The sequence below is a fragment of the Leptodactylus fuscus genome, chromosome 2 (genome assembly GCF_031893055.1).
Source record: "Leptodactylus fuscus isolate aLepFus1 chromosome 2, aLepFus1.hap2, whole genome shotgun sequence".
Lineage (NCBI taxonomy): Eukaryota > Metazoa > Chordata > Amphibia > Anura > Leptodactylidae > Leptodactylus > Leptodactylus fuscus.
The window spans coordinates 258,828,575-258,900,663 of NC_134266.1; the positions used below are offsets into that span (position 1 = coordinate 258,828,575).

The following is a 72,089-nucleotide window of genomic DNA, read 5'->3' on the forward strand; positions in this document are numbered from 1 at the left end:
CTGTGTGTATTATCCCTGTACTGTGACATCACTGTGTGTATTATCCCTGTACTGTGACATCACTGTGTGTATTATCTCTGTACTGTGACATCACTGTGTGTATTATCCCTGTACTGTGACATCACTGTGTGTATTATCTCTGTACTGTGACATCACTGTGTGTATTATCCCTGTACTGTGACATCACTGTGTGTATTATCTCTGTACTGTGACATCACTGTGTGTATTATCCTGTACTGTGACATCACTGTGTGTATTATCTCTGTACTGTGACGTCACTGTGTGTATTAACCCTGTACTGTGACATCACTGTGTGTATTATCCCTGTACTGTGACATCACTGTGTGTATTATCCCTGTACTGTGACATCACTGTGTGTATTATCTCTGTACTGTGACATCACTGTGTGTATTATCCCTGTACTGTGACATCACTGTGTGTATTATCTCTGTACTGTGACATCACTGTGTGTATTATCTCTGTACTGTGACATCACTGTGTGTATTATCTCTGTACTGTGACATCACTGTGTGTATTATCTCTGTACTGTGACATCACTGTGTGTATTATCTCTGTACTGTGACATCACTGTGTGTATTATCCTGTACTGTGACATCACTGTGTGTATTATCTCTGTACTGTGACATCACTGTGTGTATTATCCCTGTACTGTGACATCACTGTGTGTATTATCCCTGCACTGTGACATCACTGTGTGTATTATCCCTGTACTGTGACATCACTGTGTGTATTATCTCTGTACTGTGACATCACTGTGTGTATTATCCCTGTACTGTGACATCACTGTGTGTATTATCCCTGTACTGTGACATCACTGTGTGTATTATCTCTGTACTGTGACATCACTGTGTGTATTATCTCTGTACTGTGACATCACTGTGTGTATTATGTCTGTACTGTGACATCACTGTGTGTATTATCTCTGTACTGTGACATCACTGTGTGTATTATCTCTGTACTGTGACATCACTGTGTGTATTATCCCTGTACTGTGACATCACTGTGTGTATTATCCCTGTACTGTGACATCACTGTGTGTATTATCTCTGTACTGTGACATCACTGTGTGTATTATCCCTGTACTGTGACATCAATGTGTGTATTATCCCTGTACTGTGACATCACTGTGTGTATTATCCCTGTACTGTGACATCACTGTGTGTATTATCCCTGTACTGTGACATCACTGTGTGTATTATCTCTGTACTGTGACATCACTGTGTGTATTATCTCTGTACTGTGACATCACTGTGTGTATTATCCCTGTACTGTGACATCACTGTGTGTATTATGTCTGTACTGTGACATCACTGTGTGTATTATCTCTGTACTGTGACATCACTGTGTGTATTATCTCTGTACTGTGACATCACTGTGTGTATTATCCCTGTACTGTGACATCACTGTGTGTATTATCCCTGTACTGTGACATCACTGTGTGTATTATCCCTGTACTGTGACATCACTGTGTGTATTATCTCTGTACTGTGACATCACTGTGTGTATTATCTCTGTACTGTGACATCACTGTGTGTATTATCTCTGTACTGTGACATCACTGTGTGTATTATGTCTGTACTGTGACATCACTGTGTGTATTATCTCTGTACTGTGACATCACTGTGTGTATTATCCCTGTACTGTGACATCACTGTGTGTATTATCTCTGTACTGTGACATCACCTGTGTGTATTATCTCTGTACTGTGACATCACTGTGTGTATTATCCCTGTACTGTGACATCACTGTGTGTATTATCTCTGTACTGTGACATCACTGTGTGTATTATCTCTGTACTGTGACATCACTGTGTGTATTATCTCTGTACTGTGACATCACTGTGTGTATTATCCTGTACTGTGACATCACTGTGTGTATTATCTCTGTACTGTGACATCACTGTGTGTATTATCCCTGTACTGTGACATCACTGTGTGTATTATGTCTGTACTGTGACATCACTGTGTGTATTATGTCTGTACTGTGACATCACTGTGTGTATTATGTCTGTACTGTGACATCACTGTGTGTATTATCTCTGTACTGTGACATCACTGTGTGTATTATCTCTGTACTGTGACATCACTGTGTGTATTATCTCTGTACTGTGACATCACTGTGTGTATTATGTCTGTACTGTGACATCACTGTGTGTATTATCCCTGTACTGTGACATCACTGTGTGTATTATCTCTGTACTGTGACATCACTGTGTGTATTATCTCTGTACTGTGACATCACTGTGTGTATTATCTCTGTACTGTGACATCACTGTGTGTATTATGTCTGTACTGTGACATCACTGTGTGTATTATCTCTGTACTGTGACATCACTGTGTGTATTATCCCTGTACTGTGACATCACTGTGTGTATTATCCCTGTACTGTGACATCACTGTGTGTATTATCTCTGTACTGTGACATCACTGTGTGTATTATCCCTGTACTGTGACATCACTGTGTGTATTATCTCTGTACTGTGACATCACTGTGTGTATTATCTCTGTACTGTGACATCACTGTGTGTATTATCCCTGTACTGTGACATCACTGTGTGTATTATCTCTGTACTGTGACATCACTGTCTGTATTATCCCTGTACTGTGACATCACTGTCTTTATTATCCCTGTACTGTGACATCACTGTGTGTATTATCCCTGTACTGTGACATCACTGTCTGTATTATCCCTGTACTGTGACATCACTGTGTGTATTATCTCTGTACTGTGACATCACTGTGTGTATTATGTCTGTACTGTGACATCACTGTGTGTATTATCTCTGTACTGTGACATCACTGTGTGTATTATCTCTGTACTGTGACATCACTGTGTGTATTATCTCTGTACTGTGACATCACTGTGTGTATTATCCCTGTACTGTGACATCACTGTGTGTATTATCCCTGTACTGTGACATCACTGTGTGTATTATCTCTGTACTGTGACATCACTGTGTGTGTTATCCTGTACTGTGACATCACTGTGTGTATTATCCCTGTACTGTGACATCACTGTGTGTATTATCCCTGTACTGTGACATCACTGTGTGTATTATCTCTGTACTGTGACATCACTGTGTGTATTATCCTGTACTGTGACATCACTGTGTGTATTATCTCTGTACTGTGACATCACTGTGTGTATTATCCCTGTACTGTGACATCACTGTGTGTATTATCCCTGTACTGTGACATCACTGTGTGTATTATCCCTGTACTGTTCATTATCTTTGTACTATGATATCACTATATCCTAAGAATCGGCCATTAGTATTTAGTCCTGATACCACTTTGCAGGGAACCTGTCATCAATACAATACAGTCCAGTCTGCAGGCAGCATGTTATAGAGCAGGAGGAGCTGAGCAGATTCATATATGATCTGGTGGGAAAAGTTTCCGTAGACCTTGTCATGTATTTATATCTTTGCTCTTCCTTTGTTTAGACTCAGTCATGTGGGCGGTCCTATCAGTGACTGACAGCTCTTCATATATAACTGTGTATACAGAAATTGGTACATTGGAGTATCTGGGTGATCGTCCCATTTATACAGCTTCGTAAGTCTTCTTTGCCATCCAATAATATAGGAAACAATTACTGTACGTAAGTGACTAGGCAGACTTGCTTTTCAGTGGCTTGGAAAAGCTGTGTGACCAACCGTTACCTGTAATGGTGCTAATAATGATGATGTAGATACAATGCTATGGAAACAAGTCATGTCTTAGTGTGTTACTAGGAGCATTTGCTATTCAGTAGCCTGGAAAAGTTGGGTGTCAAGACAGTGGCAACCTAATAATTCTTTCCCAAAAACAGCAATATAATTTTCTGGCAGGAGATGGCTCAGGACGTGATAACTCTTTGGGTTTTTTTAATGTTAGGGAGAAGATGTAGAACTATCGAAGCTGTTCTGTAATTTAATGAATTGCGATAATTAAGAACAAGTGGATTCTTTGCAGATTTCGCTTTAGCTTTGAGCTCCGCTCGTGAGACTTTTTTTTTTCCTCTTTCTTGTCATGATTATATCCAGGCGGTAGAGCTGGCGTCGCTTATACAGCTCTCTATCCAGCAACCAACATCTCCAGCATCTGCGGTCTGCTGTGTTTTCAGAAGGAAATCTGAAGGTTCCTCAAGTGTTTGCATTTCTTCAAATAAAAGATGATGCGCCTCTATGCTGCTGCATTGATCTTCTGCCACATTGCTTTTCATAGAGGAGATAATACGATGACCAATCAATATTCCATACCCTCCGCCAAGGTAAGACGGTCTGATGTCCTGTACGCCCTAGGGCAGAAATCCTAAAGGGGGTCTCTGGTGCTATAGACGTGGTTTAAGATTTATAAATGAGCGTATAAAGTTATGCATATAATATGTATTATTTATGTTGTGCTACACTTATAGATATGATTTATACTGTGCTGTATATACACTATTTATATGGTATATACACATTAGAATCAACCTAGATAGATGAAGACATCTTAAAGGGGGTCTCTGTTTTTATAGATGTGGTTTAAGGTTTATAAATGAGCACATAAAGTTTTGCATACGATATGTATTATTCATGCGGTGCTATACTTGTACATATTATATATACTGTGTTGTATATACACTATTTAGATTGTATATACAGATTATAGTCAATGGAGATAGGTGAAGACATCTTAAAGGGGGTCTCTAATTATATAGATGTGGTTTAAGGATTATTTATGAGCGTATAAAGTATTGCATACAATATGTGTAGATATCTGAAGACATCTTAAAGGAGGTCTCTGATTTTATAGATATTGTTGAATGGGTTAATATAGCTTAATATCAAGTTATATCCCTAACATATGCATGTACTACTTATACTGCACTATACTTGTACATTCGATTTATATTATGATATATAAGTTGTACACTGTTCCTATTATAGATATAAGCTAAAATCTCCACCATTGTATAGTAATTAGGGTTGAGCCGATCTTGAGATTTCAGGATCGTTTTTAAAATCCGATTTTCGATCATTTTCCAGCCGATCCCGATCATGAATTTTGCACGATCGCAATCGGATCCTATCTTTCTCGATAACCATCGCTCAACCCTAATTGTAATTCTATATATACAGTATATATATATATATATATATATCCATCACTACTATTGGCTATGGTGTATAAGGGCTGGTGAGGATGATCAGGGGAGGGCAAAAGGGGCAAATCTCCATATAAAAATCTTTGACCACAAGCCTCAATCACAGCAAGTGCTAACTACTACTAGCACCTCCTTGGCAGTGTATGGCACTGTTATTTATTGCACTGTACCATATTGTATTATTATAGCTATATAGACTTTGTGGCATATAGAGCCTTTCACTTTAGGCATATTCTTATTAATGGGGTTATGCCATAAAAATTATTTATCCCCTATCCATGCTTATCGATGGGCTGACGACCACTGAGACTCCCACAGATTTAAAAAAATGCTTTTTTTTTCACCCCTGTTGTGAATATAGTGGTGGACTCAGAACAGGCATCTCCATTCACTTCAAGGAGCCCTCTGGAAATAGCCAAATTACAGCACTCATCTATCTTTGTCTATCCCATTGAAATGAATGGAACAGGGTGCGTATTCTGCATTCACCTCTCTATTCACACCCTAGAGGTCGGACCCCCACCAACCAACAGGTCATCCCATACACTATGGTAAAGTGATAAATAAATTGGGGGTATAATCCCTTAAGGTACAATAAGAATGGGTTGTGTAAATTGTTGTGTTGCTTTTATTAGTGTTTGAACCAAATTAGTAATATTTTAGTGCCCTTTGCAAATCCTACTAATATTATAAGTGTGAAAGTTTGTGTGTTTGGATGTTTGTGAGTTTGGATGTTTGGATGTTTGTGACTTTGGATGTTTGTTCCTCAATCACGCTAAAACGCCTGGACGGATTTGCGTGCAATTTTCCACAAACATAGTTTTCCCTTAGGATTGAGTCACAGGCTACTTTTGGTGCCACTAAACAACATGGCTTCCTAGCAGGAGACTCACAAAAGCAGGACTCCTAGCCCCAGCTATAGACTCACACACACTGCCTGGCATTTCCTGCCTCAACCTGCCTGCACACTCCTTACTGTCACCTCAGGAGTAGCCCTCACTCTACTCACTCACATTTACATATAGCTTTCCACTATATAACACATCACATTGTCTGTATCACGACATACACAATACCACACATCACATTGTCTGTATCACGACATACACAATACAACACATCACATTGTCTGTATCACGACATACACAATACAGCACATCACGTTGTCTGTATCACGACATACACAATACAACACATCACATTGTCTGTATCACGACATACACAATACAACACATCACATTGTCTGTATCACGACATACACAATACCACACATCACATTGTCTGTATCACGACATACACAATACAACACATCACGTTGTCTGTATCACGACATACACAATACAACACATCACGTTGTCTGTATCACGACATACACAATACAACACATCACATTGTCTGTATCACGACATACACAATACAACACATCACATTGTCTGTATCACGATATACACAATACAACACATCACATTGTCTGTATCACGACATACACAATACAACGCATCACATTGTCTGTATCACGACATACACAATACAACACATCACATTGTCTGTATCACGACATACACAATACAACGCATCACATTGTCTGTATCACGACATACACAATACAACGCATCACATTGTCTGTATCACGACATACACAATACAACGCATCACATTGTCTGTATCACGACATACACAATACAACGCATCACATTGTCTGTATCACGACATACACAATACAACGCATCACATTGTCTGTATCACGACATACACAATACAACGCATCACATTGTCTGTATCACGACATACACAATACAACATATCACATTGTCTGTATCACGACATACACAATACAACGCATCACATTGTCTGTATCACGACATACACAATACAACACATCACATTGTCTGTATCACGACATACACAATACAACGCGTCACATTGTCTGTATCACGACATACACAAAACAACGCATCACGTTGTCTGTATCACGACATACACAATACAACATATCACATTGTCTGTATCACGACATACACAATACAACACATCACATTGTCTGTATCACGACATACACAATACAACACATCACATTATCTGTATCACGACATACACAATACAACACATCACATTGTCTGTATCACGACATACACAATACAACACATCACATTGTCTGTATCACGACATACACAATACAACGCATCACATTGTCTGTATCACGACATACACAAAACAATGCATCACATTGTCTGTATCACGACATACACAATACAACATATCACATTGTCTGTGAGCCCCCATATAGGGATCCAAATGTTCATTTTGCTACCTATCAGTATGTCTTTATAGAATAGGTGGAAATCCACGCAAACATGGGGAGAACATACAAATTCCTTGCAGATGTTGTTCCTGGTTGGATTTGAACCCAGGACTCCAGTGCTGCAAGGCTACACTGCTAACCACTGAGCCACCACGTTGCCCCTTGCAGCACTGATTTGAGATGCTTTTTGCTCAGACACGATATATGGGATGGGGCTCTCTAGGTTTGTAAACCCACTTTTAAATACCCTTTTGCCAGTGGCGTAACTAGGAATGGCGGGGCCCGTGGCGATCTTTTGACATGGCCCCCCCCCACCAGACCGACACCAAAGATCTCAACTGACTACCCCCCCCCCACATTTCTGCACACACTATAATGCCCCATAGTGTCCCTTACACACAGTATTATCCCCCATAGTGGCCCCTGCACACAGTATTATGCCCCTTAGTGGCCCCTGCACACAGTATTATCCCCTATAGTGGCCCCTGCATACAGTATTATCCCCCATAGTGGCCCCTCCACACAGTATTATCCCCCATAGTGGCTCCTGCACACAGTATTATCCCCCATAGTGGCTCCTGCAAACAGTATTATCCCCAATAGTGGCCCCTGCACACAGTATTATCCCCAATAGTGGCCCCTGCACACAGTATTATGCTCCATAGTGGCCCCTGCACACAATATTATCCCCAATAGTGGCCCCTGCACACAGTATTATCCCCAATAGTGGCCCCTGCACACAGTATTATGTCCAATAGTGGCCCCTGCACACAGTATTATCCCCCATAGTGGCCCTTGCACACAGTATTATGTCCCATAGTGGCTCCTGCACACAGTATTATCCCCCATAGTGGCCCTTGCACACAGTATTATCCCCCATAGTGGCCCCTGCACACAGTATTATGCCCCATAGTGGCCCTTGCACACAGTATTATGTCCCATAGTGGCCCCTGCACACAGTATAATGTCCCATAGTGGCCCCTGCACACAGTATTATGTCCCATAGTGGCCCCTGCACACAGTATTATCCCCCATAGTGGCCCCTGCACATAGTATTATGCCCCATAGTGGCCCTTGCACACAGTATTATCCCCAATAGTGGCCCCTGCACACAGTATTATGCCCCATAGTGGCCCTTGCACACAGTATTATGTCCCATAGTGGCCCCTGCACACAGTATTATCCCCCATAGTGGCCCCTGCACACAGTATTATGCCCCATAGTCAGGGCTGGCTCCAGGTTTTTATGGGCCCTTGGGCGACAGAGCCTCAGTGGGCCCCCTTGTAAAGGAGGTGGGGGAGTGGAGACACTGTGCGTTGCAGATGAAGCGAGTGACGTCATGCAGGAGTGTGGCGTCACCAACGCCATACCTCCCAATCTTTTAAAGAGCAGAAAGAGGGGCAAAATGTGCGGCGCTGCAAATTTAGCTCCACCCACTTTTATGTTGATTCCACCCACTCATTCATTATGTGCTCCCACACAGTATAATCCTCCTACAGTCACCTGTAAATTATATGCCCCCCCTCCATCTCTCCTCCAGTTTCATATACACCCTTCCTCTGCCCCCAGTTTCATGTCCCCCCTACATCTCTGTCCCCAGTTTCATCACTTTCTCCCCCTTCATCTGCCCACAGTTTCATGTCCCCCGTCTCTGCCCCAGTGTCATGCCGTTCCCCCCCTCCCCTTCATTTGCCCCTTCAGTTTCATTGGGCCCCCTCCATCTCTGTCCCCAGTTCCATGCCGTTCTCTCCCCACCCCCTCCATCTGCCCCAGTGTCATGCTGTTCTCCCCCCCCCTCCATCTGCCCCAGTGTCATGCTGTTCCCCCTCCACTTCATTTGCCCCCCAGTTTCTTTGGGCCCCCTCCATCTCTGTCCCCAGTTTCATGCCGTTCTCTCCCCACCCCCTTCATGTTCTCCAGTGTCATGCCGTTCCCCCCCTCCCCTTCATTTGCCCCCCAGTTTCATGGGCCCCCTTCATTATGTTTCACCTTAATATGTAATACAAAACAAACACACTCACCTTCTATCACTCACCTTCCATCGCTCCCCCGACGCTTCTCTCTCCAGTCACATACGCGATGCAGGAGCTGTGAGATCAGCTCCTGCTTAGCTACGGCCCGGCTTGCGTGTGTAGGCGTGATGCGATGATGTCATCGCGCCTACACACGCAAGCCAGGCCGGAGCTTTAAAGCAGGAGTTGATCTCGCAACTCCTGCATCGCGTATGTATTCAGCTCATCGGCGGACGGACGCCGATGAGCTGAAATTGTGACAGGCAAGTGCCGGGGGGCCCCCAGAGGCTCTGTGGGCCCCGGCACTTGCCCGACTATGCCGTGCGCTGACGCCGGCCCTGCCCATAGTGGCCCTTGCACACAGTATTATGTCCCATAGTGGCCCCTGCACACAGTATTATGCCCCATAGTGGCCCTTGCACACAGTATTATCCCCCATAGTGGCCCTTGCACATAGTATTATGCTCCACTGTGGACACCCATAAACAATTATTATACTCCGGGGTCTTTTCAGACCCCAGAGTATAATAATCGGAGACCCGGGGGAATAAAAACATAAAAAGCTACTGTTTCTTACCTGTCCCCGGCTCTTATGCTGTCGGCCTCCACTGCCGTCCTTCTTCAATGAGGTCGGACGTCACATGACCCTTATCCGAAAAGACCCCTGAGTATAATGATAGCAGCGGTAGCGGCTGTCACCGGGCCCCTAATGTCCCGGGCCCTGTGGCAGCTGCCTCCGCTGCTATGGTGGTAGTTACGCCACTGCCTGTTGCCAATTCTAAGTGATTGGAGGTGGGGTTCCCCTTTTCGAGATCTCTCTCCTTTTTAGGGCTGTTTTCACACAACAATCCATTTTGAGGGCTATAAAAAAACCTAGTCTATTTCTGTTTTGGATCCGGGTCCAATCTGTGTGTCAACCATTTTTTCCTTTTTTGTGTCTGCTAAATGGTCCTTTAGCTTATTGTCGGGGCATCGCTTCAATTCAAAGGACTTGTCCAAAAAGAATAATCTATTGAATATTGAATATATGTTCCCCTTGGTGTAAAGATGTGAGGTGTCAGATAAAGTTAGGGTCATGTAATGGTCCGATGTCATATAAAGTTAGGGTCCTATTGGAGGAGGATGTGGCTTGCAAATTCATTACACAATGAAGTTTTTATACTGGTGCCCTAAAACCATGGAAATTCAGGACATATGAAGCACACAAGTAGTCGTATGATGGAAGCCTCCCAGGTCTGGCTGTTACATCCATTAACTCAGAAGCTGGAACATTTCGATGTTTGAGGCTGAAATTAGGACATGATGCTTGTCTATTAGGAATCCTGCCATAGATGGAATACAGAAAAAGACAGATAGGTTTATATAATGTCCACAGGGTATAATAAGTCACATTGTCACCATCATCCTCACTGCACTTGTAACATCCTCAGCCTACAAGATTGAGATGTTTAGGCTCACCTCCAGGGATGGCATCCTAAAAAAAATTGGGAGAACTGTATTGCTTAAAGAGGTACACAGTCCAGTCCTATTAATGTGACCACCGCCTACTTTTGACGTTAACATTAAATAACCAATGGCAGAAGTCACGTGTCATCAGCCATCTGGGTGCACTCATCATTGTGGAAGGCACGATGGAGCAACACAAGTATGCATCTATCCTTGCGGACCATGTTCCCCCCTACATGTGAAATGTTTTTCCTCAGGATGATGGCATCTACCAGCAGGACAATGCGACGTGTCATAAAGCTCGCAGTGTAGGTGTGTGGTTCAAGGAGCACCAGGATGAGTTTACCGTACTTCCTTGGCCAGCAAATTCCTTGGACTTGAACCCAATCGAGAATCTGTGGATTCACCTCGATCGGGTTGTTCGCGCCATGGATGCTCAACTGCGTAACCTAGCGCAGCTGGACACGGCACTGGAGTCGGCATGGCTCAACATCCCAGTGACATCATCACAACATCCCCTCTCTTCCTGCACGTCTCGCCGCGGTCCGCTCTGCCAAAGGTGGCTATTCTGGATTTTGACAGGTGGTCACATTAATGTGACTGGACTGTGTAGTAAGTTGCTTGTGCAATAGTTGTGAATGTGGTCATGAAAAGATAGGTGCTGGGGTGAAACTGTTGTCTTGATCAGTTGCCAATGGATATGGCCATGATTGCAGGGACTTTCTATGGTCTGGTATTTGCCAGAAACCAGCCATGATGTACTTATTGTGGACAGGTTAGCAGACAGGGGCACTACATGTATGAGAAGATAACACAGTGACCAGAATAAGGAAATCATGGCTGGTTTTGTACCAAACTATAGAAAGTTCCTGCATTCATGGTCATATCCACTGGCAATCTATCATTTTGCTGCTGAGACACTTTTACCGTCTCACTTCTGCAGCCATAATCAGCCTCTATAGCAACACAAACTGCTACAAATTGGGATTTCCAATTATAAATGATAAATTATACTTTTATATCCTGTTGCCACTACCAATACTGTGCCTGCTTATGCCTCAGGTGCCCCATTATATCAATTAGAGATGTGAAAACCCATACCTCCCTACTGTCCCGGATTCTGCGGGACAGTCCCGGATTGTGGGCCCTGGTCGGTAGGAGCTATGTCCCGGATTCAACTCATCTGCGTCTGGAGAGGACGCAGATGAGTTAGATACAGCGGTGAACAAACCCTATCTCATAACTGTGCCCCCTATATTCTGCGGCTTCAGGAGCTGTAGGCGCGATGTGATGATGTCACTCAAATCACGCCTGCATCTCCCAGGACATGAGACTACAGACTGCGCAGAAGGGAAGGGAGGAAAGTTAAGTATCAGTGTTTTTTATGTTAAATTTGGCAGATGAAGAGGGACATTAAATTGGCGGAAGATGGAGGGGGGCATTAAAATGGAGGGTAGCTGGAGGAGGACATTACACTGAGGGCAGCATTGATGTCCCCCTCTAGTTGCCCCCAGTTTAATGTCCCCTCCAGCAGCCCCCATAGTTTAATGTCCCCCTCTACTGTAGATGCCCCCAGTTTAATATCCCTCTCCTGCTGCCCCCACGGTTTAATGTCCCCCCCACCAACTATCCCCACAGTTTAATGTTTCTCTCAAGCTGTCCCAGTTTTAAGCGGAGGAGGACATTAAACTTTGGAGCCACTGGAGAAAGACTTTATAACATTGGGTCAGTTTGAGGAGAACATTATAATGTGGGGGCAAATAATATTAGGGTGACTGTAGGGGGATTATACTTTGTGCGGAACACCAAGAAAAATGGATGGGAATGGCTGAAGTCAATTTAGAAGTGGGTGGAGCTAAATTTGCAGCGGCGCGCATTTCTGTCCTTTGAAAGTTGGCGCTTGTCCTATTACTCTTGATAAAGGGGTCCTGATCCCGAAACGTACGTTGTGTGTGCTGTGACATTAATAACGAAGATTCTCTGTACATTATCGCTGAGTGAAGCGCGGTCCTTTCTGGAGGTTTCCAGGTGAACCCTCCATGGTCCTTTTCTTGGTTATTGTTTGAAAGTTGGCAGGAATGGAAAACCGCTGAAGATTCATTTTGTTTCGGTTCAGGTGGTTTGGCCCAAAAATTCGTTTTGTCAAAAACTGGAAGTAAAATTATCATGTTTAGGTGTCTCTTCAGACCCAAGAGTAAAGTAGGTAGAGGCCCAGGGGAGGTGTAAAAAAAAAAAACCAAACAATTATACTCGCCTTCCCTCACTTCTGGGCCTCCTTGTGGCAACTGGTGATCTCTCTGGGTCCTCTTGTGGCCTCTTCAGGCCTCCTGGGTGACGTCCTGTGTCCCAGGGTCACCACTGAGGCCTGTGATTGGGGTCTCAGTGATCACATGGTGGGAGTTCATCAAAACCACTTTATTTTGCTCCAGTCTTGAGGTCCCCTCTACCAGCCGAGGACACTCCTAATTCGTTATATGGTAGCACCTCATCGTTAATAAACACTTCCTTGTGGTGCCCTTACACCTATCTACGACAGCCTTGGGTCTGCCATATACCGTATATACTCGAGTATAAGCCGACCCGAATATAAGCCGAGGCCCCTAATTTTTCCACAAAAAACTGGGAAAACTTATTGACTCGAGTATAAGCCGAGGGGGGAAATGCAGCAGCTACTGGAAAATTTCAAAAATTAAAATGGTCGGAGTTTTTGGGTGCAGTAGATGCTGGGGAAGGGGAGGGGGTGTTTTGATGGCTGTCTTCCCCTTCCCTGAGCTTGAGGACTGTTTTTTTTTCCCCCACTTGGAATGCAGCCTGGCTGAATATAGGGGATCTGCAGGGCTCCTATTAACCCCTTCCCGACAGAACAGGAGCACTGCAGATCCCCTATATTCAGTAGACCGGGCACTGTCAGACACAGGGAGACCTAATGTGTATGTGTGTCACAGTCATTTTCTACTTTTGTGTCTATTCTAGGGAAAGGAGGGATTTACAACTTTTAATTTTTTTGTTTTTTTAAAGCTTCTTTTTTCATTATTATATATCAGCTACTATTAGGTTCGGTTTCTCTCTCTCTGCGGTTTCAGGGCATTTTTTCGCCGTGCTTGTTTCATGTTGTGGGAGAACATGTTGAGCGTAGCCTTGTGTGACCTGCCCCTGACAGCTGCTCCCAGATCTGGGTTGTATTTCTTGTTAGGAAGCTTGAACATTTTCCTGCCAATTGTGTCTTTTTTGACATTTTAAATGTCCCACGATGTCGGAGAAGGTGTTTTCTGGCTTTAGTTTCTGTTTAGTTTGCACAAATGTCTCCATATAAGCAAGGTATGGCTCGGTAGGGTTAACTGTTTCAAGAAATGGACTGTTTTGGCCTCATGGAGTAAAGTAAGTTGTTGTTTTGTTTTTGTTTTTTTTTTGCCTCCCCTGTATTCTGGCAGTAAAATTATTTTACCTTTATGTTGACCTGGAGTTTGCTTTTTTCAAGACAAGTTGAAGTTTGGTCTGTATATGTTTTCATGTTTTATGGCCTTCCCTGATCATTGCTCATATGGACTGTTACAATTTTGGAAATACCAATAAGGGTATGTTCACGTGACGGAATTTGGAACAGGATTCTGCCTTAAAATCAGCCCCAAATTCTGCCTGAAACCAACCTCCATGCATTTCAATGGGAGACAGACCCATGCTTGATCTCCAGACAGATCCCGTCTGATAACTCCTATTGAAGTGAATATTAGGTAGAAAATTCCGCCTGGCAGTTGTGTAATTGGAAGTGGAATTTAATCAACTAGAAAAATTCAGCTCTAAATTCCTGAATATATGAAGGTCCCGGTGTTGGAGGACCATTGCAGTTTATGTTGTATTGAAGGAAAAACATAACGTACCATTTACCAAAATTTTTCCTGTAAAACCAGAGGAGACGTTCCCCACAGCCAAGCGATGAGGAACGCACCCCCAGTACAAGTCTATGGATGAGTATTGTTAGGGCCCGTTCCCATGATGTAACGCGGCGCTCATTCTGACACATAAACACATGTCAGAGTCAGCGCTTCAAAACAGAATCCCATTGACTTCAATGTGTAGCGCACGTAAGACGGCACTCATTGAAGTCAATGGGATTCTGTTTTGAAGCGCTGATTCTGACACCAGTCAGAATGAGCGCCGTGTTACATCGTGGGAACGGGCCCTTAGGGGGGCGCTGACACTGAGCTATAAGGAACGCCCTTCTGACAGTGGGGAGATATCAGTGCCAAAACTAACTGCACGTACATCTCCACCACCGGGGCACGTACTGGGAAAGCCGACAGCGCGCTGAATTTTGCATGTTGTTGGCTTTCTAGCGGTATATAAAACCGCATGTGCATGAGGACACAAATGGTCCTCTTTAAATAAATAGGTTTTTAACACTAAGACTAGAATATTGGTATATCTTTCTGGTTTTATATAGTATCAGCAGGCTTTAGGCTGTGTGCCTATGAAAGATTCCCATACATGTTTCACTTCTAATTGTTGGTCAATAAGCAGTAGCAGTAGTAATATTATTGTAAGAGTCCGCTGAAATAGCATTAGTAATGCAGTAGTTTTATGTTCATTTCTATCATATAAAAAGTCTCTTAGGCTGAGGCCCCACGTTGTGGAAACGCAGCTTTTTTTTGTTGCAGATTTTGTTGCGGTTTTTTGAGCCAAAGCCAGGAGTGGATTGAGCAGATGGATTGGATTTTTCAACAAAAATGTGTACATTGTATCTGTCATGTGTGAACATTCCTTAGAGGTTTTGTTCCTCCTTTAGATATTGATGATCTATCCTTTATTATAATATATGTGCAGTCACTGGCACTGGGAACCATCGTGTGAATGTAACGTAAAGGGATTCTACCATTAAAACCTCTTTTTTTGTGGATAAGACGTCGGAATAGTCTTTAGAAAGGCTATTCGTCTCTTACCTTTAGATGTGATCTCCGCCGCGCCGTTCCTTAGAAATACCGGTTTTTACCGGTATGCAAATTAGTTCTCTCACAGCGATGGGGGCGGGCCCCAGCGCTGAAAATGCGATGGGTTGTCCCCACTGCTGCTCGAGAACACAATCCTGCAACGCCTCTATCTTCGGCTGGATCCTCCCCTTCTCTGTCGTCTTCCTCCTGTGTCACCTCCGACGCCTGCGCAGTTGGCTCTGCCAGTGAGACCCCAGCAGAGCCGAGTGCAAATGCCGGCCGGCGGCCATTTTTGGGAGGCCGCTCCTGCATTCAACTATAAGATCAAGAGAGGCCTCCCAAAAATGGCCGCCGGCCGGCATGTGCAGTCGGCTCTACTAGTGTCTCACTGGCAGAGCCAACAGCGCAGGCGTCGGAGGTGACGCAGGAGGAAGACGACAGAGAAGGGGAGGATCCAGCCAAAGATAGAGGTGTCGCAGGATCGTGTTCTCGAGCAGCAGTGGGGACGCCTCCATCACATTTTTAGCAAAGGGGCCCGCCCCCATCACTGCGGAAGAACTAATTTGCATACCGTAAAAAACGGTATTTCTAAGGAACGGCGCGGCGGAGATCACATCTAAAGGTAAGAGACAAATAGCCTTTGTAAAGACTATTCCGACGTCTTATCCACAAAAAAAGAGGTTTTAATGGTAGAATCCCTTTAAGTATAGGTCACTAATATGTAAAGCCTGTAGACAACCCCTTAGGGCTTGGGCCTCATGTCTAATAGAAAAAGAAAGCCCACAGGGGAAACCTCTGTGAACTTTCTGTCCAAAGCGCCGCAGGAAGAACCGCAATGCGTTGCCACCGTGGTTTTTCATGCAGCGTTTTTTTTCTGTGACCACACTGCGTGGAGCCTTAGCCTTAAGATGTCCTCCCCTTAGACAAACAATCCTGTATAGAGTGTTTCTACAGCCTCCTGTCCTATCCTATAATCTTGTTTGTACATTGCAGGGTAATGTCAGGTCAGCATCAGCCAGCGCTATGGAGCAGTCTCTAAAAAATGTCACCTCCTCTGTGAAGAAGAATAGCAAATCTACAAGTGCAGCAGCAAGTCACGATAAATGTTTTCAGACATGCAGAGAAATGTCTTTACTACAACGAGAGCAGAAATTCAACCTGTGCAGTAAGTACCACGCCGACTTATAGTGTCCTGAAGGATATATAAAGGACTATTGTCACATACAGAAGAAGGCAACCATTACTATATACATAGAAGCTCGTTACATGTATCAAAGAGCGCATCCTATGGCACCACGTTGCAGAAAACTGGTTTTATTGTTGCAGATTTTGCTGCAGTTTTTTGAGCCAAAGTCAGTAATAACTACAAAGGGAATGGGAAATATATGGAAAGTTCTTATACTTCTCATTTCTGCTCGATCCACTTCTGACTTTGGCTCAAAAAACTGCAACAAAATCTGCAATGAAAAAGCTGCTTTCTTCACAATGAAGAAATGCAGCTTTTTTTGTTGCAGCTTTTGCTGCAGTTTTTTGAGCCAAAGCCAGGAGTGGATTGAGCAAGAGGGAGAAGTATGAGACTTTCATGTATATTAGCCATTCCTTTTGTAGCCATTCTTGGTTTGGGGTCAAAAAACCGCAGCAAAATCTGCAACAAAAAAGCTGCATTTCCACAAAGTGGGGCTTCAGCCTTAGGCTAAGGCCCCACGGGCTGTAATTGCAGCACTAAAGTGCTGCAGAAAGAACCGCGGTGTGAATGCACTGCAGTTCTTTCCGCAGTGCTTTCAACAGAAAGTTCGCTGAGTTTTCCTCTGCGGACTTTCTGTTACAATTATATCTATGGGAAAGCCGCCGGCGTTTCCGTAGATATAATTGACATGCTGCGATTTGCAAAGCTGCAACGGCTTTGCAAATCACTGCGTGTCCGCACTGCTTGCACTGTAAAACGCTGCGATTTTTCCCACAGCGTCTCCGCTGCGGGCAAATCACGGCGTTTACGTCCTGTGGGGCCCCCGGCCTTATACGGGAAATCTATGTAAGTTTTGTGGCATTTGTTATATTGTAAGTCTACGCCTGTACTTCACTGGTATAGATTTACATTGTGGCGCATGGCACCAAAGCCTCTGAATAATTTAGGTTCACCTTGTGCTGTTCGGGGTCTTTATAAATAATGGCATGGGAAACACGTATAAGAACACCCGTCATGCAGCCATTTTTGGCATTCATGAATAAAATCTAAGACTCTATTCAGATGACCGTGATACAAAATGATTGTTAAAAATTTACATTTGTCCTGGACATTTTGCATTCTTGGGACACCCGTTTTCCCATATTCCTCATAGACTCGAGTCTATTTAAAGAATTATGAAAACAGACAAGAATAGGCCATGGTCATGTGAATATCCCCAGACATCCGTCACATGGCCATTGATCATGTTTGTGTCAATAGAGCTTAATAATTATTTATTCATTAATCACGTGCTCGCGCTTCAGACAGATTATGGCTCAGCTGCTCATTTCCCTATGTCTGCCCGTTACATCATATCCAAAAATCTGGAATCCAGATCTCATTTGGCGCTCTCTTATATAATCCGCCCCTATTGTCTTCTTGGCCCAATAACTTTCTGCTCTCTTTATATTTTTGGATTATTTTTCTCCCTATTGTATTGTAACACATTGTTATTACCAATGTTATTCACCGTCATGGTCTCCTCCTTCCATGGTCTCTGTTTAGCGTGTATAGTACTTTTACCTCCCTGGCGTCTTGCTTAAAGCGTACCTCGTAATATAAACCACTCCTTATAAACTAATAGTGCAAGTGAATAGAAGAAACTTTGTAATATGTCTTATTAAAGAAATCTGTGTTCTTGTCCACGTATGAGACTATTTTCCTCCTCCTTCCTTTCCATTAGGGTGAGTAATTTGGGCCGGAATTTGATGTGAAGGCCGCCTCAGATTTCGGTCCCAAAAACAGCTAGCTGCAGTGCACCAGCATCCAGTTGCGGCACTCCGCTCCCGATTAGGCCCAAATGAATGGGCCTAGTCGGGAGGGAGGTGTCGCAAGGCGGACGTGGCACGGAATCCGACTGAAAAATGGCAGGTTGCAGAAAAAGGAAATGACTGGCTTCAATTGATTTCAATGGGAGGCGTTTTTTTGAGCCAGATTCTGACGTGGATTCCGCGATGTGAAGCCTCAAACATAGAAGTCTATGGGGAGAAGGAAACGGACGGGTCGTAACTGATTTCTTGCCTCCTTCTGTAAGTGGTAGAGCATTTTATACTAGATATAGCAGAGTCATAAGAGCTATATGGGTAAGTTCACACGATGTAACGTTGAGCGTGATCTGGCACGTATAAACGTGCCGGCAGATGACGCACTCAAAATGCTCCCATTCATTTCAGTGGGAGTTAGGAGCGTATATGCCGTGTTATTTTGCGCCCGTGATTTTGCAGCCACTAAGTGTAGCAGAGCTTATCATCTGCAGTACATGTGGTATCTTTTCCTTCTCTCCCTCTCCATAGACTCCAATGTTAGACGTCACTTATCCTGTTATATGGAGAACAAAGCAATTTTCTTTAATAAGATCAAGTTACTTATATTCACTTGTACTATTCATTTATAAGATGCTGTTTTATAGTTGGAGGCACACTTAAAGAAGTCAGAGTTGCTGAACAGTAGAGAGGGGCGCTGGGTCCAGGCTTCAGGGGCATAGAAGTGAATGAAGCGCTGGTCATGCAAGTGCATTGCCGCTCCACCACCCTCCTGATCATTAGCAGGCCCTGTGTTTGGGCCCCCAGTGATTGGACACTTATCCCTTGTCCTGTGGATAGGGGAGAAGTGTTCATAGCAGCAGAATTCAGTCACTGTCGGCTTTCCCGTTCTGTGTCCCTGCTGAAGAGCTATCGGTGCTGTTACCATAGCTCTTCAGTGTCAGAAGGGCGTTTCTGACAGTCTGTGAGGAACGCCCCTCCTAACAGTAGAGTCCATAGTACTGTACTGTCAGATTGGGCGTTCCTTACCGCCCTGCCAGGACGCTGAGCGGTGAAGAACGCCCCCCTAGTACTAGTCTATGGACGAGTACTGCCAGGAGGAGGGGGGTGTTCCTCACCGCTCAGAGTCATCGCTGGAGAGTAAGGAACACCCAATCTGACAGTACAGTGCTATGGACTCTACTGTTAGGAGGGGCGTTCCTCACAGACTGTCAGAAACGCCCTTCTGACACTGAAGAGCTATGGTACCGGCACTGATAGCTCTTCAGTGGGGGCACATAATGGGAAAGCTGATTCGGCGCGCTGTTGGCTTTCTAGCGGTATATATAACCATGTGTATCCAAGGACATAAAAGGTCCTCTTTAAGTATACATGTTAGTATATATATATTTGTTCTTAACAGTTTTCTTGTGCATGGGTGGAGTGTCCATAAATGATTCTTCACATGTACAGCTATAACCCATGTAACTAAATGTTATTCCACTTCAGAGAATCTACAAAACTCTCTCATTACTTATGCAAGGAGTACAAAGAAGATGTTAAAGAGCATGATGGAGGATCACCAAAAGACTCTCGAATTTCTATCAAATCAGGTGCAAATACTTCTGTCTCGTTCTGTCTTGATAGATTTTTTTACAGTTCGCTACAATATTTAGCTCATAGAAATCCAATTCTTGTTGAGTCTGCCATCTTGGATTCTCCCTCGAAACAAGTGGGTTTTGCTCAAGTTGGAGATCGAAAACATTACATACTACAACCATAGTCACGAGAACGATCAGGCCACATGTCACAGCATTACTGCCTAGGTGTAAGCTACAAGTAATGTTGTACAGGGAATTGAAGAGGTTTTCTGGCAGATTTTTTTTTATATCGATAACTTATCTACAAGAATCATCATCAGTATTCAATTGGTGGGGGTCCGCTATGTGGACCCTGCACAAACCAGCTGATTTGGCCACGTCCCAGTGATGGAAGCTACTGCACAGGTTGGGGTCGGAAGCAGCTTTATTTCTATTAAAGTAATAGGTGCAGAGTTGTAGTAACACCTCTATATAGTCGGCTGAGCTGCAGCTTTCTGCCTATCACTTGAATAGGAGAAGTGCCGCTTCAGGGCCTGTCCAGCTCCAGGAGGCAATCGGATCAGCTGATCAGTGCAGGGTCCCGATGTCATCAGTATCAAAAACCACCGGGGGGCCTAAAAACCCTGTAAGGGTAAGTTTAGACGGGGTTTTTTGAACTGGAACCTAAGGCGGAGGCTGCCTCAGGTTTCGGTCCAAAACACGCGTAGCTACGACTGGATGCCGGAGCAGTGCGCCGGCACTCAGTCGCGCATTCCGCTCTGGATTAGGCCCAAATGAATGGGCCTCGTCGGGCGGGAGTGTCTTCAGGCGGATGTTGCAAGGCGAATCCACCTGAAAGAATGAGCATGTCGCTTCTTTTTGTTCCGGCTCCCAGAAAAAAGAACTGACCAACTCCCATTGATGGATATGGCCCCAAAATCCTAACCGAAAAACCCCATGTGAACTTACCCTAATTGTACTTGCCACCATGTAATCCTTTATTATGCGGATTAGATAATCACTAATGATCTCTGTAACCAATTTATTTTAGGTGATCCTTTTAACAAAAAGGTATTGTCTAATGAGATTAGCCTTTAAAGGGAGTCTATCAGGTCTCAGATGCCTCCCATACCAATGATAGTGCCATAAAGAGGCCTTTAATAGGAGCAGAAACATAACTGTAGGACTACAAACTGATGAATCAATGCAGAGATAATCATTTTTTTTATGAATATGCAAATTAGCCTGCAAGTGCAACAGGGGCGGGACCTGATTTGTTAGGTTTCTGTTCCTACTAAGGTCTCTACACGGCACTATTATTGGTTGGTGGACATCGTGGACCTGGTAAACTTCCTTTAAGGGAGCTGTAGGGATTATTGGTTGCTTTGCCATATTCCTGATGGGCATGTCTGCTATGGTTATCCAGTGATACATAATAGATCTATTGTCTGACTTGTAGTATAACATTCAGTATCATACAATGTACTTAACCCTCTCATTATTACCTATAGGTGAGTGAACTAACCAATAAGGTTCTTCTTTTGAATGCAGAAGTCTTGAAAAAACAGACAGATCCTTTTCTTCATAGACCCTTTCAGACACATGGTAAGATTTGTGATGTTCGCTTGAATGAAAGATAACTCTAATACATTGCAGCATTGCTACTAAGTAGACTATTGCAATGTGCTGCGTTGTTGTACATAGGGGCGTAAATTGAGGGGGTGCAGTGGGTGTGCAAGTCTTAGGCTGAGTTCACACGGGGTATTTTGGTCAGGATTTTGAGGCCGTACTCACCTTCAAATCCTGACCAAAAAGATGGCTCCCATTGAAATCAATGGGAGCTGCTCAGGTCTTTTTTCCGGGAACCGTTTGTTCCGGCTCCCGGAAAAAAAGGACGAACTTGTTCAATCGTGAGGCGACTCCGCCTGAAGACACTCCCTCCTCCTGACTAGGCCCATTCATTTGGGCCTAAACCAGAGTGGACTGCACGACTGGAGGCCGGTGCACTGCACCGGCTTCCAGTTGCAGCTACCCGTATTTTGGACCGGAACCTGAGGCGGCCTCCGCTAGTGGAAAATGGAACCCATTGAAGTCAATGGGAGGCTTTTTTTCCACTTGGATTTGCAGCACCAAAATCCTCGCCAAAAAAACTCCATGTGAATGGACCCAAAGACTTTTGGTCTGACACCCAGGACCCAAGCGATCTGACACTTATACCCTGTAGGGAATAAGAGTCCTTAATGGCACAATTCCTATAATGGGATTTTCGGGAACTTATATAGTGATGACCTATCCTTAGTCAATAAGTGATTGTTGGGGGTCTGACACTTGCTTGAAGAGGCAACCCCCCCATGAGTGCTGCCACCTTGTCCCTGTGCCGATGATGTCACGTTCATTGGTCACATAGTACAGCAGCAGCTCAGTCCCATTCAAGTGAACTAGTCTGAGCTGCAGTAACAAGTTCAGCCCCTATGTCATATATGACACTGTGCTTGGTATTAAGTGAAGAATTGCATCTGATCTGTGGGGTCCTGGGTGTCAGACCCCAACTAACCACATATACAGGTATATGACCTATCCTAGAGGTAGATCATCACTATAAATCATCACTATATCCCAGAAACTGTTTTACATTTTTTTTTTTTTTTTTTTTTAGTTTTTAATTCTCGGTTTTGAAGTATTTTATTAGAAACTCTTATTTTGTCAGAATCAAGTAAAAGCTACTAGTAAATCCCCTCGGACAGGCAAGGGTTATAGTAGCAGTACAGAAGGAGACATCCTGTTTATCCTTACTTTTCCCTCCGTTGCTATGTTTGATGATCCCACCTTCAATAAGGATGGCCAGCTGGCTGCACTGACATAATACCCGCTCTAGGTACAGACAGCACACACATCATGGAATATTCCACAGCCAATAATACAGATTATATAGCCCAGTGTCTGGAATAATCCAAATATTATATCATGTAACACCAGCACAGAACTGGGGTGTATATGTCGTATGCCGGAAACGGTATACAGTGTATAGAGATATATACTGTAGCGGTGACGCCCGGGAACTGCAGCTCTGTTCCCATTCACTTGAACGGCAGAAGCCGTCTCTGGCCATATACCAATTATATGGATTCTGGCTGCCGAATCAGCTGATCGGTATCAAGACCAGATGTCAGACTCCCACCCATCTGATCCTGATCCTGTGGATAGGTCATGAGTAGCCATTAACGGTGGGTCTTGGATAACCCCTATAAGGGTAAGTTCACACTGGTTTTTTTTTTATCGGAACCTAAGGCGGAGGCCGCTCTAAAATACGGGTAGCCACAACTGAATGCCGGTGCACCGCAACGGCATCCAGTCGCGCACTCCGCTCTGGATTAGGCCACTGAATGGGCCTAGTCTGGAGGAGGGAGTGTCTTCAGGCCGAATTGTGAGGCGACTCTGCCTGAAGAATGAGCACCTCGCTTCTTTTTCTGGGACCCGGAACAAACCGGCTCCTGGAAAAAAGACCTGAGCAGCTCCCATTGATTTCAATGGGGGCCGTCTTTTTGGTCAAAATCCTGACCAAAAACCCCGTGTGAACTTACCCTCATACAGACCCCAGGCTAACCCTGACTTATTATTGGCCTCAGACCAGATCCCCTTAATACAGTCGATACAAACCCCATCAGACCCACTTATTACAAAATCCAGACCAAACTATTCTTATTATAGACCACAGACCAAGTCACGCTTAAAGGGATTCTACCACTAAACGAACATTTTTTCTAATTACCACGTCGGAATAGCCTTAAGAAATGCTACTCATCTCCTACCTTTAGACGTGGTCTCCGCGGTGCCGTTCCTTAGAAATACCGGTTTTAACCGTTATGCAAATGAGTTCTCTGCAGCAATGAGCAGGCAGTGGAGCACTCGGCGTCCCCACTGTTGCCCGAGTGCTCTTTCCAGCGACACCTCCATCTTCAGCTGCAACCCCGCTTCTTCTGTCTTCCGTCTCGGTCCAACTTCCGACGCCTGCGCAGTACGCTCCTGTATTGATCCAGGCGTCGGAAGTTGGACCGACAGATGAAGACAGAAGAGGCGGGCAACTCTCGGGCAGCCGTGGGGATGCTCGCATCGCCGTTTGAGCGCTGGGGCCCGCCCTCATTTCTGCAGAGAATTCATTTGCATACGGTATTTTTAAGGAACGGCGACGCGGAGACCACGTCTAAAGGTAAGAGACGAATAGCCTTTCTTAAGGCTATTCCGACGTGGTAATTAGAAAAAATGTTCGTTTAGTGGTATAATTCCTTTAAGCTAGCCATACACATTAGATTTTTCAGCCAAAATGGCCAATTTAGGTGATTGGGTAAGTTAATGCCACGAATGTCTGACAAAAGCAGATTGGTCATGCTGAATAACTTCGACTGGTTGTCTTTGGGACGATCATTGGCCAACTTGTGCAGACTGCCCCCAATATTGATAGTGGGATCATTCATACAAACAAATCCATCATTGACCGAACGGCCACGTGAAAGCCATCCGAAATCTAATGTGTATGACTTGCATATTTTATTTATTTATTTTTTTAAATGTAGATTGTGAGCCCCACATAGAGCTCACAATGTACATTTTTCCCTATCAGTATGTCTTTGGAATATGGGATGGAAATCCATGCAAACATGGGGAGAACATACAAACTCCTTGCAGATGTTTTTTTGCCCTTGGCGGGATTTGAACACCAGGACCCAGCGCTGCAAGGCTGCAGTGCTAACCACTGAGCCACCGTGTGGCCCCTATGACTGGCATATTTAAGACCGAGAACAAGAGGGACAGAAAATCACCTCTCCTTGTTCCTTCAGTCCTCCTAATCCTTAGTGCCCCATAAACAACATCCCGACACCCACACAGGTGCCCGAAAGTGCAGAGGACTGCGGGGAGAGGTGAGTATATGGCAATCTGATACCTCTCAGTTCCTGGTAATGCAATATTAAAGAAATTCTACTATATGTCCAGGGTGCACGGTGACATGACATTGCTGGACCACACGGTTACTACTTGTACTCGTAGAGCGGAGACCTCTCCCTTCTATTTCTGCAGGATTTGATTGCACTGATATTAAGGACAATTTTGGAACAAATGCAAAAGCTCCGAGTGGAATCTACATCATCCAGCCCGAAGGAACGCACTTCCCGTTTGAGGTAACTACCTGAGAGCAGAGACCCCTGCGTTCTGCTTACTGTGATGTGAATAAGGCTACGGCCACAACCAAAGATCGCCAGTTCTCTCTGTGACTTCTTCACTAATGCGAGTGGTTGGAGTCACATTGCGACTTTTCATACTGATGACTTATCCTATTGATTGGGGACAACTTTCTAGTGGGGGCTTGCCCCGGCACCCCCTTGTTCACAAGAATGGGGGTCTGTGTGGCCCATAGGAATAGAGTGGCAGATTGCATGTGTGTGCTGTAACTGTATTCATGGAGTACTCTCACTATTATGGGGTACATTGGATCCCTTAGCCATGACCTGTGGGGGTCCCAGCGGTCACTGTCGCTCGGATTAGTGATGTCCCTAGAACAGCCATTGTAAACTGAAAATATTGTACCATAGGAGAGCCCTGTATACAACTAGTCATTAGTTATATACTGGAAGAGTATATCTTACATTCTATTCTCAGTCTCGTAAACTTGTCTGAGTTTTCTCGCTGTGAATTCCGTCAGTATTGCCAGCACATTACATCAGTGTTTTATGTCTGGGAACATTGTCAGGTGTCCTCCAGAGCAGCGCTCCTGGTGTTACTGGATATCTTCTAATCTGGATATACATAGGTGGATGCATTTCCAAGTGAATAAAGGAACATCGACTACCAAATCTCACATTTAATGTAAATTTCCACCTTTATCCAGGACTATGATATTGATTGCTGAAGCATTTTCACTATTTACCAAGCATAGCGCCATACGTTGTATAGTGGCTGCATTTGGTATTGCAGCTCGGCCTCATTCATTTGAAAAGGACTGAGCTGCAGTATGGTCATGCCCTGCAGATGTTTCGTCACTGCCCTGAGTTCAATATCACAGTCCTAGACAATCCGGTATAGGAGGAAACATCCACATGTGTCATACAGAAGCGTGCAGAGAAAACACAAGCTATAGCGCTCAGTTGAGTCCCATTGATGGGGCCCCCATTGAGCAGCATACTTGCCAACATTTGGGGATCAAGCTCTGGCGTGGCCCGCCCACAATGAAAATTTTCACAGGAGGTCCCACCCCCATGGGCAGGTCACACCCTCCTTTTTGGCTTCACCAAAACCCCCTTTTTTAGGTTGTGGCCACTTTATGTGCTTGCCTAGTCTTCCACGAGTTCGGGAGGTCACCCCTTTTTTTGGGCAAGGAGCAGAAAGTATGTAAGGGAGGCTCAAATGTAGAACCCATTGGTATCAAGGAGAATATAGATGATACATGCCATTCACCATGATGCTGTCTACTCTACTGGAATGTCTCCGTAGGCTTTCTGTGACATGGATTATAGAGGAGGAGGTTGGACTGTTCTTCAGAAGAGAATTGATGGAACCATTGATTTCCAGAGAACTTGGCCGGACTATACGGATGGATTTGGAGAACTTTCAGGTGAGTAAATCTAGAAATAATCTAGAGGATTAAGGTAATAGAGGATGAAGGTCTCCAGTTGGGTCCACTGTAGACCTGAGCAAAGAGCTTTGGCAAATGCCCAGGAAGAATCAAGGGGTGCTAACTGGTTTTTAGTGGGCATTGTAATAGTTTAGCTCCAAGAAACAGATAGCACCACGCTCTGTATAGTGGCTGAACTGAGTCACTGCAGGTTAGGTACCATTAAAGTGGGCAGGAACTGATCTGCAGTATCTGGTCCATCCATTACACAGAGAACAGAGCTGTCTGCTTCCTGCTCCATCCCCTATATACATACATGTTTGGTTCAGCTAAATATCCATGTGTTTTTTAATAGGGAGCGTAGAGTAAGCCCCTGTTAGGCTCTTTGCAGGCGGCTTATCTTCATTGAGAACAAACGATTGGGCATGTTGAAATCCAACATGCCTGATTCTTCTTCCTCCAGGTTCAAAATCAGGAGGCCATCATAAGCATTAGATGTTTGGTCAGTCTTGTCGAAATTCTGATAAGTTGGCCAACTTTACTGTAGTAGAAATAGGGATCCTGAGTATAACATTGGTACCCATTCAATAGACTGAATCTTCTGCATAATACAGGTTGCTGCAGTTAAAATGGTGGTTGTCAACTTTAAAGGACTAATTTTGTTCTGCTCCATCTATATATGTTTATTACATCTGTTCTATATACCTCACTGCATCCCCTTTAAATCCATTTATGAGTGTATGTGTGAGAAGATGTGTGGAGTTCATGGTAAGGATCACAGTGCACCATGAGGAGGAGGACGAAAAGGAAATTCCAGCTATTATACATAATCTCCCTATTGTTATGTTGGATTATCCTTGTGTTACCTGGGCAGCTGTTTCACATTATGTCCAGGCTCTCATGAGAACCACTGCTAACACACCAACCATACGAACACACAAGAATAACTTAAAGGGAATGTAAAGTTACAAAATGACTCATTGATTAAATGGTATTTATATTCAAAATATTTGTAACCCTTTCTCCATCGCAAAATTTATTTTATTTCGCTTTTTAGTTTTCTCCTCCCTTCAGTCCAAAAGCTATAAAATTTATTTATTTTTTTTGTTAAAGGCGTTTCCCGGGCAAATTTTTTTTTTAAATGTCTGTTAGTGCTAATAATGGGTTAATAAATGCACCCATATACCTTTAGTATTTTTTCATTGATTTCTGAGTATCTCTGGGAGCTACTGGCATCTCCTGCATTTGTTTACAGGGTTCAGCTTCCAGCTGTGTAACTTCCTCCCTACTAGAGATGAGCGAACACTGTTCGGATCAGCTGATCCGAACAGCACGCTCCCATAGAAATGAATGGAAGCACCTGGCACGCAGATTTTGCCGGCGGCCGGCCTCTTAACCCCCCGCGTGTCGGCCGCTTCCATTCATTTCTATGGGAGCGTGCTGTGAGCATGCTGTTCGGAATATTAAAACATTGCAATTCTGACACCATTTTTTAGGTGTCTTATTAGGGGTTCAATGTGCACTAAACATGACCTGTTACCTTTATTCTAAGAGTCAGTATAATTACAGCAATACCAACTTAAGGTTAAGGCTGAGTGCACTCAGTGTTTATTGGCTGCCTCAGTTTCTGGACCAAAAAACGGGTAGCCGCGACTGGATGCTGCTGCAGTGCATTAGCATCCAGTCGTGCACTCCACTCCGGATTAGGCCCAATGAATGGGCCTAGTCGGGAGGAGGGAGTGTCTTCAGGCCGAATCATGTGGCGAATCCGCCTGAAGAATGAGCATGTCCGTCCTTTTTTCCAGGAGCCGACAAAAACTGCTCCCGGAAAAAAGACCTGGCCGGCTCCCATGGATTTCAATGGGAGTTGTCTTTTAGGTCAGGATTTTGAGGCGAATTTGGCCTCAACATCCTGACCAAAAAACTGTGTGAACTCAGCCTAAGGCCTCACTTAGCTGGCTGTAGCAAAAAAAAGGGAAGCGGGAAAAACCATGGCGGAAATGCATCACATTTTTTTCCAGAGTTCTTTTCATAGAAAGCCCACAGAGGTTTCCTCTGCGTAGGTTCTGCTTTCATTACAGATATAGGGAACCTGCCAGCGTTTCCATAGGTATAATGCACATGCTGCAATTTCCAAAATCGGGATGGTTCTAGAAATCACAGCGTTTCCGCTCCATGTATTTAGTGTGGATGTGCAATGTGTGGATGGGATTCACTACAATCTTCTCCACTTTGCAGTGACTGTAAAACGCGGCGTTTTTGTGGTTTATGCCACGTGGGGACTAGGTTGTCTGAAAAGATGGTGACCATTTCATTGAAAGATGACACCTATATATGGATAACACATGATCCACCATTTACATTAGGGGATGGTCACAGCTTATCTCCTCCTTCTCCCTGCATAGTGACTAGGATTGTTTCCAAAAATTCAGGACTGTCCTGGTAAATTTATGCTCTACCCAAAGTGATCATGAGTAGAGATGAGCGAACAGTGTTCTATCGAACACATGTTCGATCGGATATCAGGGTGTTCGCCATGTTCGAATCGAATCGAACACCACGTGGTAAAGTGCGCCAAAATTCGATTCCCCTCCCACCTTCCCTGGCGCCTTTTTTGCACCAATAACAGCGCAGGGGAGGTGGGACAGGAACTACGACACCGGGGGCATTGAAAAAAATTGGAAAAAGTCATTGGCTGCCGAAATCAGGTGACCTCCATTTTAGACGAATAGTGGATTTCAAATCCGGGTCATATGAGAATGTGAACTTTGTGACTATGAGACAGGGATAGCTGTACAGGCAGGGATAGCTAGGGATAACCTTTATTTAGGGGGGAATGTTATTAAAAATAACTTTTTGGGGCTCTATCGGGTGTGTAATTGTGATTTTTGTGAGATAAACTTTTTCCCATAGGGATGCATTGGCCAGCGCTGATTGGCCGAATTCCATACTCTGGCCAATCAGTGCTGGCCAATGCATTCTATTAGCTTGATGAAGCAGAGTGTGCACAAGGGTTCAAGCGCACCCTCGGCTCTGATGTAGCAGAGCCGAGGCTGCACAAGGGTTCAAGCGCACCCTCGGCTCTGATGTAGGAGAGCCGAGGGTGCACTTGAACCCTTGTGCACCCTCAGCTCTGCTACATCAGAGCCGAGGGTGCGCTTGAACCCTTGTGCACACTCTGCTTCATCAAGCTAATAGAATGCATTGGCCAGCGCTGATTGGCCAATGTATTCTATTAGCCTGATGAAGTAGAGCTGAATGTGTGTGCTAAGCACACACATTCAGCTCTACTTCATCGGGCTAATAGAATGCATTGGCCAGCGCTGATTGGCCAGAGTACGGAACTCGACCAATCAGCGCTGGCTCTGCTGGAGGAGGCGGAGTCTAAGATCGCTCCACACCAGTCTCCATTCAGGTCCGACCTTAGACTCCGCCTCCTCCGGCAGAGCCAGCGCTGATTGGCCGAAGGCTGGCCAATGCATTCCTATGCGAATGCAGAGACTTAGCAGTGCTGAGTCAGTTTTGCTCAACTACACATCTGATGCACACTCGGCACTGCTACATCAGATGTAGCAATCTGATGTAGCAGAGCCGAGGGTGCACTAGAACCCCTGTGCAAACTCAGTTCACGCTAATAGAATGCATTGGCCAGCGCTGATTGGCCAATGCATTCTATTAGCCCGATGAAGTAGAGCTGAATGTGTGTGCTAAGCACACACATTCAGCACTGCTTCATCACGCCAATACAATGCATTAGCCAGTGCTGATTGGCCAGAGTACGGAATTCGGCCAATCAGCGCTGGCCAATGCATTCTATTAGCCCGATGAAGTAGAGCTGAATGTGTGTGCTAAGCACACACATTCAGCACTGCTTCATCACGCCAATACAATGCATTAGCCAGTGCTGATTGGCCAGAGTACGGAATTCGGCCAATCAGCGCTGGCTCTGCTGGAGGAGGCGGAGTCTAAGGTCGGACCTGAATGGAGACTGGTGTGGAGCGATCTTAGACTCCGCCTCCTCCAGCAGAGCCAGCGCTGATTGGTCGAGTTCCGTACTCTGGCCAATCAGCGCTGGCCAATGCATTCTATTAGCCCGATGAAGTAGAGCTGAATGTGTGTGCTTAGCACACACATTCAGCTCTACTTCATCAGGCTAATAGAATACATTGGCCAATCAGCGCTGGCCAATGCATTCTATTAGCTTGATGAAGCAGAGTGTGCACAAGGGTTCAAGCGCACCCTCGGCTCTGATGTAGCAGAGCTGAGGGTGCACAAGGGTTCAAGTGCACCCTCGGCTCTCCTACATCAGAGCCGAGGGTGCGCTTGAACCCTTGTGCAGCCTCGGCTCTGCTACATCAGAGCCGAGGGTGCGCTTGAACCCTTGTGCACACTCTGCTTCATCAAGCTAATAGAATGCATTGGCCAGCACTGATTGGCCAGAGTACGGAATTCGGCCAATCAGCGCTGGCCAATGCATTCTATTAGCCCGATGAAGTAGAGCTGAATGTGTGTGCTTCATCAGCAGAGCCAGCGCTGATTGGCCGAATTCCGTACTCTGGCCAATCAGCACTGGCTAATGCATTGTATTGGCGTGATGAAGCAGTGCTGAATGTGTGTGCTTAGCACACACATTCAGCTCTACTTCATCGGGCTAATAGAATGCATTGGCCAATCAGCGCTGGCCAATGCATTCTATTAGCGTGAACTGAGTTTGCACAGGGGTTCTAGTGCACCCTCGGCTCTGCTACATCAGATTGCTACATCTGATGTAGCAGTGCCGAGTGTGCATCAGATGTGTAGTTGAGCAAAACTGACTCAGCACTGCTAAGTCTGCATTCGCATAGGAATGCATTGGCCAGCCTTCGGCCAATCAGCGCTGGCTCTGCCGGAGGAGGCGGAGTCTAAGGTCGGACCTGAATGGAGACTGGTGTGGAGCGATCTTAGACTCCGCCTCCTCCAGCAGAGCCAGCGCTGATTGGTCGAGTTCCGTACTCTGGCCAATCAGCACTGGCCAATGCATTTCTATGGGGAAAAGTTAGCTTGCGAAAATCGCAAACTGACAGGGATTTCCATGAAATAAAGTGACTTTTATGCCCCCAGACATGCTTCCCCTGCTGTCCCAGTGTCATTCCAGGGTGTTGGTATCATTTCCTGGGGTGTCATAGTGGACTTGGTGACCCTCCAGACACGAATTTGGGTTTCCCCCTTAACGAGTTTATGTTCCCCATAGACTATAATGGGGTTCGAAACCCATTCGAACACTCGAACAATGAGCGGCTGTTCGAATCGAATTTCGAACCTCGAACATTTTAGTGTTCGCTCATCTCTAATCATGAGAGATGGAGTAGTAGTAGGTATATGTTGCACACCTAATGAACTAACACTGGTGTGGTTGGGGGGGTTTATATTCTTTATTCACTTTATCTGTAATCATAAGGGACATGCATCAACATGGAGAGTAGGACCTCCCTTCTTCTTGCTATCTGAGGTGCACTACAATAAGTGTCCTTACATACTATCTAGTAGTTATACATTAGCATCAAGTTCTCAGTCATTCCTAACATCAGTGACTGTATCAACATATACTGAACAATACAATATGAGAATATAACAACAACATGGCTGCAGCAATTAATCACTGTACCTGTAATCATAAGGGACATGCATCAATATGGAGAGCAGGACCTCCCTTCTTCTTGCTATCTGAGGTGCACTACAATAAGTGTCCCACCAGAAACACACCTCTGAGATACATGGTCCCACTCTAGTGTCAGATTACAGGACCTGTAAACTGCTAGTCTGACACTAGGTAATATCCAAATTTTTGTGTGGTGGATCTTTCTGTATATATCTCACATTCTTCCCTACTAAATTAATGTCGTCCTCGACATTCCGCATTTCCGCAATTATGTGGATTGTCTTAAGGTACTTTAGTAATTGAGAACAATCAATTGGTGGTGATATCTCCAATAGAGGTCAATGCCTCATTGTGACATATGTTCCTATAAAATGTCACAAGTTACTTCTAGGTCCGTTGCTAGCTAAGAGACCTAGAAGAGCCAATGTTAGCACTGGTTCTAAGTAGTATTGGACCACCATGCATAACAATGCTACTACAATATCTGAACCTCATTTTATGAGGTGGAGATTGGTCAGGTCTAATTTTTGCATTAAATACGACCACATGACCATGTAACCTCACAGTTTCTATCGCTAAACAACTAGAAACATTTCCAAATAAACAAACTAATTGTAAACGTAACAGTGCAATTGCTTTGAAGGTAAATAGTCTTTATATCTGCTCACAGTTCTCCAGAAAATATGCTGGTGGTAGGTACCATTCAGGTTGTTTCTCTTGGCCAATGGTTTTCACTACCTGTTTAGCATGAAAACTTCTTGGTACCCTACTTGGTTCTCCCATGGTATCATAAGTAAGTGTAACCGGCCTTCGCCTTTCTCTCGCAACAGAAGATCTTTTCAAAGTCTGTTGTCCTGAAGTTTCTGTTTCTTCATCTGTTTCTGGGTCTGTTGATTCAGATTTCTCCATCCATACTTCTTCCTCTGGAGTTGTTGCAGATTCCTCTGATGACTTTTCTGACTCTGACAGTAGACCTTCAGGTGATGCCAAGATCTCTGATGAATTTTGTGGTTCAAATTCTGCTGCGTCAGGATTAAGTTTACTGCCTTGTGCTGTATAGTTATCTGTTGTAGGTGAACTTAATGAACACATTTCATCTTCTTCATCAACACTATCAGTTTCATATCCTACATGTGATGTTGGTTTTGGTCGCTTTGCTTTGGAGGATCTCTCTTGGCCTAACAATTCAGCAGTCTGCTGTACATCTGGAAGATAGTCACAAGATAATAACAGATTACGGTGCAAAATCCTTGATCTGTTGCCACCTGACTCTGGTTTTACCTCATACACTGGACTGTTTTCGTGTTTTCTTCTCACGACAACATAAATCTTATCTTCCCAATAAGAGCGAAGTTTTCCTGGTCCTCCTTTCTCATGTAAGTTCTTCACTAGAACTCGACTTCCTGGAGTAAGTTCAGCACCATGACTTTTTTGATCATAGTATTCCTTGCTTTTACATGCTGACTTCTTTGCTGTTTCTGAAGCTATTTTATAAGCTTCTGCCATTCTCTTTTTCCAGACTGTAACATAATCCGCGTAAGTTTTGTATTTCTCTGATACTGGAGTGTCAAACATTATGTCAATTGGAAGTCTTGGTGATCGACCATACAATAGGTAGAAAGGTGAATACCCTGTTGCTTCACTTTTTGTACAATTGTAAGCGTGGACAACTTTTGACAAAGAGTTTTTCCAGTCTTGCTTTTCTTCCTCTGTAAGAGTTCTCAACATTGACAACAACGTACGATTAAAACGTTCAACCTGTCCATTACCCTCTGGGTGATATGGAGTTGTATGAGAATTCTGAATTCTGCAGTATTTCCCAAGTCTTGCAAATAACTGATTTTCAAATTCTCTTCCCAGATCATGGTGTAATTTTGTTGGAAAGCCAAACTTTAGAGCAAAATCATTAAATATCTTGTCTGCTGCAGTCTTACCAGACTTGTTTGTGGTAGCATATGCCTGTGCAAACCTTGTAAAGTGATCCATTACAACAAGGATGTACTCATATCCTCCTTTGCATTTTTCCAGATGCAAAAAATCAATCGATACCATTTCAAAAGGATAGGTGGAGACAATGTTGTTCAATGGTGCTCTGGTTGGTTTATTGGGACGTTTGTCTTTTAGACACTTGCATTCTCTGGTGACATAATGCTCAATATCCTTCTGCATGTATGGCCAGAAAAAGCGTTCTCTAACAAGATTGACAGTTCTTTCTACTCCTAAGTGTCCCATTTGCTCATGGAGTTCTTTGAATACTGTCCTATGGTAGACTTTTGGCAGGACTAATTGTAAGTTATGGCTAGTCTTCCTATAAAGAATACCATCTGAATTGAGGTATAACTTAGACCATTCTCTGAATAAGGCAGTTACAGCTGGTGGTTCTGTTTGTCTCTCCTTCTTAGCCGGAAATCTGTTTTGATGTTTGTAGTGTAGCAGTCTCCCAATGATCTTGTCTTCTTCTTGTGCTTTTCTGATAGTTTCTTTTGGGAGCTGGTTAATGCTTGCTCTGAGGCTTCGTTCAGCTTCTCCAGCCGCACTTTCTACAGTTACAGGGCACCACCATGGCATATGTTCCTCCTCTTGTATCTGAACTGTTTGGACAGTGCTACCAATAGCTTCCATGCTGATTTCTTGGGAACATTCCTTCATATACTGGTCAGGATCTAGTGGCATTCTTGACAATCCATCAGCGTCTGCATTTGCTTTCCCTGGGCGGTATTTAATGCTAAAATTGAAGACTGCAAGTTCTGACACCCATCTATGGCCAGTTGCATTTAATTTCGCTGTAGTGAGAACATAGGTAAGTGGATTGTTGTCTGTATATACAACAAATGATGGACTATAGTACAAGTAGTCTCTAAAACGGTCACATATTGCCCATTTCATTGCCAAAAACTCAAGTTTCCCCGAGTGCAAATGGTAGTTTTTCTCTGCTGCAGTAAGAGTTCTTGAGCCATAACCAATAACTCTCAACTTGCCATTTTGCCTTTGATATAGGACAGCACCAAGTCCTTCCTGAGACGCATCACAGTGCAGTATGAATGGGATGTTGAAGTCTGGATATCCCATCACTGGTGGCTTAACTAACAAATCAATCAGTCTCTCCAGGATTTCTTGATGATGGGCAGTCCAATTGATGGGCTGATGTGCAGGAAGTTGACTTTTTCCCTTCTGTTTGGATCTATCTCTCTTTGCTTTCTTTTGTGTGGGTGATGGTGAACAAGGCCCTACCGACAGTAGATCATACAGTGGAGCGGCAATCCGGGAGAAATTTTGAATATATGTCCGGTAGTAAGACAGAAAACCTAGTATTTTTCTAAGCTCTCCCACTGTAGATGGAGGTTTGTTTTTCAAAGCCATTACTGGAGCAATTTCTGCTGGATCCATAGTATAGCCATCAGCAGAGACACTCTTACCTAGGAACCGGACTTGTCTTTTGAACAGCTCACATTTCTTCGGTGTTAGCTTGATTCCATGCTGTTGGTAGCGCTGAAGTACAGTCCGTACATGTTCCACATGTTCAGTGAAAGACTTACTGTGAACCAGGTTGTCATCAAGATATGGTTGACAGATACTGTCTCTCAGTCCTTCCAAGCATTCTTCCATGCTTCTCTGAAATTCCGCTGGAGCTGAGCTGAGCCCAAAAGGAATACGGATCCATTCATATAATCCCCAAGGTGTTATAAAGGCTGTCAAAGGCCTACTGGATTCTTCCATAAATCCTTGGTGATAGGCTTTCCCTTGATCAAGCACAGAAAACCATGAACTTCCTGACAAACTATTCAGCATATCTTGGATTCTCGGTATAGGATGACGGTCAGGAACTGACTTCTGGTTTAGTTCTCTATAATCACAGCAGAGTCTCAGGCTACCATCTCGTTTTCTTACACATACTATAGGAGAAGAGTAGGATGATTTTGACTTTCTAATCCATCCTCTATTTATCAGGTCTTGTAGGTACTCCTTCACTTCGTTATGAAGCGGTTTTGGCACCGAAGTATATGTCTTTTTAACGGGGGTGGTGTCTTTTAGATTAATCTTTAATTGGAGTGATGGAATACATCCAACATCAGACTCATCTCTGGAGAAGGCATGACATTCTTCTCTTAACATCTGCCTTACTATGCACTGTTCGTCTGCATCAAGATGATCCATAGGAACCGGAGGATCCCATTCCTCTTTAACTGAAGACACTTCACCCTCTGCTTTGTCAACATTTTCCACTGTTTGTATGTTTGCAGTCAAAGAAGAAACTTGAACAGGTTTTATGCAAGCTGGGTATACCGCTTTGACTGTTTCCAAGTGACCCAACACGGTTTTTGGATCCAGTACAATATCATGTTTCGTGGGGTTCATTACTGGAATGGTTACCCGAGCATAGTTGTCATAAGGTACAATCACAACTGTCTCACCTGTATATATTCCCTCTGGTAACTGTGCAGTGTTACTTGGCACAAAGAGCTTTTCCTGGTTCTTCTTATGAGGTCCCACATGGACACCACACTTGACACCCATTATAGTACCTGCAGGAATAATGGTACGACGTACTCCAGTTCTTACCTCCTTCACAAATGTTTCTGCTTGGCTCACTTGGACGGCTTTTACCACCATCTCTGCTCTTCTTGTCGGCAGTGAAAATGATGCAGCCAGTGTACTCACCAAAGATGATGAAGGGATTTTTCTCAGGATGACTTCCTCAATCACATTATATCCAATGATTGGCTCTTCAGCTACATTATTGTCACTGGATACTAGAAAAGGCACCAGAAGTTCTATGTTGTCATTACCAGGGGACAGCTGGAAGGTTACTTCTATCCAACCAATGAAAGGAATTTCGGTCTTGTTTACCGCTCTCCCGCATAATGGTTCAGAGCCTAGTAATTCTTCCACTGCCCTTACTTCTGTTTGAGGAAGGTACTGCTGCCGCCAACTGTCATTGATGATACTTGCTTGAGCTCCAGTGTCCCATAATGCCTGAAGAGGAACCCCATTTAGTTTACATAGGACCATACACCTTTTTCCTATTAAATTGATGAGTTTTCTTTGGCCTCTCGACACACTTTCACTCATCTGTAAGTTAGTTGTCGTGCACTTCCTAGAGGTGACTTGCTGTATACTGTTCTGTTGAAGCTCCAGTTGTTGGATACGATCACATACATTTTGGAAATAAGTATGTAGCAGATTTTCTTTGGCTTCCATACCTGAAGATGGTACTTTCTTTGGTTGGGACTGGGGCTTGGCACAGGTTACTGATTGTCCCTCATCAGCAACCTCCTGTCTTTTAACTGTGCAGATCTGGGTGCACAACATCCCCTAGCATAATGTCCTTCTTTGCCACATTTGTAGCAGTGGCGACATGTATGACCTTGATTTGATGTCTTGCAGGCCTCACAAATTGGATTCTGCTTATTTCTGGAAGTTACTTGGGATGAAACCAATCTTGGTTCTTGAGAAGTCTTAAGTAACTTTTTCAATTCTGACATCTCATTCCTCAGTTCTTTCACAGCCTCCTCCCAGTTTGTCACTTCTGTATCTCCTGAAAGTGGAACTTTCTTTGATTTTAGCGTAGGTGGGGCGGTTTGAGTTGTAGATGACTCTACTTTTGTAAGTAATCCTTGTTGTGTGGTACCAGCCTGCATTTCGCCAAGTTTGCTGATTTTGCTGGAAGAGTACTTCTTTAATTTCTGTTCCCTCTCTTGTTCCCAACTGGCAGCTTCATTCATTTTCTTTATTAATACGTCATCAGTGACAGTGGGATCATCCAAATAAGGTTTCAATTGGAATTTAATGTGTTCACTGAGCAGTCCTGTTCCTACTGATCTCAGGAATTTCCTTTGAATCAAATCCGTTTCAAATTTTTCCTCTGCTCCCACTTCTCTAGAGGCAAAGAGAAGTCTGTCCTTTAGTTCTATAGCCCTGAAGAGGAAATTTTGAGGAGATTCTTTGCTGTCTTGCGAGATATTTACCAGCTGGTGGTATAAGTCCGAGTTGCTCTCCTCCTTGTAGTGTCCTTTTAGGATAGTCTTCAGCTGTGGCAGTGTTAGATCACTTTTCATCTCTAACATATTTCTTATACTCAGGCCGGGGCTTATTGCTTTAACTACTGCCTCAATCACTTCTAATTCACTGTAGCCCTTTTGCAGTCCCATGTCTATCTGGTGCATGAGATTTGTGTAAGACAGTTTGTCTTTTTGACCTCTTTCACCAATTTGACCACTAATTTTAAAGTCTTTCCGTATTGTCATTTCTGGCCACATGTTCTGTGGAGAAGTCCTGCAGTAAGTCTCTCTCTCTGACACCTCTTGCTTTGCTTGACTTGATGTCTCAGAAACAAGGGCTTTTTCTAACAGTTTGCTAGATTCCTGGAATGCTTTCTGCAAAGCAAGGTACTGTGCCTTTAAATCTTCCAATTGAGTCTGGGTCTTAGTCTCTTTTGCCTGTGCCCCGACCTTTGCCTCTGAATACAGATCTGTAATGAACTGTTTGCACTTTTGGAGGAACAGACAGGTAACATCTTCATCCTCTGTTTCTCCCACTACATCAAGCAGTTTATTGATAGCATTCAGCAGGTGCCTGCGGGTTCTGGCTTTGGAGATTTGCTCCCATGGCACTTTAAGATATTTGCTAACAGCACCCAGTTCATCAAATGTTAGATGCAGCAAGGACTCACTAATGTCATTAATACAGCTCTCCACATCCATTGTCAGTCTGCTGGGCAGGATCTCACTGAGGGGACACTCACAGGATATCACTGAGATGGCTGCACTTTACAATTGGTTCTTTTCTATCTCTTATTGAGTGAATTCTGCTCTGTATCTTCTATGAATTGTCACTCAATCCCATCCTCGTCGCCATTTTTGTTGCACACCTAATGAACTAACACTGGTGTGGTTGGGGGGGTTTATATTCTTTATTCACTTTATCTGTAATCATAAGGGACATGCATCAACATGGAGAGTAGGACCTCCCTTCTTCTTGCTATCTGAGGTGCACTACAATAAGTGTCCTTACATACTATCTAGTAGTTATACATTAGCATCAAGTTCTCAGTCATTCCTAACATCAGTGACTGTATCAACATATACTGAACAATACAATATGAGAATATAACAACAACATGGCTGCAGCAATTAATCACTGTACCTGTAATCATAAGGGACATGCATCAATATGGAGAGTAGGACCTCCCTTCTTCTTGCTATCTGAGGTGCACTACAATAAGTGTCCCACCAGAAACACACCTCTGAGATACATGGTCCCACTCTAGTGTCAGATTACAGGACCTGTAAACTGCTAGTCTGACACTAGGTAATATCCAAATTTTTGTGTGGTGGATCTTTCTGTATATATCTCACATATAGGCCAACATGCTCTATCCGCTACTGTGGGATTGATGGAGAAAGCAGAGTACAGTGCTCCATTAATATCATAGAAATGCGGCCTTCGAGAGGATTTGCCGTACAGGTACCTCTACTAAGGGCTTTATCTCCTCTGTTTACAGGGCTCCTCTCTTGTAAGGCGCTCGGCCCCCCCATCCGACACTGTTATAGGTCCAAATGGGAGGAAGCTTTGGTTGTAACTATTTCTCAGGGACAGTGGCAGATTGTTTGGTCAAGAGCTCAGAAATCCTCCCAGTGCGTTACCTTTAGGGAAACGCAATTTAAACTTTTGATGCATTGGTACCACACGCCAGCTCTCCTCCATTCGCTGAACCCTGATCTCCCCATGGGGTGCTGGTGCTGCAGCACCACGGTGGGTACCCTGTATCACATTTTTTGGACCTGCCCCCTTATACTGGGCTTTTGACAAGACGTTAGAGCATTGACGGACTCCCTTTTCCTACAAGGAGTCCCCTTAGATGCCCTCACTTATATTTTGAACCTCCCACCCAGACATCTCGGCCGTAAGACCTCCAGACTGTTTCTTTACCTCTGCACTGCCGCTAAGACCCTTATTGCCAAGCAATGGAAGAGCCCTAATCCCCCCACTGGTACAGAACTCTTGGCCCGCATCAAGGATGTATGAAGCCTTGAATTTTTGACGGCCAGCCTTATTTACACTTTGGATGCCTTTGACTCCATTTGGTCCTTTTGGGATGTCTATTGCGCCCTGCGAGGCCTGTGACCTAGTATTCACTCTCATCCCCCCCTCCTACCCCCCTCTGAATATAGTAACGTGCATTTTTCCTAACACCCCAATACACATGCATGCTCGGCACTTGTGAATGGAGAGAATGGAGAAAGCCTCTTCCAGATTCCTCTAGCGATGGCCCATCTTGCTAAAAGCTAACAACCCAAGCCTCCTCTCCTCCATAGGTGCTGCCTCTAGTCTGGCTGCTCTCTGCTTGGGCTAATAGATATGGGTCCTGGCTAGCGGACCAATAAAGGCAGATATCCCTTTTTTTTTAAAGTATAATAATTGTCCTTATTGTTATGTGGAAGACATGGAGATGAATTTGTACAACTTTCTCTTGATTTTGTCTAGAAATCCCCTAATTCCATTTACACTAAAAATTTGGTTGCCAAATTCTGTCCAGACTGTTTTGCACTGAGTCATTCAGCCCGGTGACTCACGGGTCTACACGCATGGAGCGGAGTTTAATAAGCACATGGAAAATAAGCACAACTTTGTTTAGGATAAAATAACTTTACACCCCCATGTTTTATAGACGGGCAGTCTTGTGTTTGCTTTCCTGCAAGCTGTGTCTCATTTATTGGACATGGTGGATACAATTCACAATATCATTCTTAGGGACAATCCTGGGTTCTGATTAATTTCCTGGGAAATGTTCCTGTTTTGCCAGAAATATCAAATTTTTGTATGTTATTGTTTCTTTAAATCTCCACCTTTCAACCTCAACATTCTTTGCTGATTAATTTCTTGATATATCTTTATTGGGGTTACAGCTCTCAGCCCAAATCCATTACATAGACGTCAAAGAAGAACTTCAGTGAAAAATGTTTTTGGCCCTCCGATTTGAGAGTGTGATTAGTGTAATGTTACCTACTAACAGCTTTATTATGAAGTTATGTGCTCCCCTCTGGAGCGCTGAACTCTTCTCTGCTACTCTGATATGTACAATGGCCCAGATTTACTATTATGGTTAGAACAGTGGTTCTTAACTGGGGTTTGATCGAACCCTAGGCCCTAGGTACCAGTAAAAAAACATATACCTATGTCTTGAATTTGGAAAAAAATCATATCTGATTTATCACTAAAGAAGGGTTCGGTGAATGTGCATATGAAACTGGTGGGTTCGGTACCTCAAACAAGGTTAAGAACCACTGGGTTATAACTAGACATTGGCATAAACATGGCGCACCTAGTTTGGGCTAAAAGTTTTTGACCAGCTAGACATGTGGGTGTGGATTCTCGGAAAAAAAGTTTACAATTTTATGATGTGCAACAAAATGGTGCCAAAAAAATTCTAGCTAAAAGTAAGCCAACTAAAAGGTGGTTTAAAAATAGATGACATGAGCTAAAGATACACCAGATTTATCATCCAGCATCAGCCATTGTGACATATTTGACATATTTTCAGGCTACCTAAGTTTGCATTCTCTAACTCTTAGGAAATCTGGGCTAGTGTTCCCTGTATAACACAGTGATGAAATGTAGGTCTTGTAGAACAATAATGTGACCCCCTATAGGCCTGCATTGTGATGTAGACCTTCTGTCCACAAAGGAAACACTGTGTACATCAGAGGAGCAGTTAAGAAGCCTGTGCTCCAGTGTGGAGCATATAACTTCATATGCCACTAGGTTAATAAATAACACAGACTCATTTAAGTTAAAAGGGGTTTCCTCATCTCATGAATCTAGGAAATGTTATTACTTTATGATGACTAGGGGCTCAGCTGTGCAAGGAATGGAAGCAGCACAATTCATTTCAATAGTTATGTAGTTGTTTCCTGAACAATGGGGAAGGCTTGAAGGGGACACAGCTATAAATCAGTTTATTTCAGGATCAGTGGGAGTCCTAGAGTTCAGACCCATAAGGATTATGAAGTGTTGTATTATCATATAGTATCCTAGCGATATGCTATTATGTGGAGTAGGAATTACCCTTTAAGTGATAAACTTCTGACTGCCTGAAGCCACCACTAGGGGGAGCCCATAGCCTCTTATTTTAGTATTCAGTTTATCATATAAAAAGAACATTCATCATTTCCTACGCTCCATCTTGTGTTGTTACAAGTATAATAATGATTAAATAGCTTAGATTTACAGGGCTATATAAATAAAACCGCTATCTCCATCCACTATACACAAATCACATACAGAGCCACATTAAAACTAGGGCTCCGTGGCAAACAAATGATGTTGCTTGCCAATAAGATCAAGGCGGAACAATTGCTCACACACCAGTTGCTGGCTACTTGCAATGATCCAGAATTTGGACCATGAATATAGGGTTACATAGGGGTTGGGGTTCCAGCTGCAGGACACCCTGCTCATAGTTGGTGAATTTTTTTAAACTTTTTTTTTTTTTCTTTTTTAACCATGAATGTAATTTTTTTTTTACCATTGTGTTGGCATATACAGGAGAGTTCTGGCTGGGTTTGAAGAAAACCTTTTGCATCCTCAATCAGAAGAACACCAGCTTCATGCTGAACATAGCCTTAGAGGCCGAAGATGGCTCATCCGCATACGCGACTTACGATAACTTTTGGATCGAAGATGAGAAGACGGCTTTTATAATGCATGTCGGACGCTACTTTGGAACTGCAGGTAAAGTGTGTATTAGGTTATATTTCATACTCAGCAATTGCAAAGGCTATAAGTTTCCAGCTGTTCTTAGTAAAATATATGCAAATCTATTCTCTAGGATGTAATTAGGAGAACAGTGCCTATGTGTGCCGCCCTCTAGAGGGCGGCCTCCTTAACATCATGCATGACTGAGTTAAAAAGTCTAATATCATGATGCAGATTTAATTGCCAAATTAGTATTTCTATTCCAAAAGGAACAGATTCCCAGCTATGGACAGCGCTGTTTCGGTCTTTTGGGCCTCCTCAGCATAGCGCAGGGATAATGATTTGTCAGAGTGAGAGACTATAGACCAGGGTCAGGGGATAATCATACACATTAGGGAGAGTGTGTGCCTACATAGGCGTACAGAGACTTACAAGTCATTCCTGCTCCGCTAGGGATTCTAGGTAAAAAATATGTAAATCTATTCTCCAGGATGTAATTAGGAGTCTCTCACTCTGCCAAATCAGTATCCCTGCGCTACGCTGAGGAGGTCCAAAAGACCGAAATAGTGCTGTCCATAGCTGGGAATCTGTTCCTTTTGGAATAGAAATACTAATTTGGCAATTAAATCCGCATCATGTTAGTAGGCTTATTAACTGAGTCATGCATGGTGTTAAGGAGGCCACCCTCTATAGGGTGGCGTACAGAGTGCTGTTCTCCTAATTACATCCTGGAGAATAGATTTGCATATTTTTTACCCAGAATCCCTAGCGGAGCAGGAATGACTTGTAATTCTCCGTACGCCTATTTAGGCACACACTTTCCCTAATGTGTATGATTATCCCCTGACCCAGTTGTTCTTAGGCTATGTTCACACGGTATTATTTGGTGCTGATTTTGGGATGGATTCTGTGACCATCCAGTCTCCCCCTTACTAAGGCTCCTGATCGCTGATGAACTTATGGAGGAATTAACTTTTTTAATGAAAATTTTGCATAATTACGGTACCCCCTTCCATAATTTTCGTAACAACTTCCTTTTCACAGAAGTATATACAGGAATGTTTAAAATTTTCATGCAGCTGTGGAAAAAAATGTAAAAGTAAAAATGCTTTTGAAAATAAAAGGGTTAATAGTTTATTTTTGCCAACTAACAAATTAAGTCAATGAAGAAATGAGAAATGTAAATCCCATCCATATTTGGCCTTTGGAGGAGGAGTCCTGGAAGTGATGATCCGGCCCCCGCAGAGCCCTGTTCTCACCATCATCCAGTCTGTCTGGGTTGACCTGAAAAGATAGAAGGATTGGAGCAAGCCTACATCCATAGAAGATCTGTGCTTAGTTCTCCAAGATGGCGGGAACAACCTCCCTGCCAATGTCTTCTAAAAACTGTCTTGAAGAACTGATGGGAGGGAAAGGGCAAAGGTCACACCAAATATTGACGGGATTTACATTTCTCTTTTCTTCATTCACTTAATTTTAATTGACAAAAATAAAATAACAAAAATTAACCGTTCTATTTTTTGAAGCATTCTTACACTAGGTTCACACCTGCGTTAGGGCTTCTGTTCTTTGAAGGATGGAAACCCTTTCCACTTAAAGGGATTCTAGAAAACTCTCCCATAGGCCTCAGTGAGTCATCTCCAGTCTATTGCTGCTTAAAGGGATTCTACCATTAAAAACCTTTTTTCTGTGGATAAGACGTCGGAATAGCCTTTAGATAGGCTATTCGTCTCTTACCTTTAGATGTGAACTCGCCGTTCCTTAGAAATACCGTTTTTTACCGGTATGTAAATTAGTTCTCTCGCAGCGATGGGGGCGTCCCGACTGCTGCGCGAGAACAGGATCCTGCGACGCCTCTATCTTCTGCTGGATCCTCCCCTTCTTTCCTCGTCTTTCTTCAGCGGCGTCACCTCCGACGCCTGCGCAGTTGGCTCTGCCAGTGAGACACTAGTAGAGCCGACTGTGCATGCCGGCCGGCAGCCATAGTTCCAAGGCCGCAATTGCGCGCATGCGCAGTCAGCTCTACTAGTGTCTCACTGGCAGGTGACAAGTGACGCCGCTGAAGAAAGACGAGGACAGAAGGGGAGGATCCAGCAGAAGATAGAGGCGTCGCAGGATCCTGTTCTCGAGCAGCAGTGGGGGCGCCTTCATCGCATTTTCAGTGCTGGGGCCCGCCCCCATCGCTGCGAGAGAACTAATTTACATACCAGGGCTTTACATATCAGGGCTCCGTCCTAGGACCCCTTCTGTTCTCCATCTATACCCTTGGCCTGGGCCAACTCATAGAATCTCACGGCTTTCAGTACCACTGCTATGCCGACGACACCCAAATCTACATCTCTGGACCAGACATTACCTCCCTGCTGGCCGGAATTCCAGATTGTTTAGCGTCCGTAGCCTCCTTCCTCTCCTCCCGCTTTCTCAAACTCAACATGGAGAAAACAGAGTTTATCATCTTCAGCCCATCCTGTATGGCCCCACCACCTGACCCATCTATCAAAGTTAATGGAACCACAATTACCCCTGTCCCACAGGCCCGATGCCTTGGGGTAACCCTGGACTCTGACCTATCCTTCAAGCCACATATTCAAGCCCTCAACACCTCCTGCCGCCTCCAACTCAAGAACATCCACCGAATTAGCCCCTTCCTCACCCAGGAAACTACCAAGATGCTCGTCCAGGCCCTCATAATCTCCCGCCTAGACTACTGCAACACCCTTCTCCATGGACTCCCAGCTAACACCCTCGCCCCCCTCCAGTCCACCTTAAACTGCGCTGCTCGCTTAATCCACCTCACCCCCCGATCTTCATCAGCTGCTCCCCTCTGCCAGTCCCTCCACTGGCTACCAATAGCCCAGCGAATTGAGTTCAAGCTACTAACGCTAACATACAAAGCCATCCACTCCCTGTCCCCTCCATATATCTCTGACCTCATCTCCCGCTACCTGCCCACAGGGCAGATCCTCCAATGACCTCCTTCTCCGCTCTGCTCTCATCCGCTCCTCACACAACCGTCTCCAAGATTTCTCTCGTACATCCCCCATACTCTGGAACTCCTTACCACGACACGTAAGACTGACCCCCACAATCACAGGATTCAAGAAGGCCCTGAAGACTCACCTATTCAGGAAGGCCTACAACCCCCAATAACACTATCACCGCACCGCCATCTGTACAGTCTCCCCCTCTCCTTCTGTCTCTACCCCCTTCCCTCATAGATTGTAAGCCCTCGCGGGCAGGGCCCTCTACCCCACTGTGCCAATCAGTCATTGTTAGTATTATATCTACCTGTATATTCTGTGTATTGTATGTAACCTCTCAAATGTAAAGCACCATGGAATTAATGGTGCTATATAAATAAATAATAATAATAATAATAATAATACCAGTAAAAACCAGTATTTCTAAGGAACGGCGAGGCGGAGATCACATCTAAAGGTAAGGGACGAATTGCCTTTCTAAAGGCTATTCCGACGTCTTATCCACAGAAAAAAAGTTTTTAATGGTAGAATCCCTTTAAAAAGTGGTTACCTGCAGAAACCCGCGGACCCCATAGACTATAACCTCACCTGTCTTTACAGCATTTTTCCACCCTGCCTAAAAAAAAATTCCACAACACTGTATCCAATAAAAATGTATTGCAAAAACATTTTGCTAATAATTTGCTAAATTTTTAGGTGATGCAATACGAGGAAACCGGAAAGAGGACAACCAAAACGCTCTTCCCTTCAGCACATACGATGTGGACAATGATAACTGTTACCCCTCTTGTTCCTTCAATGGCACCAAAGTGACTAGCTGCAGCCAGCACAACAGCAGGAGCGGCTGGTGGTTCAGCCAATGTGGTTTAGCCAATCTGAATGGCGTCCACCGAGTGACTAGAGGCGTGGACATATCGGGCATCCAGTGGGACACATGGACAGAGAACAATACGACTATTAAGATTAAATCGGCTTCAATGAAGATTAAGAGAACTCACCTCCCATTTAAATGAAAGGTTCTGCCATCTCCATTACTAGTTTTAGTGTATTTAAAGTCTCGCCCCTCCATTGTAAGAGCGTAGACATAGTCCGCATAATATTACATATCTCTGATGCATTTATGTTTGTTTCACATCTTACAGCTCTCCTTAAAGGAAATGTATCGGCAACGTTTAGATTTATTTATTAAAACTAGATAGTAAAAAATATCACTTTTTATTCATCTATTTTTATTTTCAGAGTGTACAGTTTTGTATTCTATTTTCTATACATGTACATCATGGGCCATCTTGCCTGAACTTTTCCTCTCTTCTTTTAACAGCATTTAGTGATATGCTTTACAGCACAGTCATGGCCTTAAAGGGATTCTACCATTAAAACCCTTTTTTTTGTAGATAAGATGTCGGAATAGTCTTTAGAAATTCTATTCGTCTCTTACCTTTAGATGTGGTCTCCGCCACGCCGTTCCTTAGAAATACTGGTTTTTACCGGTATGTAAATTAGTTCTCTCGCAGCAATGGGGGTGGGCCCCAGTGCTGAAAATGCGATGGGGGCGTCCCCACTGCTGCTCGAGAACAGGCTCCAGCGACACCTCTATCTTCTGCTGGATCCTCCCCTTCTGTCTTCATCTTTCTTCGGCGTCACCTCTGACGCCTGTGCAGTTGGCTCTGCCAGTGAGACACTAGTAGAGCCGACTGCGCATGCACGCAATTGCGGCGTCGGATCTATCCCTTTAAAAGTTATTATTCAGATGTGTGCATTCAGGTAACATCCTGTCTTGGTGACCACTGCTGACTACATGTACCTACAAGTACTAAGGAAGTCACAGGAAGTTCTATCTGGTGCACAAGTGACTTCCTCTCCATGTCACATAGGGCTGTATTTTCTAATACTTACCCCTAAGGGTAAGTTCACACGGGGTTTTTTGGTCAGGATTTTGAGTCCGTATCCGCCTCAAAATCCTGACAAAAAAAACCTCAGTTCCCATTGAAATCAATGGGAGCTGGTCAGTTCCGACTCTCAGAAACAGAAACTCATGCTCATTCTTTCAGGCGGATTCAGCTTGCGACATCTACCTGAAGACACTCCCTCCCGACTAGGCCTATTTATTTGGGCCTAATCCGGAGCGGAGAGCACAACTGGATGCCGGTGCAGTGCAATGACTGATATGCAGTGCACCAGCATCCAGTCGCAGCTACCTGTATTTTGGTCCAGAACCTGAGGCGGCTTCTGCCTCAGGTTCCGGACTAAAACCCCACGTGAACTTACCCTTACAGTATCAGAATAGGAAGAACAAGAAGACAGCTTAAAAATGGGTGGGTAGATCCTATGAACTGATACCACAGAGTGAAGTACTACATTCATAGAAGAATAGATGCCCATGTAAAAAAAAACTTTCAAAACGTTCCTCAAATGGACCCTGCTTTTTTTTAGTCAAAACAAAAGGGTTAAAGTATGGTTCTGAAAGAAACACTTCTCATGGCAGCCCTGGAGCGCCTTCCCACGACTTTGTCATTAGGGTTTAGGGTCATAAACTTCTGTTCAGTGGGTTATATCACTGTAACCCATCTGGGCTTCCTTCTGGGTTTTTATTTGCCTCCTTGCTTCTACCTTCTTGTCTTCTTTAACTTTTTTCCCTTCTTGACTTTATATTTTTGATGTCCATGTTGCATTGTATAGAGGCAAAGTCATTGTTATAGATCCTTGGAAAGAGTGGACCAGGGCCACCCTCCTACAATGACTCTACATCATTATGCTAGGTTTACACCAACATTCGGGTTTCCGTTCTTTGGGTCCACTTGGGGAGCCGAAAACCCAATAGCAGACTATATCATAGACTATAATGGGATCTGCCCGGGTTCCGCCAAAAAATGCAGAGAGAAAACTCCTGCTTGATGGAATCCCCAAAAGGAATCCAAGCGCGGATGTGAACCACGTTTTAGCAAACATGAGGTGTGCAACTGGCCCAAAGGTCATGGATGGGAAAAACACCACATCGTTTTGTGCTAGCTGGCAAAATTCTCATAATCGGGGGCCTAATTTGACTTTTCTATGGAATCCTGTTATGTTGGCCCCCCATTATTGTCTTTCATGTTTCCCAATATTTATTAACATATTAATTTTTTTTTTTTTTTACCCCTGTGCTTAGAGGTTTTAGGGTGGTGATACTTTCAATAATGTTATATTGTCTAGCTTAAACTTTACCATTAAATTTAATGTATTTTTATATATTTCCCAAAAAATCTGTGATGTTTTATCACTTTGTTTTACCCTTCTGACATTAATAATAAAAACGAATGGCTTTGGCCAAGGATGTTTTACTGCAAGATCATTTTAATTATATTTTTCATCTTTTATTCATTTTCAGAATTCAATAAATACGATCTGTAAATCATCCAATTATTCTGTCTCATTTTTAGTTACATTTGGAATTTTTTACACTTTAATGTTAATTTTTTTTTTTTATTACATTATTAGAATGTATGTTTCAGAGAGTCTGTTGCGGTTTGAGAAGGTTTACTGTGCGAGGTCTGGTAGTAATAAAATGGTAATTATAGCAATTTCTGGTCTAAAACAAAAAACATATTTTTTACTGCTCCCAAAATAGAAAGTTTCTGAAAGTGATGTAAGAGTATTTGGTGAATCTCATGTAAAACTGCCTAAGGACATTGTTGCACAGTAGGGGCTGAATCACGTACAAGCTCATGAGTTGTACAAAGGTGTAATATTGCATCCAAAAAAAAAGTAGTCACCGTATGGTTCCTCCAACTGCCTCCGATTTCCTGAGAAGGTTATGGAATATTCCATCATATCAGTGGTGTATCTAGGAATGGCGGGGCCCCGTGGCGAACTTTTGACATGAGGTTCCCCCCTGACCGATGCCGAAGACCCCGACCTCCCCCCCTACATTCCTGCGTGCTCTATTATGCCCCATAGTGGCCCCTGCACACAGTATTATGCCCCATAGTGGCCCCTGCACACAGTATTATGCCCCATAGTGGCCCCTGCACACAGTATTATGCCCCATAGTGGTCCCTGCACACAGTACTATGTCCCATAGTGGTCCCTGCACACAGTACTACACCCCATAGTGGCCCCTGCACACAGTACTATACCCCATAGTGGCCCCTGCACATAGTATTATGCCCCATAGTGGCCCCTGCACACAGTATTATGTCCCATAGTGGCCCCTGCACACACTATTATACCCCATAGTGGCCCCTGCACACACTATTATGCCCCATAGTGGCCCCTGAACACAGTATTATGTCCCATAGTGGCCCCTGCACACAGTATTATGTCCCATAGTGGCCCCTGCACACAGTATTATGTCCCATAGTGGCCCCTGCACACAGTAATATGCCCCATAGTGGCCCCTGCACACAGTATTATGCCCCATAGTGGCCCCTGCACACAGTATTATGTCCCATAGTGTCCCCTGCACACAGTATTATGCCCCATAGTGGCCCCTGCACACAGTATTATGCCCCATAGTGGCCCCTGCACACAGTATTATACCCCATAGTGGCCCCTGCACACAGTATTATGTCCCATAGTGGCCCCTGAACACAGTAATATGCCCCATAGTGGTCCCTGCACACAGTATTATGTCCCATAGTGGCCCCTGCACACAGTATTATGTCCCATAGTGGCCCCTGCACACAGTATTATGTCCCATAGAGGCCCCTGCACACAGTATTATGTCCAATAGTGGCCCCTGCACACAGTATTATGTCCCATAGTGGCCCCTGCACACAGTATTATGTCCCATAGTGGCCCCTGCACACAGTATTATGTCCCATAGTGGCCCCTGCACACAGTAATATGCCCCATAGTGGTCCCTGCACACAGTATTATGTCCCATAGTGGCCCCTGCACACAGTATTATCCCCCATAGTGGCCCCTGCACACAGTATTATGTCCCATAGTGGCCCCTGCACACAGTATTATGTCCCATAGTGGTCCTTGCACACAGTATTATTCTCCATTGTGAACACCCATGAACCGAGAGGGAATCATTGGCTCCACTGCACTCCTCGGTGGTGTCAACCATCTTCAATGATGTCCGGGACGTCACATGACCCAGAACACAGGCCCCGGTCATGTGACATCAGGGACATCAAAGAAGTAGGCCCGAAGCCTGTCTGGAACCCGGAGAGGTATGTAACAGTGTTTTTTTTTTTTAATGTTGCCTTACCTCTACTGGGCCTCTGATCATTATAGTCGGGGGTCTGAAAAGATTTGTGTTTGTGGGGCGCACGGCGTCACTTTCCGATCCCAGCCCCTGCCAGGATAAGTATGTAAATAGGACCCATTACTGGCTGGAGTAACTCCAGCCGGTAACGGCCTATTAAAAATAAACCCCCCCGCAGCGGTAGCATCTGTTGTCAGGCCCCTAATGTCCCAGGCCCTGTGGCAGCTGCTACTGCTGCTACCCCGGAAGTTATGCCCCTTCATCAGTGCCATAACATGGAAACATTGCTTGTAGACTAGCTCTGTAAAACAAGGCCATACAGAGGCTGGCACATAGAGAACTTGGAGATGGAAGCTTGGTGTATATACAACCGTGCATGCCTCACATTGGATTGTATGAAGTTTTTACTGGGTGGGGTGTTTTTTTTTTCTAGAAAAAGGTCCTAGAACCCCGATAAATGGTGCTTAAGAACGGGGGACATATGATTACCAGTTTACTTAATGGTGACTTTTTGTTTTCAAAGAGAGACTGTTACATGATTTTGCCCTATCAAATGACTACCAGAGTTTGATAGGGGACTTCAAAACATATGCACACATTATTATTATTTTTGTTCATTTTTAGAGCACCATGATCCACTGACTAAATCCAGCATATGATGCAACTAAAAAGACACAGAAAACGAGAGAGAGCTGAGAACAGCAATAACGCAAACAGCTAGGCAGAAATGGAAAGGCTCCACTTCCACTCACTATGAGACGTTGCAGACTCTTCTCTGTGTAGTGTACAGGAAAGGAAAGCTTTGTGGAGACATGCATAAAATGTGAAGAGAGACTTGCCCCTCTCTTCTCCACTTCTTCTGTACTGTCTTAAAGGGGTTGTCCCATCACAAGGATCCTATCTATACTGCTTGTTAATGAGGATGTAAGACTTTTCCTAAATACATTGCTTCAGTAAAACGGCTTTGTTTGTCCACTATCTTATTTTATTCAATTCATTGTTGACACAGCCCTGACTTATCTGCTCAAAAGTCAAGTGATGTATCTGCTGCTCTCAGGGGGGAGGGAGGAGGGTCTAAGTGCACGGGAGCGAGCCTGTGTATCTAGCTATTCCTGTGTCTTCACCACGTGACCTAGCTTCCTGCTCTCAGATAGGGGAAAGGAGCTGCTTTCATTTCTGAACTCGTCTTCTGTTCTCCCAGTTATCAGGCTAGTTAATTCAATTGTGTTCATTATGGCAGAGACAGGCAGTCTCTGTATGTAACACAGAATGGAGTTGCTCCTGCCTGTACTTCATAGTCCAATATTGTGCATATAGTGTTTAAGGACCTTTGATTACATCACAGGCCCTTCAGCCACCCCATAGGATCACGCTATGCGGTGGGCGGAGCTACATGCTAATTTGGGGGTGGAGCTAAACAGCAGGTTGCATGTGAAACCCTGCCCACCAAATGATGCAAGATACCAGGAAGAAAGATTTTACAGCAGTGAAGACTGGTGAGTATGCGACATGGGAATACCCCTTTAAGTCTCTTGGTTTCTAAAGAAGGACTTTCCCTAGTAACAGGGAGTGAACAGCAAATTAGGAAGGAGAACGACACCTAATGGCAGGGACTTTAGAGAAATTTTTCAGGCAGAAAACTGCAACATTTTTAATGAAAGTGCATTACATTTTCATCCAGAACCACGATCTATTACATGAGACTAAGTTGTCTGAGAGGTAGTGACCATTTAACGTTCCATTTATCAATTTTATACCTATTAGACCATAAAAAATTAAATTGTTCCTGCCTGAGTATTATAGGAAATGTATTATTGAACCCTCATTTGCAAAAAAACCTGGTCTGCCCTGTAAAACTCACAAAGTCACCCAGAAATGACCATTTTCGGACTCCTTCTTTTATACTCCTTCTGGTTGTATTCTTCTAGGTAGTCATATAAATCGGACATTAGGGATCCATGTTCGTAAATAAGAAAAAAAATAAAGGAAAAAAATTCCATTTGGATTCCCATACGTAACCTGGTTCTGATCATCCACTTACTATATGAATCATACATATACAGGAAGTCGCTGATGTAACAGATTCAGGAAGAACAGACACAGAAATAGCTATTAAAAACATACGCAATTCATTTCTCATGTCATATATTTTTGGTGTCACCTCAGGACAAACCCTTAGTCTTCTCAGCGTGTAAATTACCTACAGATGTTGGAAGGCGATAATTGGAAACAAGGCTGCAAGTATCTATGGAGGTCATGTGACTGTGGCGTATACAGGACCTTATGTTACGTTACATTTATTTATGTTGTATCTTTCATTGTGTCAGAGCTTCCCACTAATGACTGATACATCAGAGCTGATCTTGGCCAAAGAAACAGTTATTTCATCCAATACGGCCATGAAATCCAGATAAATGGGATAGGGTTGAGGTCAAGTTGGATGTGAACCATCACACCCTTCCTGGATTGAAGGGATCCTCAAGTAACATGGTCACCTCTGCTGTGGTTCCTTGTGAACTTCCATCTATTTTCTGTAATCAATTTCTTTTTTTTACCTTATGACTTATAGCTTAGTTTTTGTTCTGCTTTGCCATGGTGTCACCTATAGACTAAAAGGCACACACCCTTGATATATAGTTAGTGGGGTAACTACCGCTATAGCAGCAGAGGCAGCTGCCACAGGGCCCGGGACATTAGGGGCCCGGTGACAGCCGCTACAGCTGCTATCATTATACTCGGGGGGTCTTTTCTAAGAATTATGCACGGTTCCTCTGCAGTCCCTGCTGGCATATGCAATATCTGCTCCAGTCAGTCTCGAACTTACACTGCCGCCCCCCAAAAAAGTCGCGAGTGTTAATATTTAGTTGGGCCACCATGAGCACGAATAACATAATAGTCTATAATGTTCTGTAGTGTAGACTCAGGGATTTTGATCCAATTCTCGAGTATCAGGGAGCCCCAGGTTATGCACATTCGTTGGGGGTGGTGAGTGACAGCGCAGGTTCCTTTCCAGCACATTCCAGTGTTTCGTGTGCTTCTCGTCGCACCCGGACACGACCATCACTCTGGAACAATGTGAAACGTGATTCATCTGACCACATGACCTTTCTCCACTGCTCTAGGGTGCAATCCTTGTGGTCTCTTGCAAATGACAGGTGCCGACGTCTGTTGGTCTCTGTCACCAATGGCTTTCGTGTGGCGACACAACTGTTGAGACCCATTCCTTTGAGTTCTCGTCACACTGTTCGCTCCGAAATGTGTCGCTCCATCGAGTGAACATCTGTGTGAGCTCAAAGGTGGTTTTCCGACGGTTATTCTTCACCAGTCGCTTTAGGGACCTACGACCTCGAGTTTCGAGTATAGTCTTACGCCCACACTTTCCACGGTTGGAGGGGGGTTCTCCACCATCTCGCCATGCTCGTATGATATGCTGAACAGTTCTCTGTCCGATACCAGTTACTTCGGCTATCTCCTTGGTCGATTTGTTGGCCTGATGTAATCCAATGACTTGCCCCTTCTTGAAGGCACTAACATCTCTTCCTCTGGTAGCTCTTCCGTTGGTAGACATCGCTTCACACCTTTAATTATGATCTGCACTTGACAGGCTACAGCTCAATTATATATATTCAAGAATATATGCAAATTCCTGTCATGAACAGTTCGAAATTATATCAGGGGTGGAACGGTGCCTTGTTGCACAACACAACTTTTTTTTTTGGCCAGGCAGTGTATGTAAGGCAGCTCCAAGACCCCTGTGAATGGCATCAGCATATGGGCACCAGGACTGGATATTGTCTGGATATGTCAATATCTGTTTCAGCTTGTTGAAAATGGTTTCACGAGCTTTATCCCAGACTATCAAGATCCTACTTTTCAGAGGTTTTTTGGAGTTGTCTTGGGGTGGTAAAAGGGTGGTAGTATCCAGCAAAACTAGGAAACTTCTGACGTCTCTCACGATGATTGGGTTGGCCAGTTCTTCATCATTGCCACTATTTCAGGGTCAGAATCCATTCCCTCTGCACTGACAATATGTTCATGATGGTAAATGCTGGTGTTCCGAAAGGTAGCTCTTGGAGGATTTCAGTTTTGGGTTGTACTTGACAGAAGTGTTAAATACTTCTCCAAGATTTTGCAGGTGCTCCTCATAAGTCTTGGAGTAGATAACCTCATTATCGAGATATAAAAACATTGAGAGTTCTCAGTAGTTGATACCTTTTTTAATGGCTAACAAAAAATGATGACATATTGCGAGCTTTCGGAACTACTCGGTTCCTTCATCAGGCTGGTATATCACAATATCTGAAGGCTGCACATTTATACAGGAATACAGTGTTTGATGCATAATAGATGGAAAGCAGTACACGCAAATAAACAGATAAGTCCAAAAAAATGATATATACATGAATAGGGTTGAGCCGATTTTGAGATAACCTCTGAACTCGATCCCGCCAGAAAAGATCGGGATCGTAATTCCGATCGCGATCATGAAATTTACTCGATCGCCGATCGGAATCCGATCTTTTCTGATCCCGATCGCTCAACCCTACTTGTTGTCCTCAAATCCTGCTCCTGGTACCTTTTGGCAGATGCAGGGGTAAAGTGGAATTATACGAATGACATTCACCCATGTTCATGCGAACAAGGGAGAACAGACACAAGCACAAGGACCAGAACATTGAGAAAAGAAAGTAGGAAAGACAGCAACTTCACAGGGAACACCCACTGAGCTCTGAACTTATAGCTCCTCAAGGAAACATGTATAGAACAGAGTACAGATTGAACTTTTTCAGGTTCCTATACTTTATTTATGTTCCCCATGATGAATTTTCATTTACCCTTATAATGCTCAGAATACTGAATCACTTCTTGCCACTACTAAGTCAATTCCATCATTCATTATATATTAGATTTTGTTACCGTACTACATACTACATTTATACAAGGTTGTCTCAAGATTAACCAAAAAGATTTTTCTTCAAGGGAAAAGAGATACAAGCGAATGGACTAGAGCAATGAGGAAAGAAAGAAAAAGAGAGAAGGCAGTGGTGTAACTACCGCCGTAGCAGCAGAGGCAGCCGCCACAGGGCCCGGGACATTAGGGGCCCAGTGGCAGCCGCTACCGCTGCGTTTTTTTTTTGTTTTTTTTTTAAAATAGGCCGTTACCCAGTTACTCCAGCCGGTAATGAGCCCTATATGCTTACCGATCCTGGCAGGGGCTGGGATCGGTAAGTGACGGCGTGGGCCCCACAAGCACTATTATACTTGGGGGTCCTTTAGGACACCCAAGTATAACGATCGGAGGCCAGGGAGAGGTAAGAAACATAAAAAACAGTGTTACTTACCTCTCCAGGCTCCGGGCAGGCTTCGGCCTACTTGCGTGACGTCATATGACCTGCGACGCAGGGCCCTGGTCACATGACATCCCGGAAGATGGCCGACAGCGACAGAGAATGCAGGGGAGTCAGGAGATAGGTAAGTAATAGTAGTTTGTTGTTTGTATCCCTCTGGGTCTCCGATTACTATACTCTGGGGTCTGAAAAGACCCCAGATTATAATAATTGTTCATGGGTGTCCACAATGAGACATAATACTGTGTGCAGGGGACACTATGGGGGATAATACTGTGTGCAGGGGCCACTATGAGGCATAATACTGTGTGCAGGGGCCACTGTGGGGGATAATACTGTGTACTGGGGCCACTATGGGACATAATACTGTGTACTGGGGCCAGTATGGGGACATAATACTGTGTACTGGAGCCAGTATGGGGACATAATACTGTGTGCAGGGGCCAATATAGGATATTATAGTGTGTGCAGAAATGCGCGCGTGGGGGGGTGGGGGGTGGCATTGTTAGGGGTCAGTTGGTCGAGGTCTTCAGCGTTGGTCGGGAGGGGGCCCCATGTCAAAAATTTGCCACGGGGCCCCACCATTCCTAGTTACGCCACTGAGAGAAGGAAAGAGAGCAACTTCACAGGGAACGCCCACTGAGCTCTGAACTTGCAGCTCCATAAACAGAAATGTACAAAAATGAGAACATAATACAAAATGCCCCTTTTCAGGTAGAAATATTATATATTAAATTCTAAAGTTTATTATATTGAATCTCCCAAAGTGAATTCATTGCTTGCATATTTTATCATCCAGCCGTGCCATGTATTATATAATGTTGGATGTGTGTTACACTCGAATGAGACAAGTGATGGGAAAATATGAGCCCTGAACTCGATAGCAACAACACATATGGATTTGATAAGCAAATAACAACAATAATAATACACTTTATCAGTCTGTTCTGCGGCTGCTTCCAAAAATTTGATTCATTTAAAGAGAAGTCTATGGGAGAAGTCAGGGCGCCCGTACTTTGATGATTTTAGATAAATTGCTCTATTTTTTTTTTTCCTTTCACAAACAATGAACCTTCTAGACCTCCGGCCCTGGTTCTTTGTTTTGGGGACTGGAGACCATACGATGGAATGACACTTGTAGAGCTGATCTCATTCTTGACGTGGCAGCACTACAGAAGACATCTGGGAGGCTGTCACAGACATTGTCTATCAAGAAAATAATAGACTGTAAGACTGAAGAACCTTTCATGTCTGAAGTCAGGACTTTTATGGGCCAATCCCCAAAAAATTGTTCCAGTTCAGATGGAGAATTTTTGTGTTTTGCATCGTTTGGCAGCATAAACCAATGTCGCTACAGTTTCTAGACAAATTAGGGCATCTTAAGAACTTTCTGGTGGATTGTCCATGTTCTAAGGCTGAGCATCCTCAATATGACTCCCATGGGAATGTATCGAGAGTCCTGACTTCACTGGGAGCCATGCTGCTCACCCTCCATACGATGTGCATTGCTGTAGTACCTACCCACCGCTACACATTGAACGCTAAGTGAGTAGCACGGCACCCAGCATGTTAATATTACCGGTAGCGGCGCTGATCTGCAGAAGGTGGACAAAAATGGAAAAAGCCATCAAAGGGGTTTCCTGGAATTGGAGCAACTCGTATAGCGGCCAGGGGAGGTGAAAATTTTTTAAAAAACATACTCACCTGTCCCTGGCGCTCCATTGTCTATTTTCATTCAGTCTTGTGCTAGCGCTTGTCGCTGGAAGTTCTGCACCTCATGTAATTGCTGAAACCATTTAGCGGCCTCAGTGGTCGCTGGTAAGGAACGTGTGATAGTCTCAGTGGGCATGTGAGGCACCGGACTTCCAACAATGGAGTGCTGACGCATTTCTGATCGGACACTGGAAGTAGACAACGGAGAGCCAGGGATAGGTGAGTATGTGTTTTTCCTATCTTACTCTGCCCCCGGCCTCCACACAGGTTGCTTTCATTCCTGCCATATAGAGGCCCCTTCACTGTCCCCACACAATGTTATTAACTCATTACTTATGTAATGTGAAGGGGCCCTAAGCCCTAGCTATCTTCTGACTATAATTTAATTCACATATTTGCCTCCTTTCATCCAAATAAATGCCCTGTTAACCCCATTTAACATTTTCACATACTTGGTGGTTTAAAAACTGCCAGGACTTGCAAGCCCCCATACCCCACTCCAGCCTATTGGTCTACAATGCTCTCTGTATGCAAACTAATGGAGGAAGAATCGTCACTAGTTGGATCAGAGGATGCAGGACTCACTATGTATTTTGGAGGAAGCAAGAGTCAAAGGCTTTCCCTATTTTTGGGTGATGAAACAGGACTCACAGGTTATATCTATGAGGTGTGGGGGAAGGGGGGGGGCAGGACTCACAAGCTTTCTCTATGAGTGGTGGGGGGAGCAGGACTCACAGGCTTTCTCTATGAGTGGTGGGGGGAGCAGGACTCACAGGCTTTCTCTATGAGTGGTGGGGGGAGCAGGACTCATAGGCTTTCTCTATGAGTGGGGGGGGGGAGCAGGACTCACAGGCTCTCTCTATGAGTGGTGGGGGGAGCAGGACTTACAGGCTTTCTCTATGAGTGGTGGGGGGGAGCAGGACTCACAGGCTTTCTCTATGAGTGGGGGGGGCAGGACTCACAGGCTTTCTCTATGAGTGGTGGGGGGAGCAGGACTCACAGGCTTTCTCTATGAGTGGTGGGGGGAGCAGGACTCACAGGCTTTCTCTATGAGTGGTGGTGGTGGGAGCAGGACTCACAGGCTTTCTCTATGAGTGGTGGGGGGAGCAGGACTCACAGGCTTTCTCTATGGGTGGTGGGGGAGTAGGACTCACAGGCTGTCTATATGAGTGGGGGGAGCAGGACTCACAGGCTTTTTGTATAATTGGGGGGGGGGCAGGACTCACAGGCTTTTTGTATAATTGGGGGGAGCAGGATTCACAGGCTGTCTATATGAGTGGGGGGAACAGGACTCACAGGCTTTCTCTATGAGTGGTGGGGGGGAACAGGACTCACAGGCTTTCTCTATGAGTGGTGGGGGGAACAGGACTCACAGGCTTTCTCTATGAGTGGTGGGGGGAACAGGACTCACAGGCTTTCTCTACAAGCAATTTTTCTAGTGATGAAGCCATATGAGGGCTTTTTTTTGAGGGACGAGATGTATTTTCTCATGACAAAGGTTTGGTGTGTCAATAACTTAGTAACTAAATTTACTTGATAAACTTACTTTTTAACATTTTTTACTAATTTTGGCAAAACAAAAAAGCATCAATTAATCAATTGCTTTTGCATCACCATCTTCTGAGAAGTGTAACATTTATGTGTTTCTGTTGACATAGCTGGTTAAAGGCTTATTTTTGGGGGGATTATACTTTTATACTCACCTGTACAAATTCATTTATGAACAGTTGTTTTATACAGGTCCCCTTTAAGCGGCTCTGTCCAGACTGATCTCCAATAAATTGATGGTGAGCACTGAATTTAGGAATACTGCTGCCATGGCTGAAAGAATCTGAGTCTTGCTTTGCCACCCACTTGTAGAGAAAGTCTCCGCCACAGATTCCTAAAGTCGGTGGAGAGAAAAGTCCTGCAAGGAAAACTTTTCTATCCACCAGATTCAGAATAAAACCGGCGGAAACCTGACAAACACTTGGCAGACCCCGATATAGCCTATGGGGTCTCTAGGGTATCTGAGCATATCCACTCTGTCTTTCTGGTCTTGAACGATGTAGAGTCGATTGCTAGTGTGTTCCTAACGTAAGAAGGAATTTCTTCTGATAGTATTACATTGATATATAAAGTGTGGTGCAAATGTTTTAGGCAGGTGTGGGAAAAAAGCTACAAGTAAGAATGCTTTCAGAAATAGAAGGCTTACTAGTTTATGTTTGTCAATGAACAAAATGAAGTGAATGATGAAACGAGAAACCTTAGTCCCATCAATAGTTGGTGCAAGAATTTGTATGCTTTTAATAAACCAATAAAAAGTAACGTCTTCTGATACAATAGAAGGTGAATATAAACTGGGCATTTACCATGACGTATAATTGGGTATTTTCTTCAGTATATCTGTATCTGTATATAGACTTTTGTAAATAAATACTTTCATACTGATAGTTATACTAGATGTGGTTATAAAACTTACCACCAGATGGCAGCAACATTTAAATAATAAGGGTAAGACGCCTGTAAAACGTAATTATAATAAGATTAGGCGACATAAAATAAATTGCTGGGTTACAGCGCCATAAATACGGTAACATGTCGCGGTAACAGTGTGAACAACCAGAATTTAGGATCACATTGAATGATTTGCAGTCTGCAGATCTGTCTCCTGATGCTATACTGCAGCTTCCCCGTGGTCTTACGTACCTATAAATCTGACAGGCCGTGCAGACACATTACATAGGATGTCTTCTGTTCCTCTAGTTGGTTTACTATACACATACTCCTCTATAGTGACACTTGGTATTATGACGGACATTATATTGAGTTCAGGTCACACCTGAGTTTTGCCATATCTGCTCTCCCTATTGAATACGGTCTGCAGTGTGGACATGTATTAGGATTTTGAATTTGGTTTTTACAAGAAATTGCAATCTCAGCAGTTGCATATTAGAGAATGTGACACTTAGCCGCTGTGTCTGTAATGGGACAACCCTTTAAGAGGGAAATCACGTGGCCAGGAGCGTGACTACCAGGGTAGTAGCGGTAGTGGTTGCCACAGGGCCCAGGACAGTACCGCTGCATATTTTTTTTCGTAACTCCAGCAGGTAACGGACCCTATTTACTTACCGATCCTTCTTCTTGCGCTGCTTCTTCTGTGTAGGCAGGTGTGAGCAGGAGCCGGGATCGGTAAGTGTGGCCGTGGGCCTGCAGACCTTTTCAGACCCCCAAGTATAATGATCGGAGTACTAGGAGAGGTGAGGGAACATAACATAACATCTGTTACTTACCTCTCCTGTGCTCCGGCAAGCTTCAGGCCTACTTGGTGACGTCACAGACGTTGCAACTGCGCCCTTATGTGCCACAACGCAGGCCCAGCTCACGTGACGTTTGGTCCATCATTGAAGATGTCCCACATCACCATGGAGTCCATTGGAGCCAGGGAAAGGTAAGTAACAGTGTTTTTTTTTTATGTTTGTATCCTTCCCTGGGTCTCCAATTACTATACTCGGGGTCTTCGGGGGGGGGGGGGGGCATGTCAAAAGTTCACCATGGGGCCCCGCCATTCCTAGTTACGCCACTGTATTTGGCTATTGTGCATGCCCTAGAGCCGTTCATGGTCATAGTCGGCGTAAATGTAGTCGCCATAAGGGTAGGCCGGACACTAGCGCCACATACAGTAGAACATATCATACTACTGACATCACAAGTCTATAAGATACGGCTATTGGAATGAAGTATATGTGAGTGGTGTACGTCTTGAGGTTAGCATCAGCCTCTTGCTTTCTTGTACGGACACTTTGCTTTCCATTTTATGGCGCGATTTCCTTTTAGTGTATTACAGCAGGGACCTGTATACTCATGGAAAGTGTGAGAGGTTATATGTGGTGGAGGCTGGAAAGCGATGGAAAGATACCGTGTAGAAATGATCGCAGATTCACAAACTAGGCCGAGATGAATTACCCAGCGGAGGACATCACATCAATTTAACAAAAATGACATTTTTCATCCGCCTAGAAATTATTTCACTGTACAAGGCCTAGTGGTGTCTACAGTATAAGTGTCAGCAGTTCCATCACGTGTCATGGACAACTGAGAACCTGCCGTAATGGCCGAGATCAGGGATAAATCTTATCCCAGGACTTGTATATGGTACAGCCCATTGACGATCGCACATCGCCATTGTGGTGTGTCACTTGGTTATCATGGTAGCTGGTGGCCTAACAAAGGTGTCTAAGTCTTCCATGTCTGTGAGAATATAAGGCCTAGACAAGTCTTCCATGTCTATCCTACTAATATTATAGTGTTCGGATGTTTGGATGTTTGTTCCTCAATAACAGCCCAACTGCTGAACGGATTTGGCTGAAATTACACACGTACCTGGATGGCGACCGGGAAGGAAACATAGGCTACTTTTTAGGCCGCTCCAGGCTCCGACATCACGACCACTACCGGCGAACGTATGGTCCGGCTACACTGCAGGACCTGAGATGACGTCATCCCAGGCCCTTTAGCAGGGCTCCGATAGGTCCACTGCATCCTGTGGGCGGCCCGATGGACGAAGTGCGAGCCGGAGAAAATGGTGGCACAACGCTCACATGCAGGCTGGCTGTGCAGTGCAGGACAAGGCAATCGGGTGTACACAGTCTGCGCTCCGAAAACAACGGTGCATACCCACAGCTCCAGAGCGAAGCAGACACGCGGCCTCACTCGCTGTGGCAAGGCCATCGGCTGTGTGAGTAACTCCAGGGGACTGTAGTGTTCGGTGCCGGGGGCCGCGGTAGAGGACTTTGGGGGTCCAGGGGGTCACGCACCAGGGGAGGGGAGCGCACAAGAATGGTTTGGGGAGCCAGAGGGGCACCCAGAAATCCCACAACAGAGATGCCACGTGCGTGGGTTTTGAGGGTGCGCACAGGAGGAGGGGGCCACGCTACAGGGGATTGGGTGGGCCGGAGTCACGCAGGCCAGGGGCCACGAGTTACGACTTTAGAAGGAACCCCACGGGGGCACACGGGAGCCTTTTTTTATGTCTCTGGGTAAGAAGTGGGGTCTTCCTGGGTCTCCTACCATACAGTCCGTTTTCATTCAGGCGACGACGGATAGTAAGGGGTGACACTGTTGTACCCTCGGACTGCAGGGCAGCTTGAACTTGTTTGGATGTTATTCCAGGTTCTTTATCCACCATCTTGCGTTGAAATCTCTCGGCAATTTTTCTTTTTCATCCACATCTAGGGAGGTTAGCCACAGTGCCATGGGCTTTACACTTCTTGATGACACTGCGCACGGTAGACACAGGAACATTCAGGTCTTTGGAGATGAACTTGTAGCCTTGAGATTGCTCATGCTTCCTCACAATTTTGCTTCTCAAGTCCTCAGACAGTTCTTTGGTCTTCTTTCTTTTCTCCATGCTCAATGTGGTACACACAAGGACACAGGACAGAGGTTGAGTCAACTTTAATCCATTTCAACTGGCTGCAAGTGTGATTTAGTTATAGCCACCACCTGTTAGGTGCCTCAGGTAAGTAACAGGTGCTGTTAATTACACAAATTAGAGAAGCATCACATGATTTTTCAAACAGTACCAATACTTTTGTCCACCCCCTTTTTTATGTTTGCTGTGGAATTATATCCAATTTGGCTTTTTGACAATTCTTTTTGTGGTTTTCCATTGAAGACAAATTAAATGAAGATAATAATACCAAAGAATTTGTGATTGCAATCATTATCTGGAAGAAACTGAGTATTATCTGACAGAATTGCAGGGGTGCCAATACTTTTAGCCAACACTCTATCTATCTATCTATCTATCTATCTATCTATCTATCTATCTATCTATCTGTCTGTCTGTCCGTCCGTCTGCTATTTCTCCTATCTATCTATCTATCTATCTATCTATCTATCTATCTATCTATCTATCTATCTATCTATCTATCAGTCAACCATTACATATCTATCTATCATCTATCTATCTATCTATCTATCTATCTATCATCTCTTTACATGAGTCTGATTTCTGTAGTCGCGCCTCTAGTATGATGAATATTAATGCCCTCTGGCTTTCCTCATCTGTACATCTTTCTTTCACACTCTGTTCATCCGGATCATCATTATAGAGTGGTATCAATGTCAGGACTCATTTTCTATAAGAGATCTCGCTCTGGGGCTGAAAATTCTATTTATTGCTCAATTCTGACTGATTCACATCCAGTCATTCAGCTGCAATTATGACTAAGTGTCTCCACCACCTGCATCTTCTCGCGTCTTCGGAGACAATTCACCACCACAGCTGGATCAGTCTCACAGCTTGCAGGGGATTTATCCTGCTTATCACAAATGGATCTGTAGTAGGTTTCCCATAAAACTGGCTATACACATAGGGTTCTGTTCACACTTACATTGTAGATTTTGTTTATAATGGGAAGCAGAAAGTAGTGCACGATCTGTCACACAACTACTAGAGCCCAATGAACCCCATTGACTTACAAGTAGGGTTAAACCGATCTTGAGATTTCAGGATCGATTTTAAAATCCGATTTCCGATCATTTTCCAGCCAATCGCGATCGTGAAATTTGCTCGATCACCGATCGGGATCCGATCCTTCCCGATCCCGATCGCTCAACCCTAATTGTATATTATATATACAGTAGGGTTGAGCCGATCTTGAGATTTAAAAATCTGATTTTCAATCATTTTCCAGCTGATCCCGATCGTGAAATTTGCTCGATCGCCGATCGGGATCTGATCTTTCCCCATCCCGATCGCTCAACCCTACTTACAACGCCGCCCATTGGCTTCCACCATCCTTTTGTGTGTGCAGTACACCAGTATTTCACTAGGGGGCACCATAACAATTATGTACCAGAAATATCTAGACACGGGAGTACTATATAAAAGACTGCAATTGAGAAATTGTTAATTTTGCAAGATGTGAAAGAACAACGTAATCTTTAATCATAAGACAATCTCTTTAGGGAACAATTATTTCATAAAACTGATGTATTAAAAGAATTTTTCCAAGAACAGACAGTGCCTATAGGTAGATACTTGGCCTGTCTATGTGGATGGATGTGACTTATGTAAATGATGCCCCCTCTACCTTTCAGCGACAATTTGCAAGATTGAATTTCAAGGGCTAGATTGAACAGAATATATATTAGGGAATGTTATTTTACAGCTGTGTCATCTATACGGTATTTATTAGTACAGACACTGCACTGTCATCTATCATAAATCAAGTCGTGCACCACGAAGGTTAGTCTAAAGTCTTAAAAATTGTGACATATAGTTATGGATATTAGAATATTTTTTATATATTTTATGTATTTTTATTTCATTTATTTTATTATTTGTCTGTGATTTTATCTTTATGCTTCTCTCAGTCCATAATATAATTTTTTAAAAGGTCACTTTCCCCCGACAAGATCAGCACACTCGGCTCCTGCTGCGGTTATCATTTCCATGATCTGGTTAGATTGTTCTACTACACCCACTTGATGGCACTGCTCCTGACCTATGCAGACCTGTCCTATTTAATGTGATCACATGACGGTAAAAGTCACTGTCTCTAACAAGATAAGCACACCTGTCTCCTGCTGCTGTCATCTAGTCCATAATGTAATTGGTGACAGACTGTTCTACCATACCCACTTTATGATACCACTCCTCTTATATGTAGGCCCATCCGTACTAATTTAATCATATGACTGGGCAGGTCACTGCCTTCCACAAGATAAACACACTCATCTCCTGCTGCTGTCATCCATTACATAATGTGATTGGTGATAGACTGTTCTACCATACCCACTTTATGATACCAGTCCTGTTATATGTAGGCCCGTCCTTACTAATTTAATCACATGACTGCACAAGTCACTGCCTCCGACAAGATAAGCACACCCATCTCCTGCTGCTGTCATCCATTACATAATGTAATTGGTGACAGACTGTTCTACCATACCCACTTTATGATACCACTCCTGTCATATGTAGGCCCATCCTTACTAATTTAATCACACGACTGCACAGGACACTGCCTCTCACAAGATAAACACACTCATCTTCTGCTGCTGTCATCCAGACCATAATGCGATTGGTGACAGACTGTTCTACCATACCCACTTCATGATACCACTCCTGTCATATGTAGGCCCGTCCTTACTAATTTAATCACATTAATGGGCAGGTCACTGCCTCTTACATGATAAGCACACTCATCTTCTGCTGTTGTCATCCATTACATAATCTGATTGACTGTTCGGCTACAACCACTTCATGACACCACTCCTGTCATATGCAGATTTTTCTTTACTAATATAATCACATGACTGGACAAGTCACTACCTCTCACAAGATCAACACACTCCATTCCTGTTGCAGTCATCATTCCCTTACCCAGATTACCAGCAGCTTGTCATATTCTCACACATTTTCTAGCGCTGCTCCTGTCACAAACTTGGACAGATTACTGTCTTTCATAAAATCATCACATCTTTCTTTGTCCTGTCATCTCTTTTACAATCTGGCTTTATACAATATACTGCATATTGTACCAGTTGTTAGGTTACTTTCTCCAACAAGGTCAGCACATTGTTCTCTTGCTGCTGTCATCATTCCTTTCTTATCATTAAAACACACCCATGTCTTTGCATATTCCCTGACATATACTGTTATAAATTTCAATAGCTATGCTTCTACCTCTTCTACGTACATCTGTCGTGAAACACGTTTTGTGAAACACTGCTCACAGCCATTACTTTAAGGTAGCCATGCTTACCAGTCAACTCTAGCTGGGTCTGCACTGACAGTCAGAGCTTTGAGACCCAGAGCCAATAGAGAGCTGTCTTATTGTCCGGTCCAGTGCTGAAGCAGGGCATTTAAACCTGGCATACAGCCTTGATTGTGATTACATTAGTATTCTAGGCTCTGTGTTCTCAGAACTTACTATTGGTACTTTACCCTGTTTACAGAGTTCCTGGTTTTCTATCCTCAGTTTGCTTCTGATTTGGTTGTACCTATAACCTCCTGGACTTTACCCTGACTTGGACTCTGATATACCTCTTCATTCATTTTGGCAGTTCCTGTATTCTCCTGGTTTTGGCTTTGACTTGTTTTTTACACTCTCTGTCCTTTGAGGGGTTTCTGGCTTTGTTTGCTTGAAAGTTCATATGTTTTCTGGCATCTGGTTCTGGGGTTGTAACCTCAGTCCCAAAGCAGCCAAGTCCTTCCTACCCTGCACTGGGGTCTAATAAGAACCTCAACATGACCATAGACTTTACAGAGCGGTGTTGGATTATAGATAACTTATTTTACAATTTTTTTGTCCTGCCACTTACCTGCTTTAGGTTGGTTTCACACCTGCGCCTGGTCTCTGCTTTAGCCAATCCAGTGGGTTTCTATCTTCTGCCCCGAGAAACTGGACAGGGGACGGAAACTCGGCGGTCAGTTTTCAAACCCTTTCACTTGAATGGGTTTGCAAAGTGACCGCCCGCGTGTGTCTTCTGCCTCTCCGCGGTGAAACCTTTTTTTTAAGCTGGACATAAAGTCGAACATGCAGGACTGGTTTTGCCACATGGGCGGTCACTTTGCAAACCCATTCAAGTGAATGGGTTTGAAAACTGACTGCCAGGTTTCCTTTCCCTGTTCAGATTTTCAGGGCAGAAGATGGAAACCCGCCGGATTGCCTAAAGCTGAGACCAGGTGCAGGTGTGAACAATTCCATAACAGATACAGCCCTGTATCACAGGAATGGACAGGTCACTGCCTCCAACAAGATCAGCATATTACTCCGCTGCTGTTATCTTTAGCATGCGATTGTGTAGAAAAACAATTATGGACATTTTCATATATAAACTAAATGACATTGTCTCTTAAATGATTTTATGTGAATCTTAAAGAGCTTATGGCTAAGATGTTGGTTCTGAGGGTTAGCAGGTGCACAAAGGCTGTGCTCCATACATGACCCAAATCTCATTTAATCTCCATTGCACTCTGTTCCGCCTCCATTAGTCCCGTTATCCATACTACTGTATTCTGATAAATTTAGAAACCTCAAGGACAAGCAGATTAGTTGTTGTATCCAAGGGATATCATTTAGCGATGACATGGAGCTTCGCTCATTGACATGTACTTCTCCGTCTTCATTACCAACTGACATTATATGTTTCCAGGAATGAGTTGGGATTCATTAAACTAGTCATTTCAGCCATTCCTACTGAAAAACTTCACTGGAACTTGATAAGTCAGAGTTTATTCTGTTGTCAAAACAACATTAGGTTCAGATAGAAGGAAGGGGACACTTTTTATCCAGAAACAGTGCCACCTGAGTCTATAGGACGTGTCAGGTATTGCAGGTTAGCCCCATTTATTGTGGTAGAGCTGCGTAGAAGGCAGTTACACTATAGTAGACTATATATAATATTGTATAGAATATGAACCTGGTTTACACATTCATAGATTATGTTCATACAGATGCAGCAAAGGTGAACTTGACACTTAACACGCTAACTTTACTGTGGCCACAGACATTACCCTGACTTATTCCATTGCTTTTCAATGACTTATTTTGTTCTATGATAAAACATGCTACAGCAAGTTATCAGGGGGTGCAAGGGGTTCTCCAGGATTAAACCAAAAAATAAAACACTACACCTATTGCCGTCCTCTTAGTAAGATGGTGCTTGTTGTGACTCCAGGGTTATGATTATGAAAAAAAATGGTCACTACTGTTCTTCTCTATGCAAAACCTGTTGCTTAAAGGGGTTACTGGTAACCTATCCTTATAATAGGACATCCATATTAGATCTGCAGAAGTCCAAAATCCAGGACCCCCGCAGATCAGCTGTGTGCTCTCTCGGTAATGTTTATATTTTTGGAGCCGTGCTGCTCACTTGTTAATGGCAAACCCTTTAAAGACCCTTTCACCACCTCGGCCAGTTCTTGCAATCACTGATTTTGGCACAGTTGGAATTTTTTCTCCAGCCCCCACCATTCCTGAGCAATCAGTGCTGTTCATTTTGGTGCCTGATATACTAAATAGTCTCTGTACTGTCAGGAGGGCTAGACCCCATCATGTTCTTGTTGCTGGTGTATTCAGAATAAAAACCTCATAATTCAGAAATAGAGTCTTCTAATATAGCTCAAGGACCGTGTTGGCGAATCTATTGCACATGTTCCATAACAAGCACTCAGAACCTTCTCTGCTGGCACGTGCGCCTTCGCCCGGATCGCTCACTAACAGGGAATCTGGTGACATAATTGAATGCCATATCTTTATGGAATGGATTGGGATCTAGGAGTCTAAGATTTTGGAACTCTAGGAGCAAAATTTATTAGCAAGATTCCTGGGACCTCCATTCACTGGCTCCATTCAAGACGTGGAAACTTGAACAATTTGTAATGCCATTCCTGGTGAGAGAGTGGCGCTGTCTTACGTACAGCCGTGGCCACTTCTTTCCAGTAATGGTGTCCCAGCAGTCATACATGCACAAATCAGACATTAAAGATGCGGTATAATCCCTGGCACTTTATTTTGGAAATGATCGGTATGGGATCGGCACAGCCTGCAAACAAATGCTTGTGCCTGGGAAACTGGGGCCAGCTAGAAATTTTAGATGGGAAAGTAGTAATGAATGGCAACCGTTCACGATTTTACACTCGTGTTTATTGAGGGTGCTACTGAACAGAAGACCAGCCACTGTGACTTCCTACAAGGCTACACGGACAGGGGTTGTTGTGATGAGACAACCCTACAAATAACATATCCTATTGCTAGAGGAATATCCCTAGGTACCAGAGATGTATGCCTTGTCATCTAATTTCCATAGCGCTCAGGTTCTATATTTCGTAGGAAGTGATATATTTCACGCCGAGGGAATCAACTTAATTTTAACGTTTGTTTTCTGTCATATTCAATCTTCATTTGGAATAGGATTTGGACCCCTGGGGCCCCTCTGCTTGCCGTTGTCTATTTGTTATGCATTAAAAGAACAAATGTTATTTAAGCAGTCAGATGGATGCAGCGATGTGAATTCCCAACCTCGAGAATGGGAACCCCATGTGACTACCATCTATTCTGCAGACTATGCTGGCCGTGTGAGCTACAGGTCCTTCTCGATCCTCATATTCACTATTATGTATTTCAGAGGGATATGCATAGTTTTTTTTTTTTAAAGCAGCAGCTGAGACAAAGACTTTCCCGGCAGTCAATTTGCAGGAAGAGGAGACATCTGGCACCAGCCCAAGCCCATGACATCTTGAGGCATTCCTGAAGATGGTGGCTTCTATAAGAGAGGATAGAGGGGATATCGTCACTCCATAGGGAGGAGAACCACCATTTAGGTGTTTGGAGTCTTATTAAGCCATGAGCGCTCCACTGCAAAGGAACATGGGAAGAATATGCAAATCTGACTTCCATGATGTAATTAGGAAGCCAGTGCCTGAAGAATGCACACCAATAGAGGGCGCTCACTGAGTATGTGCAAGTCTATCTTCCATGATGTAATTAGGAAGACAGTCTCAGTCAAGCAAATCAATAGAGGGCGCTCCCTTTAACATCATGCCGACCTTCTCAGAGGCCTTTGTTTGCAATGATGTTGGGATTTTACCAGGTAGTCTCTCAGCCAAGGACAGCTGTTTTGATGTGTTGGATCTCATCAGCTTGGCGCAGAGAGGACTGATCTGGCAGAGGTGAGAGGCTTAGACAGGGTTGAGGGGATATCGTCACTCCATAGGGAGTCTTATTAAGCCATGAGTGCTCCACTGTGCAAAGGAACATGGGAAGAATATGCAAATCTGACTTCCATGATGTAATTAGGAAGCCAGTGCCTCAAGAATGAACACCAATAGAGGGCGATATAGAGAGGATAGTGAAGAAAGCTTGTAGGAATGAAGGCCAGGGGGTCGGGAGTAGTATAGCTGTGGCTATGGTGATAAGGATCTCTACCGGATCCTGCAGCACTCCTCAAGAGCTGGTGCAGTGCTGAGGGGTCTTGCAGGATGTATTATGGTGGTAGGTCATGTCCTAGTGTAAGCCTCCCTGAGCCTGATGGTGGTTGGAGTGCCCTTGTTGGTAAGTGAAAGAAAATGACTAAGGCTAGGTTCACACTTGGGCCTGATGTCCACTCTTGGATCCTGCAAGCAGGACTGTTCTCTCCACATTTTTCCTGCATTTTTTGGCGGAAACCCAGTGGACCCAGTAAACGCCTTTTTAGGAGGACTAGGTTCCCGTTGGTGGGATCCCCACAAACAGAACTCAGGTGTGAACCTAGCGTAAGGAGTCTGTGCTATAGAAAGCCATAAAGTAATGGTTCATTGGATGATGAAAAGGAGATAACAAACAACATTGTCCAGAGCTTGGAAGTCCAGTACTTTTTAGAGTCAGACAAAGTAGTGGACAGAGACTAGGCGGCCATCTTAAACCTACTGCAGAGTAAGTAGACTGGACGGGCAGAGAGGACAAATCCAAGACTATTACTGGGACTTCTCCTTTTGAAGTTACCGTATTAGACCTCCAGGAATTTGATGCTAATCCCCTGTCTGTGGGAATAAGT

General features: G+C 44.1%; 1 protein-coding gene across 1 annotated transcript; it reads left to right on the forward strand.

The window, feature by feature from the left end:
- The first annotated feature begins 4,176 nt into the window (after positions 1-4,176).
- ANGPTL5 (angiopoietin like 5) lies at positions 4,177-47,317 on the forward strand. Its single transcript, XM_075266141.1, has 8 exons — positions 4,177-4,275; positions 16,833-17,004; positions 20,316-20,419; positions 21,898-21,991; positions 25,460-25,560; positions 26,870-26,990; positions 43,174-43,359; positions 47,001-47,317. The coding sequence occupies exons 1-8, from the start codon at positions 4,177-4,179 to the stop codon at positions 47,315-47,317; spliced, it is 1,194 nt and encodes a 397-aa protein (XP_075122242.1).
- Positions 47,318-72,089: the final 24,772 nt, after the last annotated feature.

Bases quoted from the DNA above. Each gene is read 5' to 3' on its own strand.
- ANGPTL5 (XM_075266141.1), top strand. From the start codon at position 4,177: ATGATGCGCCTCTATGCTGCTGCATTGATCTTCTGCCACATTGCTTTT. The intron at 20,420-21,897 runs GTGCAAATACTT...TATTACCTATAG, and splicing joins TCGAATTTCTATCAAATCAG to GTGAGTGAACTAACCAATAA. The intron at 26,991-43,173 runs GTGAGTAAATCT...TGGCATATACAG, and splicing joins TGGATTTGGAGAACTTTCAG to GAGAGTTCTGGCTGGGTTTG.